The sequence below is a fragment of the Lolium perenne genome, chromosome 3, assembly GCF_019359855.2.
Source record: "Lolium perenne isolate Kyuss_39 chromosome 3, Kyuss_2.0, whole genome shotgun sequence".
Classification (NCBI taxonomy): Eukaryota; Viridiplantae; Streptophyta; class Magnoliopsida; order Poales; family Poaceae; genus Lolium; species Lolium perenne.
The window spans coordinates 278,021,325-278,093,413 of NC_067246.2; the positions used below are offsets into that span (position 1 = coordinate 278,021,325).

General features: G+C 47.7%; 3 protein-coding genes across 3 annotated transcripts; all 3 read left to right on the forward strand.

The window, feature by feature from the left end:
- The first annotated feature begins 25,178 nt into the window (after positions 1-25,178).
- On the forward strand, positions 25,179-29,362 carry LOC127344408 (wall-associated receptor kinase 5). The gene is made up of 4 exons (XM_051370671.2): positions 25,179-25,296; positions 26,602-27,520; positions 27,652-27,795; positions 28,005-29,362. Exons 2-4 carry the CDS (start codon positions 26,611-26,613, stop codon positions 29,207-29,209), a joined length of 2,259 nt encoding a protein of 752 aa, XP_051226631.1. The 5' UTR covers positions 25,179-25,296; positions 26,602-26,610; the 3' UTR covers positions 29,210-29,362.
- A 539-nt stretch (positions 29,363-29,901) lies between these two features.
- LOC139838185 (uncharacterized) lies at positions 29,902-39,842 on the forward strand. Its single transcript, XM_071827559.1, has 3 exons — positions 29,902-31,090; positions 38,958-39,731; positions 39,829-39,842. The coding sequence occupies exons 1-3, from the start codon at positions 29,902-29,904 to the stop codon at positions 39,840-39,842; spliced, it is 1,977 nt and encodes a 658-aa protein (XP_071683660.1).
- A 24,617-nt stretch (positions 39,843-64,459) lies between these two features.
- On the forward strand, positions 64,460-66,416 carry LOC127344407 (cytochrome P450 86A1). Its single transcript, XM_051370670.2, has one exon. The coding sequence runs from the start codon at positions 64,588-64,590 to the stop codon at positions 66,217-66,219; it is 1,632 nt and encodes a 543-aa protein (XP_051226630.1). The 5' UTR covers positions 64,460-64,587; the 3' UTR covers positions 66,220-66,416.
- Positions 66,417-72,089: the final 5,673 nt, after the last annotated feature.

The window sequence follows — 72,089 nt, forward strand, 5'->3', positions numbered from 1 at the left end:
TTTGTTCAAGCCAGAGTAATCGATGCACATTCTTAGTATTTCAGTGTTCTTTTTGGGTACAAGGACGGGATTTGCGATCCAATCAGTGTGGATAACTTCTATTACAAAACCTGCCTCTAGTAACTTTGCTAACTCCATTCCTATGGCGCGGCGCTTCTTGTCTCCAAAGCGTCGCATAGCTTGCTTCACCGGTTTAGCCCCCGGGTTTATGTTGAGGTAGTGCTCGGCGAGTTCCCTTGGTACTCCGGACATGTCAGAAGGCTGCCATGCGAAGATATCCATGTTAGCGCGGAGGAACTCAACGAGCGCGTCTTCCTATTTGGGGTCCATGTTGGCTCCGACTGAGACCTGCTTGGAATCGTCGTCTTCCTTGAAGTTGACTTTCTTGGTCTCTATCGCGGCCTTAAAGGAGTTTTTGTGCTCGGAGATCTGCTTCTTGGTGGTATGCATTTCAGTCGGATCCACCGCAGCTCTGTAGCCTTTCAGCTCTTCTCTAGATATCACAGACTCTGCGAAGGCGGCTTCGCCTAACTCGCACTCATGAGCCTTTTTGTAGTCTCCGGATACGGTAATCATACCCTTAGGACCCGGAATCTTGAGCTTGTTGTAGATGTAGCACGCTCTTGCGTGGAACTTGTGGTAGGTGGGCCTGCCGAAGATGACGTGGTAGGAGATCTTGAAGGGCACAACTTCAAACGTGATCTTCTCCTCGCGGAAATTGTGAACATCGCCAAAAGCCACGGGAAGTGTGATGCTGCCGAGGGAATTCGCCTTCTTACCCGGAACCACGCCATGAAACTTAGTGTTGCTGTGTTTGAGCTGTTCCTTGGTGAGGTTCATCCGCTCTAGAGTCTCCAGGTACATGATGTTCAAGCTTGCTCCACCATCCATGAGGCACTTGGAGAAGTCATACCCGTCTATGCGGGGACTTACAACCAAGGCGTAGCATTCTTTTGGCACAATGGCAGGGTGATCCTCCCTATCAAATGTGCACGAGACTTCCGACCACCTGACATACTGTGGCATAGCCGGAACTGTGGCGTTCAGGATCCGGGTAGCTGACTTGGTAGCGCGGACTGTTGGGGTTCCGAGGAAAGTGTGGTAAGCCCCCACGCTCTTTTTCTCGAATGGGTTGGATTTACCTGCGGACCCTGCCTTGGGATCCGGCGAGTTATCATCCTCATCCATCGCCTCGGAACTGTCTTCCTCTTTGTCCTTGTTCTTGCCCTTGCCTCCCTTGCCGCGTGGGCGGTGCTTCCGGGCTCGCTTGTATCCTGCCTCCGGGTCGTTCTTTAGATCATTGACCCACTTGCAGTTGCGGTTGGTGTGAGTGGACTTCCCTGTAACCGGGTCCAAGTGGGCCAGGCAGGGCATGTCTCTGTACTCCTCATATGTTTGCGGGGCGCGGGATCCGCCAGCTGTGACCTCAGTGCCATGCTGCTGACCCCTGCCGGCTCCGCCTCCACGGCCGCGTCCTCTTCCGCCTCCTGAACCTCCGCGTTGAAACGCCATGGCGACCATCTCGGATCCGCCACTCTTCTGGTCATCAGGGTTCTTGCGTTTATGGCTGCTGCTGTTGCCGTTATCACGGTTCTTCTTTTGTTGATGTAGGGGGATTGCTGTATCTGCGAGATCACCGCCTGCGTCATCATCGGCGGCAGTATGATCACTGGCAATGGAGATCATTTCATCCAAAGTCAGTTTATTTGAGTTAGCCAAACGAGTGAGCGTATGCCTCAGCAATCCTCCCCTCTGCAGTCCACCAATGAAGGCGTACATGGCAGTGGTGTGGTCGACATTTTCGCACTCGTTCCTGCACGCCAACCATCGTGTGAGGAAGTGTCTTGAGGATTCTCCCTTCTTCTGGATACAGGCTTGCAAGTCGCTTGCCGTGGCAGGTCTTTTGTAGGTGCCTCTGAAGTGTTTCTCGAAAGCGGTCTTCAGGTCAAACCAGCAAAAGATGGAATTCTTCTCGAGGTCACTGAGCCAGATCCGGGCTGGACCTACAAGGTACAACTGGAGCATGCGGCATGCGATATTAGGGGTTCCTCCGGCAAAGGTTACTGCGTTATAGTAATCCTCAATCCAGGTATCCGGCCTTTCGGTGCCATCATAATGCTTCAGGTTTCCGGGTAGCTTGAGGTTCATCCTTGGCTTTGGTTCCTCTCGAATCATCCTGCCAAAGCACTTCGGACCGATGTAGTCGGTTCTGTATTCGTTTAGGCGTTCCCGCGCGTCGCGCGGGCCTTGGCGAGGAGATTGTGAGCGGGAGCGAGATCTCCGGCCGCCGCCTCCGTCTCCACCTCCGCCGCCACCGCTAGGTGGTGGTGAGGGAGACCTGCGAGGGGGTCGATCCGACTTCTTGCTTCCGCCTTCAGATTTTCCTCGGCCCTCCCGGTGCTGGCTCCGGCTCCTGTGGCTGCCTTCGCCATGGCGTTGGCTGCCCTGGTCGTTCCGGCTCCGGCGAGGCTCCGGGTCGCGCTCCTCATTCCGACTCCTCCTGGGCTCGGGCTCACGATTGTTGTTCTGGTTCCGGCGAGGTTCCGGCGTGCGCTCCCTGGTTCTGTTTCTTGGCAGCACGTTGTCGCGGATTACAATCCCACCATGCCCTGGGGGCCTGGTGTTTCCGGCTGGACTACGTCGGCGAGGGGGTCGCGGGTAACCATTAGGCGGAGGAGAGGGGTTGCGGTACTTGTCCCGTCCAGAGTACATTGCATCCTTTCCCTTTCTTGGATCTGATGGAGGCGTCCTTGATGGGACGGGGATTGGATTCGGGTGCTCTCTGGCTTTCCTTCTGCGTTCCGAAGATCCGGTTCGCGATTCGTCATCTCGATGGCGACCGTCATGCGCAGTGGAGACGCAGTGCTCCGGGTTAGATTCCAATCTGCGCGAAGTGTCTGCCTTGCTCTGCTGCCTCATTGCTGAAGCGACGAGCGTGCGAACGTAGTCGATGTCGATCTCCTCGTTCTTTTTCTTCAAGATCTCTGCAGCTTTCGTCATATTGTCCTTTGGGGTTGCGAACGGCTACTGCTCCGTTGGAGTTGCGAAGGTGATCCTGCGGGGAGCTATCAAGTCGCGCCGGACCCTTTCGACCTAATGATGAGCTTCAACGATCTTGTCCTCCCAATGCTTTCGGAGTTCCTTTACCTTTGCCAGTCCTTCGTCCACCTCCTGCTCACGCTGGATGAAGTCTTCCACAAAAACTGCGGCGTGCTTCCTTTCCTCTAGCATGGCGGCTGCGGTGTCCTTAAACTTCTTGGCTGTGGCCAGCATCTCCAGTCTCTTAGCTTCTAACGCTTCTACGTCTTCGGGAGTAATGGATTTGTTAAGAATATCCGAGCGATAAACTGCATCCATGCCTGCTTGTGCAACCATCTCTTCAGGTGACAGGAGGTCCTCCGAGGAAGAATCCCTGCGGGGTCGCTCCCGTGACATTGGAGATCCTTGGCGGGATGGCTGAGGGTCGGATTGGGTGGTTGCCCCTTCTGATCCAGGTTCTCCCAGCGCCGCTACGGTTGCAAGTACTTGCTTAGGCTGGGCGGAGTCAACTTCAGGCTGATCACCGAAACTGTACTCCCCTAGCTTGCGGTTGAACTCGTCAGTATCCATGGAGGGGGTATCTCCGGAAATTGGGCTCAGATTGCCCAAAATCGACTCTTCAGCCGGAGTTTCGCTTTCTCCGACAGGCTCAGCCTGATCCGGAACAGCGTCGTTTTCCGGTGCCTCTACCTGCTCAGGACCAGCTCCGTCTTCTTGAGGGGCGGTTCCGGCGGTATGGGCCAAGAAGTGTACGAAGTGGAACCTCTGCTTTTCTAACACCTGGGAGACCCAGGCGGATCTGCATTGGTCTTCCACCGTTATTTCCTGCTCAGGGGCGGATTGGGTGGGCTTTGAAATTTTTAGATCCGAGGCGGAATCTTCCTTGGGAAGCTCCTGTATCTCAGATCGGATCTTCGCGACAGCGTCCAGCTCTGCGGCGGTCGCGTCTGCGTTACTTACCAGTGGGTTTCCGTCGGAATCGACGGTTTCCCCGATGAAGATGTGTATGCCGCCAACTGGGATGATGGAGAGCTTGACGGGGTTTGTCCTAGCCGGAATCCAACACTCATCCGGAGGGACGATCGGCAGATTTCCGGCATAGAGGACGCGCCCCACAGCGATTGTGTCGTCGTAGCTTCCCACGGCGGAACCCTCCCAGTTCCGGCCTCCAGACGCCGCAGGCCCCACGGTGGGCGCCAACTGTCGTTGCCTAATCGACGGTACCTCGGAGGAGGGATCCTCACGAGGGGGAGAAGAAGTAGGGGCCATAGGGCGGAGTGCACACGGGACGGTGGTACGCGATTTACCCAGCTTCGGAACACCTGCACGATGACAGGGCCTACTGCTGCTTGTCTGGAATTATCTGGGCGCTTTCACGATGTTACAATGAGTTGAGGTTCTGCCTCTAGGGCTCCCAGGATCCGGCTTATAAAGGCGCACGGATCTAGGGTTTACATGGAGAGTCCTACCCGGATACAGGTTTCCTAACTACGGTACAATGTCTTGCCGTGTACGCCAAGGATCCGCCCTTCCATCTACGTCGTACCGGATCCGGGTCCCTTAATGGGCCTCCGTGGATCCGGGTTCCTCCTCAATGTCGGTTGGATCCGGCTCCCTGCTCCTGGTCCGGACATCTTCCGTCAGGATCAACAGCAACTGGGCCGCCCGATGGGCCACATGCCTCATCACCATCTGTGGGCCACCCGGGCTTGCCGGATCTAGGCACTGTCGATGGTACACTCATGAAGTATACCCACAACAGGCGAGGTGTGGTTCTCGTGCGGGAGAGGAGGTCAGGGCAGCGGCCCTGGATCGATGCTGCTGCATCGTGGCTGTGCGTGGCCTGCGTGTGGTGGCTGTGCCACAACTCCGGTTGTGTGGTTCTGTGCAGCCAGAGGAGAGGAGGTCGGGATGGCGGTCCCGGGACGGTGGGTTTTGCGAGGCGCACCACAGCTTGAGGTGCTGTGGTGGGAAGCGTGGCAACGCCGGAGCGGTGGCTCCGGTAGGAGGCGGACGAGGGTGCTGCTGTGAGGACGTCGGGGCGGCGGCCCCGAGTCGAAGGGCGTGACGAGGCTCACCATGGCAGGAGGTGCCCTGGTGGTCTGGGAGCTACAAGGTGGTGACGGCGAGCTGCACGGCGGGCATGTCATCTGCGTTTGTTGGACAAACTTCATCGACTTGGGCTTGGTGAACTCCGCGCGAAAGCACTGCATCGACCTCGGCCGATGCCGGCGATGTCGGCGTCTTCGGACGTCGCTCCCCTCGTTGGAGGCATCGCCGAGGAGCTCCTTCACCTCCCTTGTCGCTTCGAGTCTCGGACTCTCCGGGTGAAAACCTAAACTCCGGCTTTGGTTGGAGTGGGCGTCGGCGGCGTCATCGTCGCTTCCCCCTTGGGGGCCTCGCCTTGGAGGCCGGTACTCCATCAGTCTACATTGGCTTGCTTGCTTGGCTGGTTTTCTGTCGGCCAGGTGTGTGCGCGGTCTCGGGACCGGTGTGGAAGCTGGAGCGGCGGCTTCGGGAATTCGTCGACATTCATGGTGATGCCTCTGGTCGCTTGGGTGGCAGAGGCGTCGACTTGGCTGGTGCGTGGCCCTGGGGCCAGCGTGGAAGCTGGAGCGGTGATACGTCTCCGATGTATCGATAATTTCTTATGTTCCATGCCACATTATTGATGATATCTACATGTTTTATGCATACTTTATGTCATATTTATGCATTTTCCGGCACTAACCTATTAACGAGATGCCGAAGAGCCAGTTGCTGTTTTCTGCTATTTTTGGTTTCAGAAATCCTAGTAAGGAAATATTCTCGGAATTGGACGAAATCAACGCCCAGGGGCCTATTTTCATACGAAGCTTCCAGAAGACCGGAGAGCTAACGAAGTGGGGCCACGAGGTGGCCAGACGATAGGGCGGCGCGGCCCAGGTCTTGGCCGCGCGGCCCTGTCATCTGGGCCCCTCGTGACGCCCCTTGACCTGCCCTTCCGCCTACAAATAGCCTTCGTCGCAAAACCCCCAGTACCGAGAGCCACGATACGGAAAACCTTCCAGAGACGCCGCCGCCGCCAATCCCATCTCGGGGGATTCAGGAGATCGCCTCCGGCACCCTGCCGGAGAGGGGATTCATCTCCCGGAGGACTCTACACCGCCATGGTCGCCTCCGGAGTGATGAGTGAGTAGTCTACCCCTGGACTATGAGTCCATAGCAGTAGCTAGATGGTTGTCTTCTCCTTATGTGCTTCATTGTCGGATCTTGTGAGCTGCCGAACATGATCAAGATCATCTATCTGTAATGCTATATGTTGTGTTTGTTGGGATCCGATGAATAGAGAATACTATGTTATGTTGATTATTGATACGTCTCCGACGTATCGATAATTTCTTATGTTCCATGCCACATTATTGATGATATCTACATGTTTTATGCATACTTTACATCATATTTATGCATTTTCCGGCACTAACCTATTAACAAGATGCCGAAGAGCCAGTTGTTGTTTTCTACTGTTTTTGGTTTCAGAAATCCTAGTAAGGAAATATTATCGGAATTGGACGAAATCAACGCCCAGGGGCCTATTTTCACACGAAGCTTCCAGAAGACCGAAGAGTCAATGAAGTGGGGCCACGAGGTGGCCAGGAGGTAGGGCGGCGCGGCCCAGGTCTTGGCCGCGCCGGCCTGTCTCCTGGGCCCCTCGTGTGGCCCCCTGACCTGACCTTCCGCCTACAAATAGTCTTCGTCGCGAAACCCCCAGTACCGAGAGCCACGATACGGAAAACCTTCCAGAGACGCCGCCGCCGCCAATCCCATCTTGGGTGATTCAGGAGATTGCCTCCGGCACCATGCCGAAGAGGGGAATCATCTCCCGGAGGACTCTACGCCGCCATGGTCGCCTCCGGAGTGATGTGTGAGTAGTTCACCCCTGGACTATGGGTCCATAGCAGTAGCTAGATGGTTGTCTTCTCCTCATTGTGCTTAATTGTCGGGTCTTGTGAGCTGCCGAACATGATCGAGATCATCTATCTGTAATTCTATATGTTGTGTTTGTTGGGATCCGATGGATAGAGAATACTATGTTATGTTGATTATCAATTCATGTCTATGTGTTGTTTATGATCTTGCATGCTCTCCGTTATTAGTAGAGGCTCTGGCCAAGTTTTTGCTAGTAACTCCAAGAGGGGGTATTTATGCTCGATAGTGGGTTCATGTCTCCGTGAATCTGGGGGAGTGACAGAAACCTCTAAGGTTATGGATGTGCTGTTGCCACTAGGGATAAAACATTGATGCTATGTCCGAGGATGTAGTTATTGATTACATTACGCGCAATACTTAATGCAATTGTCTGTTGTTAGCAACTTAATACTGGAAGGGGTTCGGATGATAACCTGAAGGTGGACTTTTTAGGCATAGATGCATGCTGGATAGCGGTCTATGTACTTTGTCGTAATGCCCAATTAAATCTCACAATACTCATCATAATGTGTATGTGCATGGTCATGCCCTCTCTATTTGTCAATTGCCCAACTGTAATTTGTTCACCCAACATGCTATTTATCTTATGGGAGAGAGACCTCTAGTGAACTGTGGACCCCGGTCCAATTATCTATATTGAAATACAATCTACTGCAATACTGTTCTACTATTTTCTGCAAATAATCATCTTCCACACTATACATCTAATCCTTTGTTACAGCAAGCCGGTGAGATTGACAACCTCGCTGTTTCGTTGGGGCAAAGTACTTGGTTTGTGTTGTGCAGGTTCCACGTTGGCGCCGAAATCCCTGGTGTTGCGCCGCACTACATCTCGCCGCCATCAACCTTCAACGTGCTTCTTGACTCCTACTGGTTCGATAAACCTTGGTTTCTTACTGAGGGAAACTTGCCGCTGTGCGCATCACACCTTCCTCTTGGGGTTCCCAACGGACGCGTGTCGAACGGAAAGACAATACGTCAACCACGCGCATCAATTATCAATTTATATCTATGTGTTGTTTATGATCTTGCATGCTCTCCGTTATTAGTAGAGGCTCTGGCCAAGTTTTTGCTAGTAACTCCAAGAGGGGGTATTTATGCTCGATAGTGGGTTCATGTCTCCGTGAATCTGGGTGAGTGACAGAAACCTCTAAGGTTATGCATGTACTGTTGCCACTAGGGAAAAAAATTGATGCTATATCCGAGGATATAGTTATTGATTACATTACGCACCATACTTAATGCAATTGTCTGTTGTTTTCAACTTAATACTGGAAGGGGTTCGAATGATAACCTGAAGGTGGACTTTTTAGGCATAGATGCATGCTGGATAGCGGTCTATGTACTTTGTCGTAATGCCCAATTAAATCTCACTATACTCATCATATCATGTATGTGCATGGTCATGCCCTCTCTATTTGTCAATTGTCCAACTGTAATTTGTTCACCCAACATGCTATTTATCTTATGGGAGAGACACCTCTAGTGAACTGTGGACCCCGGTCTATTCTTTACATCTGAAATACAATCTACTGCAATTGTTCTACTGTTCTCTGCAAACAATCATCATCCACACTATACATCTAATCCTTTGTTACAGCAAGCCGGTGAGATTGACAACCTCACTGTTTCGTTGGGGCAAAGTACTTTGGTTGTGTTGTGCAGGTTCCACGTTGGCGCCGGAATCCCTGGTGTTGCGCCGCACTACATCTCGCCGCCATCAACCTTCAACATGCTTCTTGGCTCCTACTGGTTCGATAAAACTTGGTTTCATACTAAGGGAAAACTTGTCGCTGTACGCATCACACCTTCCTCTTGGGGTTCCCAACGGACGCGTGCTGTACGCGTATCAAGCAGATTTTCTGGCGCCGTTGCCGGGGAGATCAAGACACGCTGCAAGGGGAGTCTCCACAATCCAATCTCTTTACTTTGTTTTTGTCTTGCTTTACTTTATTTACTACTTTGTTTGCTGCACTAAATCAAAATACAAAAAAATTAGTTGCTAGTTTTACTTTATTTGCTATCTTGTTTGCTATATCAAAAACATAAAAAAAATTAGTTACTTGCATTTTACTTTTGTTACAATGTCTAGTTCTGCACTTGTTACTTCTTCACCTGAAGAATTACTTTTCACTTTTAAACAAGGGGATGAGGAGAGTTTTAAAGATGCTTGGTCCAGAATTTTTACTTCTTATCGTAAAGCTGAACCTCAAATGACTCTAAGTTTGCTCCTTAGTAATTTTTATTTTGGTCTTATGATTCGCTATAGATATGCCTTGGATGCTTTAGTGGGAGGAGATTTCCTTCATTGCAATGGGGATCAAGCTTTTAATGCCATAAAGAAGTTGGTTGCATCACATGATTCAGCTAATAACTTTGATTCAGCCCTTATTAGCATTTATAATAGATTAAACAATCTTGAGACAAGTGCATCTCGCTTGAATGACAACTATCGCTATGTTCGTAACCGTCTTGAACAAGTTTTAGTGAACTCTGAACCTTCATTATGGGATCCTACTGTTAAAATTGTTATCGGTGATCAAACTCTTCATGCCAATTGTGATATTATGTCTGAATTTTGCCTTATGCCTAAGAGTATTCATGAATCTTTGCAACTTTGGGGATTCGTTGAAGGAGGAGAAGAAATAACTCTTATTGATAACTCTGTTATAATTCCTAAGGGAATAGCCGCAGGTGTGCATACAACCATTCTTGGAAGAACAATATCCATTGATTATCTTGTTATTGAATGTGTAGGAACAGGACAAATCACACTCGGAAGATCCCTGCTGAAACTATTGGGAGCAGTCATAGATATGGGAGAAGGCACCCTGAAATTCACCTCTACACCGGGGGGAAGACATGTATTCCCTAAATCAAAGAGTAAGAAAAAGAACAAGAAAGGTAAGGGTAAAGCCCAAGGTAATGTTGATACACCATCTCTTGATAATACTTGATACACACTTTCTGCGCCTAGCTGAAAGGCGTTAAACAAAAGCGCTTATGGGAGACAACCCATGTTTTTATTATAGTACCTTTATTTTTATTTTGAGTCTTGGAAGTTGTTTACTACTGTAGCAACCTCTCCTTATCTTAGTTTTGTGCATTGTTGTGCCAAGTAAAGTCGTTGATAGTAAGGTTCATACTAGATTTGGATTACTGCGCAGAAACAGATTTCTTTGCTGTCACGAATCTGGGCAAAATTCTCTGTAGGTAACTCGGAAAATTATGCCAATTTATGTGAGTGATCCTCAGATATGTACGCAACTTTCATTCAATATGAGAATTTTCATTTGAGCAAGTCTGGTGCCTCAATAAAATTCGTCTTTACGAACTGTTCTGTTTTGACAGATTCTGCCTTTTATTTCGCATTGCCTGTTTTGATATGCTCGATGGATATTTCGATTCCATTGACTTTCAGTAGCTTTGTGCAATGTCCAGAAGTGTTAAGAATGATTATGTCACCTCTGAACATGTAAATTTTGATTGTGCACTAACTCTCTAATGAGTTGTTTTGAGTTTGGTGTGGAGGAAGTTTTCAAGGATCAAGAGAGGGAGATGATACAACATGATCAAGGAGAGTGAAAGCTCTAAGCTTGGGGATGCCCCGGTGGTTCACCCCTGCATATATCAAGAAGACTCAAGCATCTAAGCTTGGGGATGCCCAAGGCATCCCCTTCTTCATCGACAACATTATCAGGTTCCTCCCCTGAAACTATATTTTTATTCCATCACATCTTATGTGCTTTGCTTGGAGCGTCGGTTTGTTTTTGTTTTTGTTTTATTTGAATAAAATGGATCCTAGCATTCTTTGTGTGGGAGAGAGACACGCTCCGCTGTTGCATATGGACAAATATGTCCTTGGGCTTTACTCATAATATTCATGGCGAAGTTTCTTCTTCGTTAAATTATTATATGGTTGGAATTGGAAAATGATACATGTAGTAATTGCTATAATGTCTTGGATAATGTGATACTTGGCAATTGTTGTGCTCATGTTTAAGCTCTTGCATCATATACTTTGCACCCATTAATGAAGAAATACATAGAGCATGCTAAAATTTTGTTTGCATAATTGGTCTCTCTAAGGTCTAAATAATTTATAGTATTGAGTTTGAACAACAAGGAAGACGGTGTAGAGTCTTATAATGTTTACAATATGTCTTTTATGTGAGTTTTGCTGCACCGCTTCATCCTTGTGTTTGTTTCAAATAAACCTTGCTAGCCTAAGCCTTGTATCGAGAGGGAATACTTCTCATGCATCCAAAATACTTGAGCCAACCACTATGCCATTTGTGTCCACCATACCTACCTACTACACGGTATTTCTCCGCCATTCCAAAGTAAATTGCTTGAGTGCTACCTTTAAATTTCTTTCCTTTACCTTTGCAATATATAGCTCATGGGACAAATAGCCTAAAAACTATTGTGGTATTGAATATGTACTTATGCACTTTATCTCTTATTAAGTTGCTTGTTGTGCGATAACCATGTTCCTGCGGACGCCATCAACTACTCTTTGTTGAATATCATGTGAGTTGCTATGCATGTTCGTCTTGTCTGAAGTAAGGGAGATTTACCACTAAAATGGGTAGAGCATTGCATAATGTTAGAGAAGAACATTGGGCCGCTAACTAAAGCCATGATCCATGGTGGAAGTTTCAGTTTTGGACAAATATCCTCAACCTCATATGAGAAAATTAATTGTTTTTACATGCTTATGCATAAAAGAGGAGTCCATTATCTGTTGTCTATGTTGTCCCGGTATGGATGTCTAAGTTGAGAATAATCAATAGCGAGAAATCCGATGCGAGCTTTCTCCTTAGACCTTTGTACAGTCGGCATAGAGGTACCCCTTTGTGACACTTGGTTAAAACATATGCATTGCGATGATAATCCAGGTAATCCGAGCTAATTAGGACAAGGTGCGGGCACTATTAGTATACTATGCATGAGGCTTGCAACTTGTAAGATATAATTTGCATAACACATATGCTTTATTACTACCGTTGACAAAATTGTTTCTTGTTTTCAAAATCAAAGCTCTAGCACAAATATAGCAATCGATGCTTTCCTCTTTGAAGGACCATTCTTTTACTTTTATGTTGAGTCAGTTCACCTATCTCTCTCTATCTCAAGAAGCAAACACTTGTGTGAACTGTGCATTGATTCCTACATACTTGCATATTGCACTTGTTATATTACTTTACATTGACAATATCCATGAGATATACATGTTATAAGTTGAAAGCAACTGCTGAAACTTCATCTTCCTTTGTGTTGCTTCAATGCCTTTACTTTGAATTATTGCTTTATGAGTTAACTCTTATGCAAGACTTATTGATGCTTGTCTTGAAAGTACTATTCATGAAAAGTCTTTGCTATATGATTCATTTGTTTACTCATGTCATTTACATTGTTTTGATCGCTGCATTCATTACATGTGCTTACAATAGTATGATCAAGGTTATGATGGCATATCACTCCAGAAATTATCTTTGTTATCGTTTACCTGCTCGGGACGAGCAGAAACTAAGCTTGGGGATGCTGATACGTCTCCGACGTATCGATAATTTCTTATGTTCCATGCCACATTATTGATGATATCTACATGTTTTATGCATACTTTATGTCATATTTATGCATTTTCCGGCACTAACCTATTAACGAGATGCCGAAGAGCCAGTTGCTGTTTTCTTCTGTTTTTGGTTTCAGAAATCCTAGTAAGGAAATATTCTCGGAATTGGACGAAATCAACGCCCAGGGGCCCATTTTCATACGAAGCTTCCAGAAGACCGGAGAGCTAACGAAGTGGGGCCACGAGGTGGCCAGACGATAGGGCGGCGCGGCCCAGGTCTTGGCCGCGCGGTCCTGTCATCTGGGCCCCTCGTGACGCCCCTTGACCTGCCCTTCCGCCTACAAATAGCCTTCGTCGCGAAACCCCCAGTACCGAGAGCCACGATACGGAAAACCTTCCAGAGACGCCGCCGCCGCCAATCCCATCTCGGGGGATTCAGGAGATCGCCTCCGGCACCCTACCGGAGAGGGGATTCATCTCCCGGAGGACTCTACACCGCCATGGTCGCCTCCGGAGTGATGAGTGAGTAGTCTACCCCTGGACTATGGGTCCATAGCAGTAGCTAGATGGTTGTCTTCTCCTTATGTGCTTCATTGTCGGATCTTGTGAGCTGCCGAACATGATCAAGATCATCTATCTGTAATGCTATATGTTGTGTTTGTTGGGATCCGATGAATAGAGAATACTATGTTATGTTGATTATCAATTTATATCTATGTGTTGTTTATGATCTTGCATGCTCTCCGTTATTAGTAGAGGCTCTGGCCAAGTTTTTGCTAGTAACTCCAAGAGGGGGTATTTATGCTCGATAGTGGGTTCATGTCTCCGTGAATCTGGGGGAGTGACAGAAACCTCTAAGGTTATGGATGTACTCTTGCCACTAGGGATAAAACATTGATGCTATATCCGAGGATGTAGTTATTGATTACATTACGCACCATACTTAATGCAATTGTCTGTTGTTTTCAACTTAATACTGGAAGGGGTTCGGATGATAACCTGAAGGTGGACTTTTTAGGCATAGATGCATGCTGGATAGCGGTCTATGTACTTTGTCGTAATGCCCAATTAAATCTCACTATACTCATCATATCATGTATGTGCATGGTCATGCCCTCTCTATTTGTCAATTGCCCAACTGTAATTTGTTCACCCAACATGCTATTTATCTTATGGGAGAGACACCTCTAGTGAACTGTGGACCCCGGTCTATTCTTTACATCTGAAATACAATCTACTGCAATTGTTCTACTGTTCTCTGCAAACAATCATCATCCACACTATACATCTAATCCTTTGTTACAGCAAGCCGGTGAGATTGACAACCTCACTGTTTCGTTGGGGCAAAGTACTTTGGTTGTGTTGTGCAGGTTCCACGTTGGCGCCGGAATCCCTGGTGTTGCGCCACACTACATCTCGCCGCCATCAACCTTCAACGTGCTTCTTGGCTCCTACTGGTTCGATAAACCTTGGTTTCATACTGAGGGAAAACTTGCCGCTGTACGCATCACACCTTCCTCTTGGGGTTCCCAACGGACGCGTGCTGTACACGTATCAAGCGGCGGCTCCGGAATTCGTCTGCGTTTGTGTGGTTGCCTCTGGTCGCTTGGGTGGCGGAGGGGTCGACACAGTTGGTGCGCGATCTCGGGATCGGCGTGGACGCCGGAGTGGCGGCTCTGGACTTTCGGCGTTGTGCTGCTTGTGTGGCTTTAGTCGTCGTGCTTCTAGGCGTTGGCTCTGGCCACTTGGGTGGCAGTGTCGTCGGCCTCGCTGGGGCGCGGTCTTGGGACCGGTGTGTGTGGGTTGTAGCTGTTCGGATGTTGGAGCGGTTGTCTAGCTCTAGGGTGTCGCCTTTCCTGCTTGGGCGGAAGAGTCGTCGGCTCATGTGGTGCGCGGTCTCGGGACCGGTGTATTGCATTGTGTTGTTCGGTTTTCGGCCAGTTTCCCTTATTAACTGGTCATTTTCCCTCTTCTTAATGAAAAGGCAGAGCTCCTGCCGGTTGCTCCAAAAAAAAAATCTACTTGCACCATATTTTCATTACTCTGTCACTGAAGTCAAGACGCCTGGATACATACAAATGTATTGGGGAACTTTGATAAAACAAATTGAGCAATGAATGGCTGCAAATAAAGCAATGGTGTTTTACCTGAACCATGAGCAACACTTGAGCATAAAAATAACAGGTATGTAAGATTTTCCTGGCAGGAGAACCATACTTAAAGAGAGGGAGTAAAACACCAGGTGGAGTTAAAGATAGTAGATATGAATCGTCCAACTTGGGATCATATATGTCACACAAGATCAAGGCAATCTCCCTATTAAAAGAACGATTAAGGTACTGCGCAAGAACAAAGTGGAGATACACAAATTGAGTCTTTGTAAGGAGCAATGACTCACCCCTAGGCCCTAGAGATGGACTAATTAAGAAGAGCAGAACCTTAAATGAGGCGGGGCGTTTCATCTTTCATGGACATGCCAACCATGAAGATCTCTTCTCACGGCTTAGTTATATGTATAGGTTACCCGTGGCGTGCTTTAGCTTGACAAGTTCGCTATGTATGCCTTGCTTTGGCCAGCCAAAAGAATAAGTATTCCAAATCACGGAATACAAAATCTGTGTACCAGGCCCTGTGAAGAAGTAAAACATGTCAATTACACTCTCATTGTAGGAAATAACAACAGGAAGAATTCAAGTATACATATGATAAAAAAATGAAAGAGGAGTACTGATAATTTCATATTTCATTTGAAAAAAAAAATAGTTTCATATTTCAGCAGGCAGCATGACTATTATATGTGCTATATAACTCTATGAACCAACCTAGGTTCATCCCATACTGACAAAAATGCCGTAAACACAGATCAGAAAAACGGTAAAAAAGCTATTAACATAGAAATCCGCCATATTGTTTCATGCAAACAATTAACAATAAATTTATCATCAGAAGTACTTCTCTTCATACAGTAACTATCAGAATTAGCTGAAACTAAAATCGAAAGGGACATTTATCATCTAAGAGTATAGCCTAACCATAAGTTGAAGCAAATCTCGATTTGCTGTCGTGACTCTGGTTCCTTCATTATGCCGGCCTAGCGAACCATTTGGTGGTATACCTGCGCTGTAGAGATGGTTTGGAGTTGCTTGCATTGAACATTATGATCTCTTCGATATTCATCCTGGATAAAAGAGAAAAGCATGTTACTAACAGTGAATGCAAGAGAAATATGGATGTGATAAAAAATTAATTCTCAAAAAACAATAAGCCATAAGCCCATAATGGAGTAACTTCTCATCTCGCTCTCTCTCTGCCGAGCTCGTTCCAAGTACCCCTCCTTGCCAAATTTCCTTCGTAAAGTAATTGTCAACACCTACATGCTACACACCATAACAAGAAGGCGATCAACTCGAATGCAGCACACTGGCTTCTCAACAGACAAAAAGAATTAACTGCCAGACATCTTGCCCAGCCCACTGCCAAGCAGCTTCTACCTATGAATAGTCACAGGTAAAATAAACATAAGAAGCAGGAATCTGCACCAAATTGTTGACAAAGCAAATAAAACACGTTTCTAGAAAAGCCATCAGAGAAGCTGCTTATGATAGGACTGTACTAAGGGAATAATACACATCCCTAGCCTAAATATTAACTAGTACCATGAACAAAGACACGTTGTGACACAAAAAAAAACTATGGTATAGAGAGAGTAAGCAACACCTACCTCTGAATAGTTATGAACAAGGCCTTTAGACGGCACACAAGAGTGCTATAAGTCGTGTTGCTAGTGGAATCCCTAAATCTCTAAAATTTGAGCAAGGTAGACACACAAATTTTCTGAGGTACTTCTTGCAATTAGCGCTTGTTTTTCTAACTGGCGAGGCTAAATCTGCGTTGAAAAACAAACTGACTCCAAATCTGTAGTTATACCATGGACAGAGAAAACTGAGCCAGGCAACACATAAATCCCGCCAGATTCTTCCATCCATTACGAACTGGGTAGCAACCCATCATAGAACAGAATATTACTGCAAGAACTTGAAACTAATCCCTAAAAAACACTAATCCCATCCAAGTCGAAACAACCAAACCTAAAAGGTGAGCCTGCATTAGTCGAAAACGATTTACGGTAAAGCAGACATTAGCAGCCGCCGCAATCACAAGCAGCCATAAATGCATGGACTGATGGACCCGAAACTGGAGAAACGTCCAAACAAATGCATCATTCATCTTGGCTCCAGGCACCCAAATCCCGATCCCGTCGACCACCTAAATCCCTAGAAAAGATGACCATACGCGTCCAAAAGCAGTTTCGGCCAATGTGTTGAGACAGACGGAGCTTGACCGTCTAACGGTTGTTCCGAATGTTTCCACTGGGCATGAAACAACAGTAGTAGACGATGAGGAAGAGGATGACATCCTAGATGGTCAGCTTCTCTCGGCTATTATTGGTAATATTTCAGAAGTCGATTTAGAACACGTGGAGCTTAGTTCTGATCTACAAGCTTCTGAACGTGGTTCTCGATCGTCGGCTGGAAAGAAATCTCGTAGATATGGCAAGAATACTAAATCTAAAATAGTTTCTCGATGAATGGCATGTTTCGAAATAGCAGAGGTCTTGGTGACTTGGCTAAACATTCCCACATTGCCGATGGTTGTAGAGATTATGATTTAGATTTCATTGCTATATCGGAGACGGGTAGGCGAAATTTCACACAAAGTTTTCTCGACCGACTGTCAGGCGGGATTAACTTTCAGTGGTTTTCTCGCCCGCCTCGTGGTAGGTCCGGTGGCATTTTACTTGGCGTCCGTATAGACACCATGACTGTCTTAGCTAGTTCTGATGGAGAATATCACATTAAGCTCAAGCAGACGGTTTCACGTGGAGTCTGGTTGCTGTGTATGGTGCCGCCCAGGATGCTTTTAAGGCTGACTTTTTACGTGAGTTGGTAAATCTTACAAAAGATAATCCTTATCCGATTTTAATCGGAGGCGATTTTAATTTGTTGAGATTTCCTCACGAGAAAAGTAAAGGCCGTTTCGATGGACATTGGCCTTTCTTGTTCAATGCTGTCATTGATAGCCTTGATTTAAGAGAGGTGTTTATGTCCGGTCGACAGTTTACTTGGGCCAACAGCTTGCCTGAACCCACATACGAGAAGCTAGATCGCGTGTTGATGGATACCGAATGGGAAAATAAATACCCTATGGTGTCAGTCCGTGCACTAGAACGTATTGAAAAACTGTCTGACCATGCTCCCATCCTCCTAACTACTGGGAATCCCCGTCCTGTTTGTAAACGGCCGTTCAAATTTGAACTTGGCTGGCTACATCGAGAGGGATTTCATGATATGGTTAAGAAGGTTTGGGAGAGACCGGTCGGGGGCAGCACTCCAATTTCGAGATGGAATAATAAGATGCGGACAATGCGCAAACATCTCTCTGATTGGGCTGCCCATACGGCCGGTATCCTTAAAAAAGAGAAGGCTCGCTTATCAAATGTAATTGATGAGCTTGAGGCTGTTGCGGAGGTTAGACCGTTGTCTACGCAAGAGATTGAACTTAAAAATCAATCAAATGCACAGATGGCGAGTCTTCTTCGCGAGGAGGAACTCAAATGGTATCAACGTTCCAAAGCTCAATTCATATTGGAAGGAGATTCTAATACGCGATATTTCCATGGCTTAGCCAATGGGAGACATCGGAAAAAACGTATTCATTCTCTTATTCAAGATGAAGGGCTGATTGAAGGCCATGAGCAACTCAAATCTTACATTACCAATTATTATAAAGGTCTGTTTGATCCTCCGGAGGAAAGCACCTTCTCTCTTAATGAGGACTTAACGGACGATATATCCCAAGTTTCTATGGAAGAAAATGGTCTACTAACCGCACCTTATACTGAGGAAGAGGTTCAGAAGGCAATTTTCCAAATGGAATGCAACAAAAGCACCGGGTCCTGATAGTTTTCCAGCGGAGTTTTATCAAACTTTCTGGGATACGATTAAATCGGACCTTCTAGATTTGTTCAGTGACCTACATATTGGACAAATAGAATTATTTCGTCTAAATTTTGGTGAAGTAATCTTGTTACCGAAAGTTAATGAGGCAGAAAGGATTCAACAATATAGACCTATTTGCCTCTTAAATGTAAGTTTCAAGATTTTCACGAAAGTGGCCACCATTAGACTTAATACGGTTGCGGATCATGTTGTTCAGCCATCACAGACAGCCTTTATGCAAGGAAGGAACATCCTTGATGGAGTGGCTGTCTTGCATGAGACGGTACATGAGATGCATTCTAAGAAATTACATAGGGTTATTTTAAAACTAGATTTTGAAAAGGCGTATGATAAAGTTAAGTGGTCTTTCCTACAGCAGACACTCAGGATGAAAGGTTTTTCTCCAGAGTGGCGCGCTCTAATAAATGATTTTGTGTATGGAGGTAGTGTCGCAATCCGGGTTAATGATGACACCGGCCACTATTTCCAAACACGAAAAGGGTTACGCCAAGGGGATCCGTTATCACCGATGTTGTTTAACATTATAGCGGATATGCTGGCTATACTCATAGAGCGGGCCAAGGCTGATGACCAAATTGAAGGAGTGATTCCACATCTAGTTGATGGTGGTTTATCTATACTTCAATATGACGACGATACAATTCTGTTTATGGATCATGATCTTGAAAAAGCTCAAAATCTGAAATTAATTTTGGCGGCTTTTGAGCAGTTGTCAGGATTGAAAATCAATTTCCCTAAAAGCGAATTGTTCTGTTTCGGTGATGCCCAAAACGATATGGCTCTGTATACAGAGTTGTTTGGTTGCGGGCAAGGCCAATTTCCTATTCGTTATTTGGGTATTTCGATTCATTATCGGAGACTTACAATCGCGGAATGGAAATTAGTGGAAGAAAGATTACAAAAACGCCTTAGTAGTTGGAAAGGTAAATTGTTGTCCCTGGGAGGAAGATTGGTACTCATTAATTCGGTACTCACAAATATGGTACTGTATATGTTATCATTCTTCATCCTACCGAAAGGAATTCTGCATAAACTCGATTACTATCGATCCAGATTCTTTTGGCAAGGGGACAGCGAGAAAAAGAAATATCGACTGGTTAAGTGGAGTATAGTTTGTAGTCCCAAAGATCAAGGAGGGCTTGGAGTTCATGACCTGGAGGTCAAGAATTCAGCTCTTCTAGGTAAATGGCTGTTTAAGCTACTTACTGAGGATGGGACTTGGCAAACTATTCTTCGGAGAAAGTATATCGGTTCGAAGACATTATCCCAAGTGGTTTGGAAACCTGGGGATTCTCACTTCTGGGCTGGTCTTATGGCGACAAAAAATGTATTCTTTCGCCATGGTACTTTCTCAATCAGGAATGGAGCACAGATACGGTTCTGGGTAGATGCTTGGCTAGACAATGCACTAAGTGAACAGTATCCTGCTCTGTATAGGATTGCTCGTCGCCAAGGTGATACCATTGCTACTGTAATGGCTACCTCACCTCCGAATGTGACGTTCAGACGGGTTTTACTTGGACAAAGACTTGTGGCATGGAATACCCTAATTCAACGGCTCGGAGATATTCATTTATCACCTGAACCAGACGAATTTAGATGGAACCTTCATGTAGATGGTACCTTTTCCGTAAAATCTTTCTACAATGCGATCCTTCTTTCTGACTTACCAGTTGACAACAATAAGAAGATTTGGAAGATGAAGATACCATTAAAAATTAAATTTTTTGGATAGTATCTTCGTCGTGGGGTTATTCTCACCAAAGACAATCTTGTTAAGCGGAATTGGCATGGAAGTACACGGTGTGTTTTTTGTCATCAGGACGAAACAATCAAACACTTATTCTTCCAGTGCCAGTTCGCGAGATCTATATGGTCTGTCATCCAAGTAGCGTCTACCTTGTATCCTCCAACTAGTGTCGCCAATGTCTTTGGCAATTGGCTTCATGGTATAGATTCAAGGTTTAAGTTGCTTCTTAGGGTGGGGGCGCTAGCAGTTATCTGGGCGCTTTGGCTATGTAGAAATGACAAGATCTTTAATGACAAAAATTGTTCTTTGTTGCAGGTCATCTACAGATGTACAGGAATTCTCCGTTCATGGTTACCTCTACAGCGAGTGGAGAACCTACAGCTATTTACGGAGGTCTGTACACGATTGGAGGCTACGGCAAGAGATACTTTTTCCCTACATGGGTGGCAGCATAGTCTACGGATAGATGCCCCACCTACACTTTAGGCGTTATATGATTCATCGTTCCGATTTATATGATTCATCGTTCCGATATGTATCTCGCCTAGTTTTTATTTTATATCCTTTTGGACTTGAGACAACAAAACGGCTGTGTGCATCCTGGTTATGCAGAGGCTGGATGTAATTGCTTATTAAAGTAATAAAGCATCCTTTATCGAAAAAAAGCAGTAAGCAGCAAAGCAACGGCGCCGGAAGAAACGACAGCAAAATGCGCCCCCCAAATCGTTGAATCCAACCCTCCCAACCCTAAACGCAACCCCTCCCAACCCTAAACGCAACCCCTCCCAACCCTAAACGCAACCCGCCGCCGCCACCGCTGCCGGTAGCGCCACCGGGCAAAGGCCACGGGGCGTGGCGGCGGCGGCGGCCTCTCCTTGATGCCGCACTGGGACGACGACCGGGAGCCCTCGACGCTCGCTGCGGCCGGACGGAATTGGTGATGGGCGGCGGCGACGGCCAGATCGGCCAGAAGCGACAGCCCTTGCCTTCCGCCGGACTTCACCGCAGCACGCCGGAGGGGCAGGTGGCGGGCAGCAGCCAGGCCTTGACCTGCGCCACTTCCCCCCCCCCCCCCGCCTCTAGGCCGTGTGTGGAGGCGATCTCGGGTTTCTCTCGCGTCACGAGGTCGCCCGGGGCAGCAGCCTTGGGTACGACGGTGGAGGTGGCCATCTTCTTCGTCGAAGAGGGTCAGCCTGCGGTTGGTGGTGGTGGATCTATCGATCTATCGCCGCATTCCGGCGGCATGATGGAGGAGCTTGGAAGCCGGCGTCGGTGTCGCCGGTGGTGGGTTGGAGTGGCCAGCCCGGGATGGTCGCCGACGTGGGGGTCCGACCTGAATAAAGGCGGCGGTCCTAGGGCCTCTCTTGCGTGAAGAGGAGAACCTACCGGAGGCCTGGACTCGTGATCTGGCCGGAGTGTTGAGTTCCGGAAGGCTCCGCCGATGAATGTAACAGTGCTTTTGCCTGGAGTTTGTTGGATCGGAGGTATTCGGTCGTGCGCACCCATGTTTTTATTCCGACCAATTGGTTCTGGAGGGAGCGACGCGAAGCTCTTTTTCTTTGATTGACATCAAGTGACTATGGATCCATGATGAAAGTCGGAAGATGAGAATTTCATGAAGGTCAGAGGGGAGGACTAGCTAAGGGAGGTTCAAGTCTTTGTGATGTTGAGGGACTTGCTTGGTGTTTCGGGCTTCACAGCAGCGGTATGAAAGTGGGGGCGACAACACAGGTGAAGCGCAGAGTCCTACCTTTCAGGGTGAAAACCCAAGGTCTGGCCTTAATTGGTTGTGTCTGGCAATGTCCTTGGTGGAGGCATTTGTTTGAGAGCGGGGACTAGTCTGTAATTTAGGTGTTGTCTTGGCGGTGGATGTATTGCTGTTGTTAGACCCGAGATACTGTAGCGGGACTTTTATTTCTTAGTTTTCTTTTCTTGTTTTTGGCTGTGTGCATCCGTAGTGTCATTAAGGTGGTGCGTTGTTGCAGAGGCTGGGTGTAATTGATATCTTCTTGATATTAATATACTCCCTTTATCGAAAAAAAATCGTTGAATCCGCAGCAATCACTCCCCGAGCAGATGCAGACTGCGCCCAATCCCCAAAAGGGCGGCTGCACATACGGGCATCACAAATCCAGGACACACAGCGAACACAAGCAAAATCTCCATACCGCTCCACCAAATCTGCCGCTAACGCGAAAAAAATACAGAGAAGGCAAGAGGAAAACGAACCAACGAAGAGCAGCGGAGGCCACGAAGAAGACGGGCGGCCACCGCCGCGCCATCTAAAGCCACACCAACCGCCGTAGGCCGACCAATAAGAGGAACGGAAGAGAGATTCGCGAATAGACTTGCCGCCGCAGGGAAAGAAACAGGGAAGAAAGTCCTGGTCAAAACAAATCCAAACCGAACCCGCGAGCCCGCGACTCCCCCTCGCTTACACGTACGCGCGCGTCCCTAAAACGTCCCCCAAACCGCGCCGGATTAAGCGTTTGTGGGACGTGTTTTGTTCGTGCCGCCTTTGGGAGACGTCGCTCCCCAGCCGCGTCCCCCAAACGTCGCCCCCAAATGAATATTGGTGCACGAAAATAAAGGTTTTCATTCAATTTTGATTATATATTACAAAGTTTGAATGAAAACGGCTAGATTTCATCTAAACCTAGACTACTGACCGCCCGGCTGTGCGTTCGACGGCCCCGCTCCGTCATCGCCTCCCCTACGCCGCAGCTCCTCCTGCGCGCGCCTCCTCTCCTTGCGTTCGGCGGTGGCCAGACGGTGCCGCTCCCGCCGCGCGTCCTCCTCCGCCCTCCCCTGCTGGGCCGCCTGGAGGGAGAGCTCGACGGTGCGACGAATCTGCGCCTCTTCGCGGGCACGGGTGTCGTCCTGGAGCTTCTTCTCCGACTCGAAGGACTCGACGAGCGCGCGTTGCTGATCGACCGTCTCGTCCGGGTGCGGCCCGTCGTCGTCGGACCACTCAAACTCGTCGTCGTCGTCGTCCTCCACCTCGGTCTCCTCCGCCTCGGCCTCCTCCTCCATTGGCGCCTCCTCCTCCACATCTGTTGGCGCCTCCATCATCGCCGCCGCCAACACGGCGTCCTTCGCCGCCAACACGGCGTCCTCCGCCGCCAACTGGTCCGCCCGACTCCCCCATAACACCCTCAGCGCCGCCTCCCGCTGATGACGCTCCTCCGCCGCCAGCTGCTGCTGGCGCTCGATCGACTCCCGCCGCCGGCGCTCTATCGACTCCCGCCGTTCACGGTACAGCGCCTCCCGCTCACCGCGCTGGCGCTGGCGCTCGTCAGCCCACCGCTGCTCCATCTCCGCCCGGTACCGGCACCGTCGCGCCTCCTGTCTCGTCGAGGCGTCAGACACCGCAACGGTGGCGTCCTGCTGCTCCTGCCACGCTGCTGCCACCGCGGCCTCGCCAGCAGCGGGGCCATGGGTGCAGAACGCCGCCAGATCCGCCGCTGCGCCGCCTCCCCGCCGCCGGCGGGCTCGCCGCCGCATTGCCTCCCACCGCTGCTGACGGTGTGCACGTCATCGCTCTTCCCGGGCCGCTGCTGAGGGGTCGGTGTCGACCTGCGTTTCCGGGACTGCAAGTGGAGGGGACGGCGGTGGAGGGAAGTGGCCAGCGCCGGGGCGGTTCGCCATTGCTACTGGTGGTGGAGGAGACGGCGGTGGAGCGACGAGGGCTGTGTTTGTTGCCGGCGGGGTGTGGTGGCTACCGTTGAGCCGGGAGAGCTTTTATAGACGCCGGCGTCGGGAAGAAAGCGCAGGAACAGGCGAGAAGAGGCGGGAAGATCGCGCGGGAACAGGCGGTGGCGTGCGAACGCCGGCGACGCGTGGAGGCTGCGCAGCACCGACGAGACGTCTCGCCTGCCCCTCCGTCGCCATTAAGGCAAAGATGCCGCCGTGTGTCACTGCGCGCGAATAACTTCCGTCGCGAGGTAGGCGACGGTTAGGTTAAAATTAACTGTGCCGCTGACGGGTCGGCCCCGCCACTCCCCGTCTCGCTTTTCGTTGTGTCCGGCGTGCCCGGTGCGTCCCTTGTGGGACGGGGACGGGCTCGGGGCGCCGGACACCGTATGGGGGCGCGCCGGACAAAAATGAGCTTTGGGGGACGCGGCTGGAACGGTTTTTTTGTCCGGCGCGCCCCAAATCCTTTGGGGGACGCTTTGGGGGACGCGGCTGGAGATGCTCTTAGTGCTCTTAAAGGATGTAAGTACATTTTACTTTTAGATGCATCTATAGTAGAGGCAAGCAATACGGATCGGAGGGAGTAACAGGTTCAGAGTTGAGAATTGAGAGCCGTACTCCTTGCACCAAATACTCATGTCGTTTAGTTGGCTGTGGAGCCCTGTGGAAGGTGAAAAATCATTGAATATCCGGAATCTAGATACCCAGTTGCTAATCCGTCCTCCTTGCACCAAATACTCGTGTTGTTTAGTTGGTTGTGGAGCCTGTGGATGGTGAAAAATCATTGAATATCCGGAATCTAGATGCCGAGTTGCTAATCCAATCGATATATCCATATAGGACACTTAACGCACCGTCAGCATGCACGGCACTTGCACTCAACGCCAATATCTTAGCTGTAAGTCAGCAGTTCCTGTTGTGGAATATGTTTCGGAGGTGCTGTCCTCGTGTGAAATCCCATTATAGAAGAGTTGATCAGAGGGTCTGCTCTAACGAAGTCTTCCATGTGCTCATGTTACTGTACTTTGTTTTGACTAGTTCCTGACGGACCGTTGGCCAGAAGACCTCTGCCTGTATACATAACAAACGCCCTGTGTTGGCTGTTCTTCAGAAAACAACTACTCCCTAGAGGTTGGGTGCTTTGGTTTCTTACGAAAGAGAGATCCTGGAGCAAAAGAAAATCCCCCGAGGCACTTCTTCAATTCTGCCGCAACTCAACATCCCCCCTCGTTATTTCAGCCTTTCAGGTGAATTTGTCTTTTATCACCTTTCAGTTCGTTTTTCTGGTAGGTTCGATGATAGACTCTGAATTTCTGAGCTCATGCGATATCCAAATATAGTTTCTGCACGCTTCTGTTGCCGAAGGCAGAGAGTTATGTTGTTCAAGCTCAAATCCTGCTTTTGCTAAGCAGGCTGTAGCAAGTAGATGTTCTTATTTTATCTCACCTGCAACTAGCTAGCTTGGAAGAGTAGATCATACCATATGACGTTTTCTTTGGTCTGTAGAGTTTAAATAAAATTTTGAAGTAGTAGAACCTTATAAGAAAACTACCTCTAGGGTGCGTTGGAACAGAGTAATGAGTTTGTTGGGGATATTATGAAATTCTAATGGAACGGCTCAACCTTAATTAGGAATTTGGAGGATCATGACATGCGTTTGGACCTCATAGATAATTTCAGCAATGTATGTCATGGATCTTCTATCTCTCGAGTTTCATATACGGCGTACTTTCCCTTATTTTTCTGTTTCTATTTTTTCTTTGAAGGCTTGTCTTCGGTACACCACCTCCCCAAACTCATTGAGGTAAAGTGGTAATTACCCATAATTAATTGATTAAGTTAAATTGGCCAGCCTAATATTATATCCAACCCCCTATACGCCCATTTAGGGATATACCGTATCCCCAGCCAGGTGCACGATCGATCCACTCCAAATCGACAGCCGGTGATGTCGATTTTCAGGTTGACAAGTGGCCAAACATGCTCCCCCACATGTCCGTCCACAAGTCCTGGCAGTTCACGTTGGGGCCGGACATGTCCGGAAACAAGTCCGGCCTGCCCCTGTATTTTTTGCACGATCAATGGCTGTTGGCCGGATAATTTTTCGGACAAGTTGACATGCGTGGAAATTGTTTGCAATTGACCTGGACATGTTCGTGGACAAGTGTCGGATTATTCGGCGGCGAAACATGAAGCCTCCGTCAGGAGTGCCGGCGCTAACCACAGTCGTAAGGGTTTTGCACGTACACATGACCTAATTGTCTGGATCCTTACATGCGCAATTGGCTGGTTTCCTTTAATTATAAAGGGATGGGGAACGATCTCACCCGTTGTTGTGTTTGAGTTTGGGGAGGGGACGTATCAGAGCATAGTCACGTGTTCCAAAGAAACTAAAGGTAAAATTTTCTTTATGAGTTTGGTGAGGGGGTATACCAAAGCATAGGCATGTGGCCTCCTTTTCTAAGGCACCCATCAGGTTTTATGAAACGAGTGCCAGTTTGCCTTTTTTTTCGCCAGTTTAGCTGACAGTGTCATGTTTACTTGCTCTCCAGCCGAAGGATATGGCAATGTTCTTGCAGCTTGGCCTCGGTCTCATATTGCTTGCAGCGCAATATGGCCCTGGAGCTGCGGTTCCTAGCTCAGAGTGCCGAAGAAAATGTGGCAATGTTGATATACCGTATCCATTCGGTATTGATCCGAAGATTCCGAACTGCTCCCTCGCGGAAGGCTTCGACCTCAGTTGTGATGAGGTCCAAGGGGGCGTCTCCATGCCATTCAGGGGTGCCTTTGAGGTGCTCAATATCTCATTGACTAATAGCACTGTCCGGGTGCTGAATTACATCGTGGGGTACTGCTACAACACCTCTACCAAGAGCATGGAGCAGCTTGGCCGTTATGGCGGGGTCAACATAGGAAGCCCTTCTTCTCCGTACCGTGTCTCAAACATCCGAAACAGGTTTACAGTCATCGGATGTTGCGCCCTCGCCTTGATGTCTGACTACGATATCACAGGCTACCGAGGCTATGGCGTCGCAACATGCCGCAACCTGTCAGACTTAGTGGACGGGGTCTGCTCCGGTATTGGTTGCTCCCAGACTACCATACCCAAGAGGATTTACTTCTACGAAACACAGTTCCAAGACTCGGTTAACGCGAGTCAGAGTCAAACCTGGAAGTTCAGCCCGTGCAGCTATGCGGTAGTGATGGAGGCAGCACAATTCAGATTCAGCGCTGAGTACATAAGCACCAAGAAGTTTAATGACTCGTATGGTGGTGGGCGGGCGCCTATGATATTTGATTGGGCTATAAGAGATGCCAACTCGTGTGATGTCGCAAAACAGAATAAGACAGGTACTTACGCTTGCCTCAGCAGCAACAGCATGTGTGTGGATTCTATCAATGATCTAGGGTACATGTGCAATTGCACCCATGGGTATGAAGGCAACCCTTATCTTCCAGGCGGATGCAAAGGTACTATTTAGCTTAATAAGAATGTCAGCATGTATGTACGTATATTAATGACAACCATATTTCCCTCTGGATCGGACGAGGGGCCCTTTTATTTGAGATGATAACCTTTGGTTTTGCTAATTTTGCTGCAGATGTTAATGAATGCTATAAAAACCCATGCCCTTCAGATGGCTTTTGCCGCAATACTGTTGGAGGACGCAAGTGTTCTTGCCGAGTAGGGAAAAAATATAGTGAGAAAAGCAATACATGCAACCCTGACACCAGCTTAATAATAGGTAACGTCCAAATAAATCGACAACCTAGCTAGACTTTTACTTTATCTCATCTTGTGCAATGTAAAGAATATAAATTTATAACCAATATTGCATCTAACATTGGCCAAAGAGCACCAATCAATCAATCATGCTTGCTTTAATCTCTCTGTCTCTCTCTCTTTCACTCCACAACCTGAAAAATGATTGTCTCGCGTGATGTGTTTATGCAGGAGTTACAATAGGATCATTTGGTCTAATGATTATCATCATTATCATTGTCTTCTGGGTACAGATGATAATTCAGAAGAGAAAACTGAACAAAGTTAAGCAGGAGCATTTTCTTGAGCATGGAGGCTTGCTTTTATTTGATAGGATGAAATCAGAGAAAGGTCTTGCGTTCACCGTCTTTTCAGAAGCTGAACTCATACAAATCACTGACAACTATGATAATAGCAGAATACTTGGAAAAGGAGGCCATGGAATGGTCTATAAAGGAGTAGTAAAGAACAACATCCCAGCTGCAATTAAAAGATGTTTCTTGGTTGATGAAAGGCAGAAGAAAGAATTTGGCAAGGAGATGCTCATTTTGTCCCAAATCAATCACAAGAACATTGTTAAACTGTTGGGTTGTTGCCTTGAGGTGGAAGTTCCAATTCTGGTATATGAGTTTGTCCCGAATGGTACTTTGTTCGAGCTTATCCACGGCAAGAACCGAGCACTGCAAATCTCCTTTAGCACTCTCTTGAGGATTGCCCATGAAGCAGCCGAAGGACTCAACTTCCTCCATTCATACGCATCTCCCCCAATAATTCATGGTGATGTGAAAAGTTCGAACATTCTTCTTGATGAAAACTACATGGCAAAAGTGTCAGACTTTGGAGCATCCATACTAGCCCCATCCGACAAAGAGCAGTTTGTCACAATGGTTCAAGGTACTTGTGGTTACCTTGATCCTGAGTACATGCAAACATGTCAGTTAACAGACAAAAGCGACGTATATAGCTTCGGAGTTATCCTCTTAGAGATTCTCACAGGCCAGTTGCCACTGAAGCTTGAAGGGTGTGAGAAGCCAAGAAGCTTGTCGTTGCTTTTCCTATCTGCTATGAAGGGGAACAATCTTGATGATGTGTTGGTGAGTCACGTGAAAGGCCAAGAGAGCATGGAGCTATTGAGTGGACTTGCAGACCTAGCTAAGAGATGCCTAGATATGTGCGGAGACAACAGGCCCTCGATGAAAGATGTCGCCGATGAGCTCAACAGGTTGAGGAAGCTTTCGGTTCATCCTTGGATACGTGTAGGTGTAGAGACAGAGGAAGAAAGCCTTCTTGTTGGAGAATCTACACCTGTTTATGAATTTGAACAAAGTACTGGGTATACTGCAGATGAAAGTGAGGACCGGCCCATAAACCCTAGAAGTGTTAATTATGCAAGATAACTAAACCATGCATAATATAAACATTAAAGCCAATACTTGTCGACAAAGTTCTTCCCATACAAACCTTGTTTATTACTTGAACTTTATAGGTTACTGCTACTTCTGCTCTGTTCGATTCCATGCATTTTTTTATGGAAATGCGTGTCTCTCTTGCACCTTGTTAGTTATGAACCATTTTTTTAGTTCATTGGACGACAGTTCTGTTAAATATAGTTTGTAATAGGTATGTCTACCGTATTGTATATGGAGTAGTACTCCAATACAATGTCGGTCTCCCTTGTACGATGCCTTGACGGGCTTTCATCCTATATTAACACGAAACCGACACCCCTGAGGGCACGTCGTTCAAACCCTAAAATCACTTTTGTTAACATGGTATCAGAGCCGCTCTTCCTCGACATCGCTGCCTGATCACCGTCGCCGCCGCCGCACCTGCTAGGTTGCCGTCGCCGCCACCCCAAAACCCAGACAACCGCCGCCGCAGATCTCTCTGTTGCCGCGTCCACAACCCAAGAAAAAACAAAAACCAAAACCCGAGAAAACTACAGCCGCCGCCGCTGCATATCCTGCCGCGCCGCCGCCCCTCAAAACCTCAAACCAACTCACATCTACAATCAGCCGCCGTTGCAGTACTCTGCCAACGCTGCTGCTACAAATCGTCGGATCTTTCCTGCGATCAAGCAAAACCCTAGATGGGTTCTTCATCAGCATCATCGATCTCCTCCCTGGCCGCTGCCCTGGGCGCGCCCCCTGCACAGCTCCTCACTCGCGACAATGCCCTGATGTGGAAAGCCCTTGTAGTCCCGGCACTCCGAGGTGCTCGCGTTCTCAAGCTCGTTGAAGGAAGTGACAAGGCCCCTGCAGAAACCATCGAAGTAGACACTGATGGTGTTAAGAGCGAAGTTGACAACCCTGCATATGACGTATGGATAGCCCGTGATCAACAGGTTTTGCGCTATCTTCTGAGTTGCTTGTCATCTGATATGCTTTCTCATGTTCTTGGACTTGAGACCTCTGCTGAAGTGTGGAAAACCATCAATTCTCTCACAACAACTCAGTCAAAGGCCAGGGCTCAACACCTCCGTTCTGCACTCAACGACACCAAGAAGGGAAATATGTCTGCTGAAAAATACTTTGCAAAGATGAAAGTTCTCGCGTCGGAGCTCGCTGCTGTGGGCAAACCACTTGATGATGATGAGTTGATTTGGTACATGCTTCATGGACTCGGTGAAGATTACAACAATCTGAAGACAGCAGTGCGTGCAAATCCGTCAACTTCCCTGACCAATCTTTACAGTCAGCTTCAGTCCTTTGATCAGATGCACAAACTTGGAGACTCAGTTGCAGAAGAGTTTGTCTCCTCTGCTAATCTTGCTCGCCGCGCCCCTGATCGTCCGCCAGATTATGGAGCTCCGCAGGATGACTACCGTCGTGATGACTACCGTGACCGTCGTGATGATCGTCGCCCTGATGATTATCGTGACAGACGCGATGATCAGCGCCTGCGCTATGATGACAGACGCCCTCGCTATGATGACCGACCCAAGCGTCGGGATGATGGACCAAGAGATGGGCCTCGTGATGATGGCCGTCGTCGAGACAGAGTTCCTACTCCGTTTGTTGATGTTGACTGCCAGATATGTAAGAAGCATGGACATCCTGCTGAGGTGTGCTGGTGGAGGTTTCAGCGTGATAGGCGCAATGGTGGTGGTCGCCGTGATGATCAAGATAACAAGGGTGCAAACCTGGCATCCTATGGTGTGGACACAAACTGGTATTCTGACACTGGTGCTACAAACCACATTACAAGTGAATTGAGCAAACTATCCACCCAGGAGAAGTACACAGGACGTGATCATGTGCACACGGCTGATGGCAACGGTATGCAAATAAGTCATATTGGTCATTCTATGTTGCGTACTCCCCATAGTTCTTTTCATCTTAGAGATATTCTACATGTTCCAAGTGCATCCAAAAATCTCATGTCTGTTCATAGATTCACACTTGATAATCACGTATTCATTGAGTTTCATCCTTTTTTCTTTTTGATTAAGGATCTGGCCACCGGGAGCACTCTCTTTAAAGGTCCATGCCGTGATGGTTTATACCCACTAGTGCCATTGTCTACTGGGTCCTCCAAGCAAGCCTTCATCACAATAAAGCCATCTTCATCTACATGGCATCGCCGCCTAGGATATCCATCCTCTTTTGTGGTGCAGCAAGTTCTTAGAAAACATAGAATTGCTTTTTCTCCTGAAATAAACCCATATATTTGTGATTCTTGTCAACTAGCTAAGAGCCATCAATTAACATACCCTGTCTCTACTAGTGTTTCCACTGTTCCGTTGGAACAAGTTTTTTCTGATGTATGGGGTTGCTTGGCGCGTATAGTTGACGAGGGAGGAAATGGTGTAGCTTTCCTTCGTTCCCCGGCAACGGCGCCAGAAAAGTGCTTGATGTCTACGGGAGCTTCTATTCTTGTAGACAGTGTTGGGCCTCCAAGAGCAGAGGTTTGTAGAACAGCGGCAAGTTTCCCTTAAGTGGATCACCCAAGGTTTATCGATTTCAGGGAGGAAGAGGTCAAAGATATCCCTCTCATGCAACCCTGCAACCACAAAGCAAGAAGTCTCTTGTGTCCCCAACACACCAAATAGGTGCACTAGTTCGGCGAAGAGATAGTGAAATACAGGTGGTATGAATAAGTATGAGCAGTAGTAACAACACCAGAAAAGTGCTTTGCTGTCCAGGACTGGCGTGTGATTGATGGTGGTAATATTGCAGACAGTACAAATACAGTAGAACAGTAAACAAGCAGCGATAGCAGTATTTAGGAACAAGGCCTAGGGATCATACTTTCACTAGTGGACACTCTCAACATTGATCACATAACAGAATAAATGAATGCTAGACTCTACACTCTCTTGTTGGATGATGAACACCATTGCGTAGGATTACACGAACCCTCAATGCCGGAGTTAACAAGCTCCACAATATTCAATGTTCATATTTAAATAACCTTAGAGTGCAAGATAGATCAACATAACCAAATAGATCACATCAATACCATCATAGTAATAGTTAACTTCACAATCCACAAGAGATCACGATCATAAACTACGCCAAGTACTACATGATGCACACACTGTCCACTTTACATCATGCAAGAGGAATAGAATACTTTAATAACATCACTAGAGTAGCACATAGATGAATTGTGATACAAAACTCATATGAATCTCAATCATGTAAGGCAGCTCATGAGATCATTGTATTGAAGTACATAGGAGAGAGATTAACCACATAGCTACCGGTACAGCCCCGAGCCTCGATGGAGAACTACTCCCTCCTCATGGGAGACAGCAGCGTTGATGAAGATGGCGGTGGTGTCGATGGAGAAGCCTTCCGGGGGCACTTCCCCGTCCCGGCGGCGTGCCGGAATAGAGAGTCCTGTCCCCCAGATCTTGGCTTCGCGATGGCGGCGGCTCTGGATGGTTTCTCGTACCGTGGCTTTTCCGTATCGTGGTTTTAGGTCGAGGACCTTTATATAGGCGAAGAGGCGGCGTCAGAGGGTCGAAGAGGCGGCGAGGGGGTATGGCGGCGCGGCCAGGGCCTGGGCCGCGCCGGCCTACCTCCTGGGCCCACCAGGGCTCCCCTCTGGTGACTCTCGGGTGTTCTGGAAGCTTCGTGGAAAAATAGGATGCTGGGCATTGATTTCGTCCGATTCCGAGAATATTTCCTTACTAGGATTTCTGAAACCAAAAACAGCAGAAAACAGGAACTGGCCCTTCGGCATCTCGTCAATAGGTTAGTTCCGGAAAACGCATAATAATGACATAATGTGTACATAAAACATGTAGATATCATCAATAATGTGGCATGGAACATAAGAAATTATCGATACGTCGGAGACGTATCAGCATCCCCAAGCTTAGTTTCTGCTCGTCCCGAGTAGGTAAACGATAAACAAAGATAATTTCTGGAGTGACATGCCATCATAACCTTTATCATACTATTGTAAGCATATGTAATGAATGCAGCGATCAAAACAATGGTAAATGACATGAGTAAACAACTGAATCATAAAGCAAAGACTTTTCATGAATAGTACTTTCAAGACAAGCATCAATAAGTCTTGCATTAGAGTTAACTCATAAAGCAATAATTCAAAGTAAAGGTATTGAAGCAACACAAAGGAAGATTAAGTTTTAGCGGTTGCTTTCAACTTATAACATGTGTATCTCATGGATAGTTGTCAATGTAAAGTAATATAACAAGTGCAATATGCAAGTATGTAGGAATCAATGCACAGTTCACACAAGTGTTTGCTTCTTAAGATGGAGAGAAATAGGTGAACTGACTCAACATAAAGATAAAAGAATGGCCCTTCGCAGAGGGAAGCATTGATTGCTATATTTGTGCTAGAGCTTTGATTTTGAAAACAAGAAACAATTTTGTCAACGGTAGTAATAAAGCACATGTGTTATGTAAATTATATCTTACAAGTTGCAAGCCTCATGCATAGTATACTAATAGTGCCCGCACCTTGTCCTAATTAGCTCGGATTACCTGGATTATCATCGCAATGCATATGTTTTAACCAAGTGTCACAAAGGGGTACCTCTATGCCGCATGTACAAAGGTCTAAGGAGAAAGCTCGCATCGATTTCTCGCTATTGATTATTCTCAACTTAGACATCCATACCGGGACAACATAGACAACAGATAATGGACTCCTCTTATATGCATAAGCATGTAGCAACAATTAATTTTCTCATATGAGATTGAGGATATTTGTCCAAAACTGAAACTTTCACCATGGATCATGGCTTTAGTTAGCGGCCCAATGTTCTTCTCTAACATTATGCATGCTCTAACCATTCTAGCGGTAAATCTCCCTTACTTCAGACAAGACGAACATGCATAGCAACTCACATGATATTCAACAAAGAGTAGTTGATGGCGTCCCCAGGAACATGGTTATCGCACAACAAGCAACTTAATAAGAGATAAAGTGCATAAGTACATATTCAATACCACAATAGTTTTTAGGCTATTTGTCCCATGAGCTATATATTGCAAAGGTAAAGGATAGAAATTTAAAGGTAGCACTCAAGCAATTTACTTTGGAATGGCGGAGAAATACCATGTAGTAGGTAGGTATGGTGGACACAAATGGCATAGTGGTTGGCTCAAGGATTTGGATGCATGAGAAGTATTCCCTCTCGATACAAGGTTTAGGCTAGCAAGGTTATTTGAAACAAACACAAGGATGAACTGGTGCAGCAAAACTCACATAAAAAACATATTGTAAACATTATAAGACTCTACACCGTCTTCCTTGTTGTTCAAACTCTTACTAGAAATTATCTAGACCTTAGAGAGACCAATTATGCAAACCAAATTTTAGCAAGCTTATGTATTTCTTCATTAATAGGTGCAAAGTATATGATGCAAGAGCTTAAACATGAGCACAACAATTGCCAAGTATCAAATTATCCAAGACATTCTACCAATTACTACATGTAACATTTTCCGTTTCCAACCATATAACAATTAACGAAGCAGTTTCAACCTTCGCAATGAAAATTAAAAGCTAAGAACACATGTGTTCATATGAACCATCGGAGCGTGTCTCTCTCCCACACAAGCATTTATTCAAACAAAAACAAAAACAAAAACAAGAAACATACAGACGCTTCAAGTAAAGTACATAAGATGTGACCGAATAAAAATATAGTTTCAAGGGAGGAACCTGATAATTTGTCGATGAAGAAGGGGATGCCTTGGGCATCCCCAAGCTTAGATGCTTGAGTCTTCTTGAAATATGCAGGGATGAACCACCGGGGCATCCCCAAGCTTAGACTTCTCACTCTTCTTGATCGTATTGTATCATCATCCTCTCTTGACCCTTGAAAACTTTCTTCACACCAAACTCGAAACAAACTCATTAGAGGGTTAGTGCATAATCAAAAACTCACATGTTCAGAGGTGACACAATCATTCTTAACACTTCTGGACATTGCCCAAAGCTAGTGGAAGTTAATGGAACAAAGAAATCCATCCAACATAGCAAAAGAGGCAGTGCGAAATAAAAGGCAGAATCTGTCAAAACAGAACAGTTCGTAAAGACGAATTTTATTGAGGCACCAGACTTGCTCAAATGAAAATGCTCAAATTGAATGAAAGTTGCGTACATATCTGTGGATCACTCACGTAAATTGGCATAATTTTCTGAGTTACCTACAGAGAATTTTGCCCAGATTCGTGACAGCAAGAAATCTGTTTCTGCGCAGTAATCCAAATCTAGTATGAACCTTACTATCAAAGACTTTACTTGGAACAACAATGCACAAAACTAAGATAAGGAGAGGTTGCTACAGTAGTAAACAACTTCCAAGACTCAAAATAAAACAAAGTTACTGTAGCAAAATAAACACATGGGTTATCTCCCAAGAAGTTCTTTTTTATAGCCATTAAGATGGGCTCAGCAGTTTTAATGATGCACTCGCAAGAAATAGTATTTGAAGCAAAAGAGAGCATCAAGAAGCAAATTCAAAACACATTTAAGTATAACATGCTTCCTATGCATAGGAATCTTGTAAATAAACAAGTTCATGAAGAGCAAAGTGACAAGCATAGGAAGATAAAACAAGTATAGCTTCAAAAATTTCAGCACATAGAGAGGCATTTTAATAACATGAAAATTTCTACAACCATATTTTCCTCTCTCATAATAACTTTCAGTAGCAACATGAGCAAACTCAACAATATAACTATCAAATGAAGCATTCTTATCACGAGTCTCATGCATAAAATTATTACTCTCCACATAAGCATAATCAATTTTATTAGTTGTAGTGGGAGCAAATTCAACAAAGTAGCTATCATTATTATTCTCATCATCAAATATAGGAGGCATATTGTAATCATAATCAAATTTATCCTCCATAACAGGCGGTACTAAAAGACTACTATCATTATAATCATCATAAATAGGAGGTAAAGTATCATCAAAGTAAATTTTCTCCTCCATGCTTGGGGGACTAAAAATATCATGCTCATCAAAGCCAGCTTCCCCAAGCTTAGAATTTTCCATAGCATTAGCAACAATAGTGTTCAAAGCATTCATATTAATAACATTCTCATTAGCATGCATATAAAGTTCCATGGGTTTTTTAATTCTCTCTTCAAACACATCATGTCCTAATTCAAGATAAAGTTCATAAAGATCTCTCATATTTTTGTTGTTTTCCATTATGCCTAACTAGTGTAAACAAGAAATAAAAAGATGCAATTGCAGGATCTAAAGGAAATAGCTTCGAGCACAAACACAATGGCGCCAGAAAAGTACTGTTACCTGGAACCGAAGTATGAGTGCCTTTTACCTTTCCTCCCCGGCAACGGCGCCAGAAAAGTGCTTGGCGCGTATAGTTGACGAGGGAGGAAATGGTGTAGCTTTCCTTCATTCCCCGGCAACGGCGCCAGAAAAGTGCTTGATGTCTACGGGAGCTTCTATTCTTGTAGACAGTGTTGGGCCTCCAAGAGCAGAGGTTTGTAGAACGCAGCAAGTTTCCCTTAAGTGGATCACCCAAGGTTTATCGATCTCAGGGAGGAAGAGGTCAAAGATATCCCTCTCATGCAACCCTGCAACCACAAAGCAAGAAGTCTCTTGTGTCCCCAACACACCAAATAGGTGCACTAGTTCGGCGAAGAGATAGTGAAATACAGGTGGTATGAATAAGTATGAGCAGTAGCAACAACACCAGAAAAGTGCTTTGCTGTCCAGGACTGGCGTGTGATTGATGGTGGTAATATTGCAGACAGTACAAATACAAAGAGAACAAAGAAACAAGCAGTGATAGCAGTATTTAGGAACAAGGCCTAGGGATCATACTTTCACTAGTGGACACTCTCAACATTGATCACATAACAGAATAAATGAATGCTCGACTCTACACTCTCTTGTTGGATGATGAACACCATTGCGTAGGATTACACGAACCCTCAATGCCGGAGTTAACAAGCTCCACAATATTCAATGTTCATATTTAAATAACCTTAGAGCGCAAGATAGATCAACATAACCAAATAGATCACATCAATACCATCATAGTAATAGTTAACTTCACAATCCACAAGAGATCACGATCATAAACTACGCCAAATACTACATGATGCACACACTGTCCACTTTACATAATGCAGGAGGAATAGAATACTTTAATAACATCACTAGAGTAGCACATAGATGAATTGTGATACAAAACTCATATGAATCTCAATCATGTAAGGCAGCTCATGAGATCATTGTATTGAAGTACATAGGAGAGAGATTAACCACATAGCTATCGGTACAGCCCCGAGCCTCGATGGAGAACTACTCCCTCCTCATGGGAGACAGCAGCGTTGATGAAGATGGCGGTGGTGTCGATGGAGAAGCCTTCCGGGGACACTTCCCCGTCCCGGCGGCGTGCCGGAACAGAGAGTCCTGTCCCCCAGATCTTGGCTTCATGATGGCGGCGGCTCTTGATGGTTTCTCGTACCGTGGCTTTTCCGTGTCGTGGTTTTAGGTCGAGGACCTTTATATAGGCGAAGAGGCGGCGTCAGAGGGTCGAAGAGGCGGCGAGGGGGTATGGCGGCGCGGCCAGGGCCTGGGCCGCGCCGGCCTACCTCTTGGGCCCACCAGGGCTCCCCTCTGGCGACTCTCGGGTGTTCTGGAAGCTTCGTGGAAAAATAGGATGCTGGGCATTGATTTCGTCCGATTCCGAGAATATTTCCTTACTAGGATTTCTGAAACCAAAAACAGCAGAAAACAGGAACTGGCCCTTCGGCATAATAATGACATAATGTGTACATAAAACATGTAGATATCATCAATAATGTGGCATGGAACATAAGAAATTATCGATACGTCGGAGACGTATCAGGGGTCCAGCACCATTATCTGTTGGAAAACATTCATATTATGTAAGCTTCATTGATGATTTTAGCAAGTTCACATGGATTTATTTGCTCAAAAAGAAGTCTGATGTCTATCAAGTCTTTCTTAATTTCCAGCAGTTAGTTGAGCGCAAGTTTGATAGGAAAATTGTTACTATGCAAATGGATTTGGGTGGTGAGTATGAGAAACTAAATGGTTTCTTTCAGAAAATTGGCATTACTCACCATGTCTGTTGTCCACATGCTCACCAACAGAACGGGTCTGCTGAACGCAAACACCGTCACATAGTTGAAGTTGGTCTCGCCTTACTTGCCAATGCATCCATGCCTCTAAAATTCTGGGATGACGCTTTTCTTACAACCACTTTCCTCATCAATCTTCTTCCCAGTAAAGTGATAAATCATGATACTCCAGTTGAGCGTCTTCTCAACACTACTCCTAATTATGAGTCTCTTCGAGTTTTTGGCTGTGCTTGCTGGCCAAACCTGCGCCCTTATAACAAAAGAAAACTTGCTTTCCGTTCCACCAGATGTGTCTTTATTGGCTATAGTTCTCGTCATAAGGGAGTCAAGTGTCTTGATCCCTCCACTGGGCGTGTGTATATTTCTCGTGATGTGGTGTTTGATGAAAATTTGTTTCCCTTTGCCTCACTAAATCCCAATGCTGGTTCTCATCTCCGTCAAGAAATTCTTCTTTTGCACACCGACTCATCTTCTACTCATGGGGAGACGCACATTAATGACTATATTCCTTTACCGTTTGTTCCTGTTGTTACTAATGATACTGCTGTAGATGTTGTTCCTGCAGATGTTCTTGATGAACAGGAAGTAACAGAAAAAGATTTGAGTGAAAATCCTGCAGAAAACAGCTCAAATGGCAGTTCTAGTGTCGCTGCACAAAATGACGAAGCTGGCGGGAGATCCCAGGTTGATTCTCCCGCCCAAACCGCCCAGACCTCGGATCATGTACCCGATCTGTCTCGGCGCGGGCGATCGAGGTCGCTGTCGCCGCGTCGCCGGTCTCGCTCCGCGTCCCCGTCCCGCCCTGCACGCCACGTCGCCTCGCCCGACTGGTCCCCCTCTCCGGCGCGTGGAGGCCACACCCCAGGCTCTGTCAGCCCTGCCGATGCAGGCAGTCCAGCAGCCTCTACCGACACGACAACTGGCAGCTTTTCTGCTGCCGATGATAACTACAATGATTCTGTGTCTGCTGGATCTTCTGTGGACACACACACTGCACCAAATTCTGTTGCCACCGGCAATCCAGCTCCGACAACCTCCATACGTCCTCGTACTCGTCTTCAACACGGCATTCGTCAGCCTAAACGGTACACAGATGGCACTATCAGATATGGACTGTCTGCAGCGACGGGGGAACCACAGACACTTGGGGAAGCCCTTAAAGATTCTCGATGGTGTGAGGCTATGTCTGAGGAGTATAATGCACTTATACACAACAAAACTTGGCACTTGGTTCCGTCAAATCCAAGTAAGAATATTATTGACTGCAAATGGGTTTATCGCATTAAGAAGCATGCTGATGGTACAATTGATAGATACAAAGCTCGTCTTGTTGCCAAAGGTTTTAAACAATGTTATGGTATTGATTATGAGGATACCTTCAGTCCTGTTGTCAAGGCAGCTACTATTAGACTTGTCTTGTCTGTTGCTATCTCCAGAGGCTGGAGCTTAAGGCAGCTAGATGTCAAGAACGCGTTTTTACATGGTGTTCTGGAAGAGGAGGTATATATGAGACAACCCCCAGGTTTTGAGGATCCCAAAAATCCTCATCATATTTGCAAACTTGATAAAGCTCTCTATGGATTAAAACAAGCTCCTCGTGCATGGTATTCAAGGTTAAGTACAAAACTACAGTCCCTTGGTTTCTATCCTTCCAAAGCTGATACTTCACTTTTCTTATACAACAAGAGAGGCATTACTATTTATGTTCTTATCTATGTTGATGATATTATAGTAACCAGCTCTTCTCAAAGAGCAATTGCTGCACTTCTTCAAGATCTGAACAGTGATTTTGCTCTAAAGGATTTGGGTGATTTACATTTCTTTCTGGGGATTGAAATAAAAAGGATCAATAATGGAGTGTTGCTTACACAGGAGAAATATGCTACTGAGCTTCTTGCAAAAGTTGGCATGACACAATGCACAACCTGTCCGACACCAATGTCATCTACTGAAATATTATCCTTGATTGATGGTAATCCTCTTGGCTCTAATGATGTCACTACTTATAGAAGTATAGTTGGTGCTCTTCAGTACCTTACTTTGACTAGGCCGGATCTATCATATTCAGTAAATAAAGTTTGTCAGTTTCTGCATGCTCCTACAACAACACATTGGACAGCTGTGAAAAGAATTTTGAGATATATTCAAGGTACTCTGAAAGTAGGTCTCACATTTCAGAAATCCTCTTCAAGTCTGCTCAGTGCTTTTTCAGATGCAGATTGGGCAGGTTGCCTTGATGATAGAAGATCAACTGGTGGTTTTGCTGTGTTTTTTGGACCAAATTTAATATCTTGGAGTGCACGTAAGCAAGCTACAGTTTCTAGATCAAGTACTGAGCTGAGTACAAGGCTTTAGCAAATGCTACAACAGAGTTAATATGGGTTGAAGCTCTTCTTAGAGAACTTGGTGTGACCATCAGAGTTAGACCGTGTTTGTGGTGTGACAATATAGGTGCTACCTTCTTGTCTGCAAATCCTGTGTTTCATGCCAGAACAAAACACATAGAAATTGATTTTCACTTTGTGAGAGAGCGAGTTGCTGACAGACGTCTTGATATCAAATTTATCTCAAGTAAGGATCAAGTTGCAGATGGGTTTACAAAGCCTTTACCGGTAAAGGAGCTTGATGAGTTTAAACGTAATCTCAACCTTTCACACGGCTGAGATTAAGGGAGGCTGTTAAATATAGTTTGTAATAGTTATGTCTACCGTATTGTATATGGAGTAGTACTCCAATACAATGTCGGTCTCCCTTGTACGATGCCTTGATGGGCTTTCATCCTATATTAACACGAAACCGACACCCTTGAGGGCACGTCGTTCAAACCCTAAAATCACTTTTGTTAACAAGTTCACGAAGGAATGTTGCAACTCATTTGATATAGCTTTACCGAGTGTATTATTGGCTTTACCATTATAAAACCTTCAAGACCGAGTCTATTGTTAGCTTTACGCTTGATTTCTCACACACAACCTCATCTTCACTATCACGTACTTCTCTTTTTACACATTTTTTAGTGAATCTACTTCTCTTTTCACTCACGGTTGTCCATAAACCTTTTGCTGGGTGGCCTGAGCCATCTAAACCATTTTTCCCTCAAGGTTTCTCAACTTAGCATGAAGTTGTGAGTTCTTATCCTTTATCTCTTTCATCTATAACTGGTAGTAGGACCTGTGGGCGCTCAGAAAATGCCCCAGCCTCCCGTAGCTCCCCAGCCCTAAACGCCGCCGCCGCCGCCTTTAGCGCCGCCGGGGCAAAGACCCTCGGGGCGTGGCGGCGGCGGGGGCCCTTCCTCGTCGACGCCTGGTGGACAGCGGCCGGATCCCCTTCCTCGACGCATGGCGGGCGCGCGGATGGGTTGGGCGGCGGCGGCCTGCGCTGCGCCCCCTTCTCCCGTCGGCTCTCCCTCGGCCGGCGCGGTTGGGATGGGCGGCGGCGGCCAGCGCTGCGGCCTCCCTCCTCCCGTCGGCTCTCCGCAGCACTCCGACAGGGGCTGGTGGTGGGCGGCGGCCAGGCTCATGGCCTGCGCCAATTTCCCCCCGCCTCTCGCCGGTGAGTGGAGGCGATCTCGGGCTTCACCCGCGACACGAGGTCGCCCGGGGCAGCAGCCTTGGGTAAGACGGTGGAGGTGGCTCTCTTCTTCGCCGGAGAGGGTTGGCCTGCGGTTGGTGGTGGTGGATCTATCGATCTATCACCACGTTCCGGTGGCAAGATGGAGATGCTTGGAAGCCGACGACGGAGTCGCCGGTGGAGGGTTGGAGTGGCCAGCCCGGGATGGTCGCCGACGTGGGGGTCCGACCTGAATAAAGGCGGTGGTCCTAGGGTCTCTCTTGCGTGAAGAGGAAGACCTACCGGAGGCCTGGACTCGTGATCTAGCCAGAGTGTTGAGTTCCGGAAGGCTCCGCCGGCGAATGTAACAGTGCTTTTTGCCTGGAGTTTGCTGGATCGGTGGTATTCGGTCGTGCGCACCCATGTTTTATTCCGACCGATTGGTTCTGGAGGGAGCGGCGCGAAGCTCTTTTTCTGTGTTGACATCAAGTGACTATGGATCCATGATGAAAGTCGAAAGAAGAGAAATTCATGAAGGCCGGAGGGGAGGACTAGCTAAGGGAGGTTCAAGTCTCCGCGTTGTTGAGGGACTTGCTTGGTGTTCCGGGCTTCACAGCAGTGGTATGAAGGTGGGGGCGACAACACAGGTGAAGTTCAGAGTCCTACCTTTCAGGGTGAAAACCCAAGGTCTGGCCTTAACTGGTTGTGCCTGGCAATGACCTTGTTGGAGGCATTGTTTTGAGAGCGGGGACTATCTTCAGGGTGAAAACCTAAGATCGTTGATCGGGCGACGATGGTGTTCGCGCACTGTTCCCTTCTTGGAGGCGTCGTTTTTGGAGATTCTGTATTTCAGGTGTTGTCTTGGTGGTGGATGTATTGCTATTGTTAGGCCCGAGATACTGTAGCGGGATTTTTGTTTCTTAGTTTTTTTTTTGGCTGTGTGCATCCGTAATGCCATTAGGGTGGTGCGTTGTTGCAGAGGCTGGGTGTAATTGGTATCGTTTTGATATTAATATATTCCCTTTATCGAAAAAAAAAATCTATAACTCGAGGAGCAATAACTGCACGTACTTCCTCTACGCCAAAATATAGTGCATTTTTAAAGTCAAATCGAGTAAATTTTGAACAAGTTCATATAAGAAAATATCAACATCTAAAATATTAAATCAATACCACTAGAAACATCACAAAGTATATTTTAATATGGAATACATTCAGTATTATAGATATAGATATTTTTCTCAATAAACATGGTCAAAGTTAGTGTAATTTAACTTTCACGAGAACCCAGGCGCACTATATTTCAGAAAAAGAGTGCATAGATTAATAAAAAAAAGAATTCAGCTCCCGATCTCAATGGCCGGCCCAGAAATGGACGAAGGAGGGAGCTGACTTACACATGTCCAAAACAATTCTTGTTATAATAATAAAATTCTATGATAAATCCCTAGAAAAAAATTGTACGAATGCTTAATAAGTTGCACAAACGATAATTAGCCAATGAACATGTAAAAACAATAAATTTGTGTAGATCAATACCAATTAGTAAAGGTCTGATCCATATCCATCACTGTATCTTGGCACCATGAGCACTTAAGAGTGAGATTTCAAAAGCATGTACAACTCTGCATGTACAGTAGTATGTATACATTGTAAATAGGTATTACAAATGGAATTAAGAGTATGTAAAGTCAAAAATAGAAACATACCACTAATTTCTATCGATGATTTTGGGTAATTGACATTTGCGATTCTTGTAACCTTGAAATGTCATCCATATGAAGCTTAATCTTTGCTCTTTTAGGCTCGGCATTGCTAACTTCACCTTGAGGTACTAAGGCTTTATTACTGCTAGAGCTATTTCCTCTTATAATGAATTTATCCATGTTGACGAATCCTAGAATTATCCATAAAAATTATGACTTTGTAGAATATTCAGTAAAAGTATAAATGACCTAACTTAACACTATTTGAGAAAAATCATACTCAATGAGGATATTCATGAGGGGAAGGGTGTGGACAGCAGACATACTTGCAAAACGCAAGGTGCCTCATATTGAGCATTGTGTTTTCTGCAATTTTATCGCAGAGAGTGCTCAGCATCTTTTTATCGGTTGTGCGGTCGTAAACATTATATGGGAAGCAATCCTAAACTGGGCTGGATTTCATCAGGTAGTGTCTTCCATGGATAAGCCTCTTAGTTCATGGTGGGAATCTATGAGATCGAACGTTCCAAGAGCAAACAAAATTCGCATGGATTCACTTGTGATGCTCACCACCTAGATGACATGGAGGGAAAGAAATGGCAGAGTCTTCGAGAATTTATCTACACCGATCCAAACCTTCATTGCCCAGATCAAGAAGGAAGCGAAACTTTGGTCGGTCGCAAGTGCTTGCCGTTTTACACCTCTGTTGGCGTAGGCCTCTTTTATTTTTTTGGTTTGGTTTTCTCCTACCCGCTGGCCGCCTTCTTGGTTCTGTAGGTCGTTCCCTCAGTTTTTTTATTTCTCTCTTTCTCTTTTGGGCTTGATGCTTCCCTGTAACCTTGTATTTCTTGGCTTCTTTCTTCTTATATATTTAACATGTAGTTCTCCTGTATGCTTCCCGAAAAAAAATCAGGCTAGCGGATCATATACAATACATTACCAAGGACTGTGTTGATTTTTTTATTTTCGTGAAGTGGTCGTCGGCCTAGGCGTCATGAAGACAGTAACGGACAGGTTTAGGGTGGACCGGAGGAGCTATGCGGAGGAATCACGGCCGCTGGCCTATGGCGACCTAGCGTGGCTGCCGGTACGATGCCGAGAGCCATGAGAGGCGAGATCAGGAGACACGAATCACCGACCAAGCCTCGCCTAGCACGAGGGCTTTGGAGGAGATTGATTATCAGGGTCGCGTGGCTTCTTCTCTCTTTTTCAGTTTTCACGTTTTTTTTTTTTTTTTGAGACAAAGTTTTCATGTTTCTTGATCGACACATTTCCCACTATCTCTCCCTCATTTGTCTTCCATCGCTTGATGTTGGCCTGCTGGGCCATATCCATGGGGGAATGGGATGGGCTAGGCTGAGAAATATAGCTAATTAGTACCCGTGCTAGATGGGATGAATATGAACATGTATTCTAATAGCATGCTAAAAAAACCCTAGAAAAAAATGCATGTACTGGTCTGCAAAAAAGATAAATCTAATTGTTGCAAACAACAAATCTAAATGCTCCAGACATCAACAAGTTTTATTATTTTTGCATAGACCACCTAATTTATCATTTCTCACCGCAGTGTTGCTTCCTGTTAGAAAACATTCTCATGTTTGTTGTAAAAAAAATCAGATTTTTTGATTTTTTCCCAATTTTCTATATTTTCTTTTATCGAAGTAGGAGCATATCAGCTCGGGTTCACAACTGCATTTTCGAATCCTTTCTACTTTTATTTTGTCAATTTCATTTCCACATTTGAGTATTCTTCACGTCTACAACTAGTTCACTCCCCACAACCTTGGGAACTTCAACCAACAAGGGTTGCGGCGCTTCTTCAAAAAAAAACAAGGTTTGCGGGACTATCGACACGAGATGCTCGACCAAATCTTTATCTGAGACTCAGTCGACTCCCGTCATTGATCATACAGGTATAACATAAATCTGTGTAAAAAAAGAATACAATCTTATTACAATTTCATTTCGATTTGCATGATTTTCCAACTCCTTCCACAACAGATGGTGTCTATTTCCACTGTGAGACATTGCGGGACTGCCATAGCTTGCCAATGTCGATCGATGTCATGTCCACATGGATTTCTTTGCTACACCCTAGGGAGAAGGTGCACGGATGTGCAAGAGTTGTGTACTGTCGTTCGTCCAAAACAGATTCGAGCTCCTCATTTTGACCACCCCCGATTCTATTATCTCCGCGCGCACAAGAACCTGGGAGTTGGTCTTCAGCGTGAGGCATTCCCGCTGTCGGGCCCTGCCTTGCCTTGCCTTGTATCTCCGTGTCCTTCTCCCTCCTTCCCCAAAATCCTCCTCGAAATAGGCTTTCGCCCCGCTTTATAAATAAAGCAACCACATCCATACAAGGTTCAGATACAAGACCACGAGAACCCCACACACAACAACAGTCTGCTGGGGCAACAGCACAACATGCCCAAACGAACTAGAAAAGCGATACAACCCCAAAGAGAAGGGTCACTCAGAGGCTGGACGACGTAGAAAGGCGACGGGCAGCCGCAAGAAGATCCTCCAACATGCCGTCCAGGCGCTCCCTGTCCCGCTGCCTACACAACGGGTACCACTGCTGCAACAAAGCCAAGAAAGAATATAAGGAGTCAGAAGCGCGTCGAGGGAGGATACGCTCAATGACCATCTTATTACGCACAGTCCATAGAGTCCAGGTTAAGGCCGCGAACAGCAGCCAGAAGAGGCGCCTCCTCCTTCCGGTGTTGTTCGCGTGGGCCTCAATAAACTCACCGAGGACTGAGGCCTGCCACTCAGGCCCCAGCGCCTCCTGGAGGAAGCTCCAGAGGAAGCGGGCCGCAGGGCAAGAGAACATTATGTGGGTCGTCGTCTCCGGGACCGCACACAATGGACAAAGCCCGTCGCCCGGCCCGTGCCTCTTCGCAACCTCCACCCCAGAGGGAAGGCGATCCCTAAGCAGCTGCCATATGAAAATCTTCGTCTTAAGCGGGATGGGCGCTTTGAAAAGGGGAGCCGTCCAAGGCAACGGGGGGCCCCTAAACAAGGCCCTATAAGCAGTCCGGACAGAGAACGAATCGGAGGGCGACAGGCGCCAAGAAGGCGAATCTAGTCCTCCCGGCAAGGCGTCCGGGAGGAGGTTCCGCAGCCGGGCCAGACTCAGGGCCTCTCCCTGGGTAAGCCCGCGACGGAACAGGATATCCCAGCCCCTCTGGGCGACGTCGGCGACAAGACAGGGTGGGTTGGCGCAAATAGCGAACAGGTCCGGGAAGTCCAGGCAGATGGGACTAGCCCCCAACCACGGGTCCAGCCAGAACATGGTCCCTCTACCATCGCCTATGGAGAAGGACAGTCCCGCTCTAACCTCATGCTTAACGTCCTGGAGGGCCCTCCAAAACTGAGATCCCTCCCGACGATCACAGGCAAGCAGAGGCCGGCCCCGTAGGTATTTCGCCTTGATTAACTTAAGCCACAAACCCCCATCATCAGAGAGGATCCTCCAAACCCATTTCAGAATGAGGGCCACATTCATGTGACGAGAGGAGATTATCCCTATGCCCCCAAGATCCTTGGGGGCACACACATCGGCCCATTTGACCATGTGATATTTTTGGCGGCCTGTCCTGTCCTGCCAGAAGAAGCGAGATAGCTCTTTGTCGAAGGCCGCATGTACCCCTTCAGGGAGGAGGTACAGGCCCATGATATACATGGGAAGACTAGACAGGCATGAATCGATGAGAACTGTTTTGCTACCCTTGGAGGTGAACCTCCCGCACCATGGTTCAGCCTTCGCTCTAACTCGCCCCACAAGTGGGGCGAGGTCTCTAATAAGGATCCTAGAATCCCTAACAGGTACCCCCAAGTAGTTCACAGGGAAGGTTGCCAACCTACAATTGAGGTTGTCAGCGATCCGCTGTTGAGCTTCCGGAGGGTACCCCAAGACCACTACCTCACTTTTGTCAAAGTTTATTTTGAGGCCCGACATGGCCTCAAAACAGAGGAGAAGGAACTTAGTGTTCTGGATGTCCCGGTCCGAGCCCTCGAACATGATCATGGTATCGTCCGCATACTGGAGGTGGGTCACCCCTCCACCAGGGATGAGGTGGCCGACCACTCCGGTAATATGGCCCGAGATCCTAGCCCTCTCCAGGATCTCGGCCAGGGAGTCAACCGCCGCGTTGAAGAGGATAGGGGAAAGGGGGGGGTCACCCTGTCTCACTCCACACGCCGGCCTAAAATAGGGACCCACTTCCCCATTAATGTTGATGGCCGTGCTGCCAGTCATCACCGTCTGCATAATCCAGCCAATCATACGGTCGTCAACGCCTCTCCTCTGGAGGACCTGCCGGAGGAAGGACCAATCCAAACGGTCGTACGCTTTCTGGAAATCTAGTTTTAGGAAGACACCCCTCTGGTGTCGACTCCTAACCTCGTGCACAATCTCGTGCAGAGCTAGAATCCCATCATGGATGTGGCGGCCCTTAAGGAAGGCAAACTGGTATTGGTGCGTAATCCGCTCCATAACCGGGGCCAACCTTACCGCACACACCTTGGAGAACAACCGCTGGATTACGTTGATGACCGTAATAGGCCTGAACTGGCGTATATCCGTGGCCCCCACAACCTTGGGGATCAAGGTAATAACACCGTAGTTCAGCCGCCCCATGTCAAGAGTTCCCACGTAGAACTCTTGAAACATTGGCATGATAGTCTCCTGGAGTTTCGCCCAGAATTTCTGGAAGAAGACAACCGGGAGACCATCAGGGCCAGGGGCCGAGCTAGTCTTCATGCCCTCAAGCGCACCCCGGACTTCCGTTGGGAGGAACGGAAGGGTGAGGGCGGCATTCTCCTCGTCTGAGACCCAGGCCCTAGCTGGCCATAGATCTGCCGCGAGGGCAACCCCGGTTCTGGGGCCCGCCGCGAAGAGGCCTTTATAGAAGGAATAAATATGGGTGGTGATCTCCCCGGCCTCCTCCAACAGGAGATCACCATCCCAAAGACAGGGGATGGAACACTTCCGGCGACGGCCATTGGCAATCGCATGGAAGTAAGCAGTGTTCGCATCCCCCTGGAGGAGCCAATTCTGGCGACTCCGTTGTCGCCAGAAAACCTCCTCCCCACGGTAAATCTCCATGAGCGAGTGTTCCAGGGCGAAGCGCTGAAGCCACTCCTCAGCGGCTAAGCCCTCCTCGTCCGCGGCGCGATCTAACTCCTGGATCTGGTGGAGAAGTAGGTCCTTCTTTAGGCGAACCTCCGCCCCGAGGTTCGCCCCCCAGCCACGCATAAACTGGCGGGCAATCTTCGTGCAGTGATGCCAAACATCGACTGCGTTGAAGACTCGTGGTGGGGACTCTGCCGCCCGCTCCCACTTGTAGCCAACCGCCTCCACAAACCCTGGCTGATTAAGCCAGAAGTTTTCAAAGTGGAAACGGTTTAGCCTCGGGGGGGTAGAGCCCCCCGAGCACAGGAGAAGTGGGGAGTGGTCAGACCCGATCCTGGTGGCCGCCCTGAGGGTGCATAATGGGAATTCCATTTCCCATTCAACGGACACAAAGACCCGGTCCAGCACACTCTGGACCGGGTCAATGCGGTTGTTGCGCCACGTGAACCGGGCACCCACTCTAGTGATCTCTCTAAGGGCGAGATCCGCAAGGCAGTCGTTGAACATCCGCATCCTCGGGATGTCCACGCGACGCGAGCTCTTGTCCTCCGGGGAGCGTATCAAGTTAAAATCACCGGCTACTACCACTGGGGTGGTACACCGGTCAATCTTAGCCCGCAGCTCCACCAGGAAGGCCTGAGATCTGGAATGGTCCGCCGGCCCATAGACAATAATAACCTCCCAGCTGAGGTTAGATCGTCTATGGGTAACGGCCATACTCACAAAGAACTCGCCGTGCTCCATATCCTCGACCTCGAAGGTATCCTCCCTCACGCCTAGGAGGATGCCACCCGAGTGACCCGAGGCAGGACGCCAATGCCAGGCGAACTTGTGTCTACTAAGACCCTCCAGCTCATGGAGGAGGAAAGACTCCTTAATCGTCTCTTGGAGCCCAACAATATCCACATTCTCGCGCCGTATGTATTCCTTCAGTTGTTGTTTGCGACCCGGGGCCTCGAACCCCCTGATGTTCCAGATGAGTGAGAAGAAGGGGGCACTCATTGGATCACATCGGCTTGGGGGGTTCCCCTACTGGGAACCGAACGAGCCCTACTACGTGTCGAGGGACCGGACGGGGGTCTAGGAGGTCTCCCCCGCGGTCCCCCTACCTGGGGGGCCGCGTCAGAGCTATCCAACGGGGTAGACCCATTGGACGGCTCCAGACCAGACCCTGATGCCAGCTGCACCGGGTCAGTCGAGGTAGCGGAGGTCGCCCTCTCGCGCTCCAACTGAGCGCGAGATGCTGCGAGTACACCATCGTAGACCTCCTTGGCCTGAATCGCCGCCAGCTGTTCAGCCCGAGGGCCGCGCTCACCCCTGAAAACCACACCGCAATCCGACGCCACCTGACCAAGGTGGTCGAGCGACGCCGTAGCAAGAACCGAGAACTGAGAGCCCGAGGGGGGGGGAGGAGGAGCAAAGGAGGGGGGACGAGGAGTGGAGCGTGTACCTGAGTCGAGGTTGCGGGCTGCCGCCCGCCACTCTGCCTGCTCGGCCACAGTCGGCTCCAGCACCTCGGCCCCTGAGCGGGAACGAGCGAGCCTAGCGCTGTGGCGGGACGGCAGAGTGGACTGGCGCTGACGCCGCTGGGCCCTCGCCTTGGCGCCAGCCACGGGAGTGTCGGGGAAGACCGAGGCTGGCTCCAGGACAGTAGGGCCCGGGGTCGCAGGACCCTGGGGCGAGGTGGGAGTAGAGCCCGTGGAGCGCATGTAGCAGACGAGCCCAGGCGACCTCGGTGACTGCGGGGGGCACACGTCCAACCCCACGCTTGCTGACGACGAATCCTGGGGGAAGTTGGACCCGTACTCCAAGATGGACAGGCCGCAGGACCCCACGGTAACGGCAGGAGGGGCGCGGGGGGCAGCCGCTCCCAGCTTGGCCGGCGCGCTCCTGAGAGTCCGCGCCAACCCAAGCTGGGCCGACTGCGCCCCAGGCCTGACGTCCAGGGCAGCAGAAGACTCGGCCCCGGTACCAGGAGCCTGTCGCTGGGAGTAGTCCTTGCCATCGCCGCCCAAGTCATCCTCAGAGCCTCCATCGGAAGAAACATCATCATCGTCGGCATCGTCATCATGGTGGGACTGAGATGGGTCGAGGGGAGGGGTCTGAGCCCCCGCCTGGGCCTCGTCCCCCTCCACCTCCACCGTCAGGGCCCGACCACCCTTCCCAAAGAAGACGTGAGGAAGAGTGCAAGCAAGCTTCGTGGGATCTGGGCAGAGGATCAACATGCGCACCGGCCCGGCGCCTGGGAGGGAGAGGGGGTCCACTGTGACAAGCTTGCCAATGATCTGGGAGATGAGCTCAAGGATATGGTCAGTCCTCGCCTCCTCGGGAATGCCGTGAACCCGGACCCAAACCTCAGACAAAGTAGCCACCGTATCAGGATCCACACACGACGGCAACGTAAACGTTGATGTTGTTGGCTGGGAGGATGGTCGAGCTACCCCGGTGAAAGGGCGCGGAGGAGCTCAGCCGAGGGAAACGCCACCGCAAACTCGCAGGCGATATCTCCCGCACGTTCCACACCCAAGTCGACTCCAGCTGAGTGAGCTCGGTGCGGATCGTGTCGACTGTCACCTCAACCTGTAACGGGGGGTCCTGCTCCGGGAGCACAGTGATCACAGCAAGGTGCTGGGGGGGGGGGGGGAGCGTAGCTCCGCCCCCCCAAGGTCGATGTAGTAGAAGCCCCCATCGATCCCGTGCCCGAGGTACTCGATGACCTCCCGCCTCCTGTGGCTGTTGAAGCGCTCCGTGCATGCCGCAGCCTGGTGGGCCGGGTCGCCACAGAAGAGGCACTGCTCCGGCCTCGGGCACTCGGACCGGAAATGCCCCCTCACCCCACAGTTGAAGCAAATGTTGGCGGTGGGGGACTTCTCCGGCGTTGCCGACACCCCAAGCTGAGTATCGGACCGACCATCCAAGGGCAGTCCCTGCGGAGGTACCATAGGCAGGTGCCCAAGCTGGCTCCCACCCACGGCGCCTCCCCCGACGGCCCTACGCTTCTTCGACTTCTTCTTCTTCCTAGCTGCGGGAGGCCCAGCAGGTAGGGGGAGCGGGTCATCTCGGCGCTGTTCGCGGCGAGGCGGCGACCGGCCGCGGTCCGCCCGCCAAGACGCCTCCGGTCCTGGTCTCTGGCCGGGTGTCGGGCACGCTGCACGAGCTCGGTCCGAAGGGCCGCCTCCCTGCGTGCCGCAGCCGGAGACGGGGCACGCCGGCCCGGCGAGCCACCCCGACCGGCAGAGCAGCGGCCGCCCCTGGTGGCGTGGGGCAGGCTCCCGTGACCGGCCGTCCGCAGGGCCCCGCCATCCCGGCCCTCACGCCCTTGCTCGCGAGACGGTGACGGCGCCGGGGACCCGCGAGAGACAACCGGCGAGGGAGGGACGACGTGGGGGCGAGCGGCGTGGGGGCGAGCGGCGCGGAGGAGAACGCCGCGCCGGCGGCCCGTACGGCTCGGGGCCGGAGGACGCGGCGACGCGGGCGAACGCGGCGGTGGTGGGGCGGAGGAGAACGGCTCGACGACGTGCTGCGCCGGCGCTTGAGCACCATGTCGCGGAAGGAGGCGACGAGCGGCGGCGGGGGTGGATGGACGCGGATCGAACGGGCGGAGGCGGCGTGACGGCGGACTTGGTCGGGTCGCGCGGGGTGTGCAAACCCTAGCTGGTTTGCCCCCGCCGGCCACGCCCACTTAGGGTGGGTCGGGCCGCGCGGGCCCAGCACAGCGCGCGTCCCGGCGCCTCCAGCCAGCACCGGCCCGCACGGCCCAGCGCGAGCGGCCCGACGGCCCAGGCGCGGGTGGCGCCGACGCCACGCACGGGAGCGTCCTCCCTCCGGCCGGACAGCGGCGGCGGCGCCGGAGCCAACTGCTCCGACCCGCGCCCGTCGGCCCCGCGACGGCCTCGGCGGAACACCGACCTCCAAGGCGGCCACCACCACCGAGGCCCCGGACGGCGAGATCCCCGGCAAGGGCGGTGCTGCAAGGCGCGGCGGCTCCACCGGCGCCGAGGCGGCGGCGGACGGCGGCCCCCTGCCCAACCACCAGCGCCGTTGCGGCGGGAGCGGCGCGGATGCCCACGTCGTGCGTAGACGAGGTAGTCGCCGAGCGTCGCCGTCCCCGGCGGCGAGCAGCGCGCGACGAGCTCCGCGCGTGCCGCCTCCTCCGCGTCCACCTCGTCCGCCACGTCCGCCCAACGCCGTCCCCGGATGGACTCCGGAAGCTCCACCGCCTGTAGAGCCTCCCCCGTCCTTCCCGGCGACATCGCGCGGCGGCGGCGGCCGGACACAGCACCGCGCACCGGCGGGGGCAGCCGAATCGCCTCCTATCGCTCCAAGGCGCCTCCTTTCGCCAGAGCTCTCTCTCCACCTAGGTAGCCCCGTCAGTTTGTGGTTTCCTTCGCCTTCCCCAAAATCCACCCATCGACGATCTCGATGTGTCAAACCCCGATCAAATCAACGCGCGCACACCAAAGTGAGTGACCAGCTATTCAGGATAATTAACCAAACCAAATCTGGAGGTGTGCGAGCCTACGGGAGTTGGACATGTATCGATGGACACCATCTGACTATCTCTGAGTTTGACCTCAGGAGGTGCCTCGTCCTGGCTCAGCTTGGACTGCTCCATATGCATATGCAGAGTGGCCAAATGGAAGGTGATCGATTGACGTCGCCCCTTCCAACGAGCGACGAGCTATCTAGTTAGTTTTAAAGAGAAGGCTCGAAAGCCGAGCTTTGAATTAACAAAGCCATCAACCGGCCAGGGATTACACAAGACCCTCCGAACCACACAGCACCACACCACACCACACACACTACGGCCGAAAGATACAAGGGAGCACTCTGAGAAGCTTACAACACTACGCTACAACACAAGCACACGTCTTGCAGAAGCGAAGACCACCGCTCCACGGCACCGAGGACGCCAAACCAGCGGGGCGCGACGAGTCACTGCCATGGGCAGAGAGGAAGCCTTGCGCGAGGAGAAGAACCCGGGACAAAGAGCACCAAACCTTCCTGTTCTCATGCCGAAGAGGGCCCCTACCCTCTCGCCATGGCTCGGAGGCGTCGAACCATCGGACATGAGAGAAGCTCACCCGAGAGCTGGAGAAGAGTTGGGCTCGGGAGCCAAGGACCTCCTGGAGCACGACCGCCATGACAAGAAGAGCACACCTCATCGGCCACACTACCGCCGCCCTTGAGCAACCTAGAGCAGCAGGAAAGCCACCGGACACAACAGCAGATCACAGGCAGTGGCCATCGAGGCCCAAAGCACCCACCTTCGACTCCCCACCCGAACCACACATCTCCCCAGGCGACGCCTCCAAGGAGGTCATGGCGCAGCACGTCGACATCGCCCAATCGAGGGATTTTGGACTTTCGTCCGGGAGATGGGTCGGGGGTGGAAAGAGGGGTCGCAGCGTCGCCTCCAAGGAGGAACCCGGCACCCGAGGGCGTCGACAACGCCGGGCCGGACCAGCCAGCCTAGGGTTTCCCCTGACCCAAACAATCCATCAGCACCCCAAGCCCATAGCCGGCGGCGGCGCCACCAACAGCCGGAGCAGGCGGGGGAGAGGGGCAGGAGCACATACCGCAGATCTTGACGCAGAGGACCCCGTCGACGCCCGCCGCCGCCTCACCTCCCGCGAGGTCGAGGACCAACACCAGAGCCGCCCGCCATGAAGCCCGCCGCAGGGCCCCATAGCCACACCTTCAGAGGCCGCTGCCTCAGATCCCGAGCCCCCACCGGGGAAGCCGCCGGAGAGACCGCCCGCGAAGGGGAGGTCCGTCGAGCCGCCGCCCCGATCTTGGCGAGCCCCACGCGGATTTCCTCCATCTAGCAGCCGCGGGAGGAGCGAGAGCTCAGATCCCCGCCGCCCCCTTCACCGGCGACGCGGCCTTCGGCCGGCGTCACCTCTGGGGGCGACGAGGAGGAGCTATCTAGTTAGTAGTGCTCCGTGGTAAGATCCTACCCATTTCGATAGCTGACAGCCTATACACTTGTGGAAATTCGAGGTGAACCACGTACGGAGGTTTCAGATCAATCACTCAATGTGCTTCAGAACACAATAGTCCGTGACAATTGTGCAAACTATTTTATTTCTCTCGTTCATTAATTCGCTCTCACAAGATCTTTTGAGAGATGAGAGGTGACGGGGAAATCCTATACACCGATCAGGTCGGTGCCTACCAGGCACCGCACACCCTGGTCGGGTATTGGGCCTGGCCCATTTTCACCTTTTTTCTCTTTTTCTCTTTTTCGCTTTCTGTTTCTGTTTTTTCTTTTTTCTGTTTTCTTTTCTATTTACTTTTATTTTTGTTTAAAATTGAAAAAGTTCAAATTTGAAAATAGTTCAAATTCGAAAAACGTTCAAATTTGAAAAGTGTTCAAAACAAAAAAATGTTCAAAGCTTATCCGAAAAATGTTCATAATAGAAAAATGTTCAAATTTAAAATATGTTCATTTTCGAAAAATGTTCAAATTTTGGAAAAAATAAATTTTTGAAAAATTGTTCATTCTAAAAATGTTCAAATTTTGGAAAATGTTCAGTCTAAAAAAATATTCAAATTTTGAAAAAACATATTCTAAAAAATTATTTTTTAAAAAATATTTTAAGAAAAGATAAAAAATTAAACTTCCAGATTTAAAAACGGATTAAAAAAAGTTCTTTTAAAAAAATGAAAATATGTAAACAGAAAAGAAAAAGAAAAAAAAGAAAAAAAAACAACCTTACCTGATGGGCCGCGGCCCACTACCTAACCGCCGGGTCGGGGGTGTGCGGCACCGCGTCCGCACCGACCCGGTCGGTGTATAGGAGGCCCCGGTGACGGTGGTCCTATTTTGTTTTTGTTTTGAGATTGTGTTCATAGCGAGTTCGGCCCGTTTGCGGTTTCAGAAACGCCGGATCTCAACCGAACGTAGCCCAACAACCGAACCAGCAAATGTGATGGACCGGTCCATTCCAAGCCCACCTATTTTTCATGTATTCGCTTTGATTCTGGAAATGATTTTTTTAACAACAATGTTCAGTATAATGATTATGTTCTCTCAAAATATTAAGTTTGTCAAGCTACCTACACGTATACATCACAAGAACTTGACGACTATGCTATGCATAAATATACTACCTCCGTTCCGTAAAATAAGGCATATAATTTTTTTTCAAAAGTCAAAAGATGTAAATGTTTAACAAGTTTTCAGAAAACGTTTTATCAACATATATTGTGCCAAATCAACGTTACTAGATACATCATGGCATAGCTTTTCATATTATATATCTATATAGTGTCATATTTCTCAATAGTTTCTGTATAAACTTGGTCAAATTCTACATTGTTTGTCTTCGAGAAAATAATATACACCTTAGTTTGTGTGGGTAGTGCATAGCAATAACAATTTCACTATATTGATGGTGTCGAAATTATTTGTGATCCCAGTGTTGATGTGAAATCATTATTTACTTGTAAAGTATTTAAAATAAATTTTATATGGATTTTTAGCATAGTACTATAAATAAGAAGGATGGTATCATGATTAAGTAGCAAGTAAAATACAGGGCCATGTCCCACACTCTAAAGAGGGGCCATATGATTATTGATATAGAAATAGAACATGCTACATTAAAACACTAGACATGATGTTTTTTTCAAAATGAGGATCAGCCCCTGCCTATGTATCGAAAGGATTCATGTCGCATTTATTTCAAACACTAGAATAAATAAAAGATGCAAATCACATTTAGCCAAATAGCACTTAGCTTTTGAGATGATGCAAAAGGATGAGCTCAAGATGAATCCATTTATGTGTGCTTTTGGTGTATCGGCCAGCAGATTCTTGGATTTTATTATAAATGAATATGATATAGAGATTGATCCTAAAAGAAGATGGAAGCTAGCCAATATATCAAATCCTCAGTACAATTTGTATGATAAATATTACCATCAAGAAAATAAGCGTCGTAGACTACATATGTGTGTTTGTGAGCTCATGCTCACTTCATAATTCAGCTTTTTCGGCGAAATTGGCCGTTCATTTGCAAGAAACTACAGAAGTTGTTCTCACAAAAAGAAAACCGATTCCAAAATATATTGCAAATCTGTATACGCACACACCCTAATAAAATTAACCAAGATAAATTCTTTTTTTGCATTCCATATGGCACCAAATTCTCAGTACAAACTTTTGTATGTGTCATATAAAAGTAAATGCACAATACTGGATAAAACAAACATAAATTATCTAACTGTATTAATTAACACTAGAATATTCAAACGAATCTTTAGTTTGACAAAATTACACCCCCTAATATTTGAACAGTGTCCTTTTGCCTGCAAATAAGCAAATTATAGAATAAATAAAGAGATGATGATTGCACGGAAGTGTCAGACAATAATTCTATTAGAGCTCGAGTCGCGTCCCTAAAACCATCCCCCGAATGGATTTGGGGCGCTCATGAATATTGATTGTGTCCAGATGCACGCTCCAAAGGCCCCTAAAGGCCCTTTCCATGGCCTAATGGAGTGTCTGGTGCACCCTACCCGTCCCCGATACGCAGTGGTCGTTACGAGCAAGCTGGACAAAGGTAAAAGTGAGGCGGGTAACCATCTTCCAACGACCAAAGCTGACGCCATTGCCTCCAGCCATTCTTTCGTGACGCGCCTCCCCTCCCACCCCTCCCACCACCGCTCAATTCGTTGGCCATTCCGAAAAATACTTTGCATGCACCAGAATCCTCAACGACGCCTCACTGCCTCCACTACGCACTAAAGGTGCTCATCTGTTTCTTTGGTAGGTGTTGTGGGCCGTGGTTCTTGCCTCTCTTGCCGTTGCTAATTTTAAGGATTTCTTTTGCCTTCTAGACATGAATAGCAAAGATGAGATGATTCAACGAAATATGGAGTACATGGATGCCTTCAACATTGTTGTTTTTGTAGCACCTGTCGATCACCAGGTGCCTTCAAAAAATGCATGATGACGCCGAGCATAAAAAGAAGGGGCCGTGACGTGGAGGTTCAAAGCTTGGAAGAAAGAAATCGAAGCCCTTTCAGAGGTTGGAGGGTCCTACCATGCTCTATACCCAGGGCCGGTCCTGAGTTTTATGGGGCCCGGGGCGAAACTAAAACCTCGGGCCCTTAATACAAATACGGTAATAATATGTACTACATGCTTGTACAAATTTTATGCCATTTAAAGTGCATCAAAATCAAAATTATATCAATATCAAACAGTTTTTACATATTGTTTAAAAAATCTTCTAATATATGCAGATGCAAATTAGTAATGATGATATAGAATTATCGCTCTTACCAACTATTACGCTCACTTTGGCTGAAATCGTGTCATCTTCGTTGTCGGTGGGTATGAGGTCTAGTCTCGGCCACTCCACCATGCTTTTTGGCATGGCCCCGTATGTATTGTCTCTAACTCTTTTCAACGATGATGAAAAAAAGCCACACATGGCACACAACAGATGGAAAAGTAGATATGTACCTATCCTATCCACGACATTGCAATCTTCTTTCTCCTATTTATCTAAAATAAAATTATGATACTTTTGTTTAAGAGTATGCACACTACGGGATCATCATCTTCGGTGTGCGACTTACTGTTGGCTTGAGCGTGGCCTTGGCCCTCTCAAATCCGGCGTGCCTTGGTTGTGCGACTTACTGTTGGTTATTTTGAAGGTCAAAATTTTAGCTTCCAAACTAGGAATAGGAACCGGTTGATTGTGTTATGCATTTTGCAGATCGCTCTTGTGTAAATGGTCTGGCCCACCAGGCACCATCCCACCCCACTTATTCGACTCATTTACATAACTAAAAATGGAGAAAAGGCCCATGTTAACTAAAGGAGAAAATCCCACTAGGAAACAGCTGATTTCGCTTGGTCCTTCGTCTCCCTGAATCGGCACGACAGAAAAAGATTCTGCATGCTCTAATGGCGGCGCTACATGATCTTCTTCTTCCCCCACTGGTCACTGCATGAAATATCTAGATGGGGCCTGATCTGTGGAGCCCGGGGCGGCCGCCCCGCCTGCCCCCCCCCCCCCCCCCTAGGGTCGGCCCTGTCTATACTGGATTACCTGCTAATTCACCGAGGGGGCAACACACGCCGATACTTTTCGGAGGCTCTATATGATCGGCAAGGATGTGTTCATAGAAATTCTTCATGGCATGAGAGAGTACGACGACTACTTGAAGGTGAAGCATGACGCCGTTGGCATGGCTGGTTTCTCGTCGATCCAGAAGTCCACCGCTGCTATGAGGATGCTTGCATATGGAGCCCCCACCAATTCACAGGATGACTACTTTTCACATGAGTTTATCCATTGCATCGAATGTATGTATAGATTCTGCAGAGAAGTGGTGACAAATTTTGGCAAAGACTATTTGAGAGGGTCAAATGAAGAAGAGACTCATAAGATCATGGCACAAAATGTAGCGGAGGATTTTCTGGGATGTTTGGAAGCATAGATTGCATGCGCTGGTCATGAAAGAATTGTATGTTTGCTTGACAAGTTTCGTACAAAGGGCATCACAAATACTACATGAAGATCATGACATATGGATTTGGCATTCTTTCTTTAACATGACTGGATCACACAATAACATCAATGTGCTGAAGCGCTCTCCAGTCTTTGGAAAACTTGTGGAAGGTCATGTTCCACTACGCAACTATAAGATCAATATCGGGGTTACTCCCACCGGGAGCGATGGCCACACACCCGATGAAAATTGGCAGCTACATGAAGTTGAAGATATTTTGAGCCTATACTCGACTACAAGTACTCAAGTATAGCCTCAAAGGCTACTCCCATCGGAAGCGCTGAACGCGCCCAATAGAAAAAAAGAAGGGTCAAAATCAAGCAAAAGTCAGTCGTAAAGCCTCAAATACATGTTCAAGTGGTAAACACTTAACGAATATTCAAGTTGAGCGGAGTTCAGGCGTAAGACTTTGAATACATATTCAAGTGGTAAACACTTAACGAACATTACTTCGTCCTTTACTCCCATCGGGAGTGCATGCATCTAGAAGAAATTCTAGCCGATAATTTCAATCCAACTACCAAACTTGGCATCCGATAAATAAATGAATACAAAGTCCAGGCCGCGTCATAGTGAGCTTCAAGATGCTATGCTAGAGCATGAGGGTAAGACCATCGAGATCATGTCTTGTGAGGCCTAGCACCATCACAGACTACGCTTTGCTAGAAATATCCGCATTATCAGCAATGTGATGAAAAATCCTGACAGATGCGTCAGGTAAAACTCTTACGCTGGAACTTAGAACTCGACAATTCCTCCACGGCCCGAGTTGAGTTCCGCCAGGTTTCCGAAATCGTGTCCGGGGATGCGAGTTTGAAGTAGGTTCCCCGTATTTTCTTAGGCAATTAACTAATTTCCGATCCGTTGGGATGCATCGGGCTGATTTACCAATATCCCTACAAATATATTATTTATTCATGCAGGAAATAATGAAGATTGCTTCATGATCAAAGAAAAAATAAATCAAAGAAAGAGTAAATTAGCGAAAGAAGAAGTCGAAGAAAGAAGGATACAAAAGTTTTGAGATTCGACCCAAGTATGCGAGTAGAGTAGAATCTCGGGGGCTACTGACATGGGTATGCCATATTGGATCCTAAGCATTGATATCCCTGGTACAAACCCCAGGAGGGAATAGAGGAAATCCCACGACGAAGACTTCTAGAGGAATCTGAAGATATCTTATTAGGAAAGCTAAGCCCATATCGGATGAACCGACATGTACTGTAACTCGACCTCGAGGTGGACTCAGAGACCTAGCCCGCTATATAAGGGCTGAGAGGAGACAAACTGAATCAGAGAAAACACCCATGTAACCCGGCCTAGTTCCACATATTGTAATCTCTGCGATTTGCCCCTGATAGTAATACTTGTCGGCCGCCTAAGTTTGGCTGACCAGTTTGTTGATTCATCAGTGTCCTCCTTCCTGGAACCCAAGTCCATAATTATGGGCATTGACGAAGTTAACCCTTTGTCACCTGGTACATGTCTAGCCCCCGTCTTCGTCTAGATTAATCCTCTAGCTTCATGAAGTACATGTTATGTACTCTCGGTATCCTCTCAGTTTAGTCGATAAGCTTTGCCCTTGGTCTGCTGCGCTTAGTTCTGCTCTAGTTCATCCATTTGATTAACTAGACCACCTGCTCATAGTGTCTCTATGTGTGATATCAATGTTAAGTGTTAGCTAAACACTAATGTTTAGTTTCATCGGTAAAATGTGCAGTGTTTCTTTTACATGTTCTACTAGATAGTTTTACCTATCTAGTTTTCTATTGATTCCAACAAATGATTATTATTATTGTTGCATCCATGTTGATGCTTATTATGTTGATTTGGTAATCTCTACATACTTGCAGATTATTGTGTTTGTGTCTTGGATTCCCATGGGGTTCCTTTGTTGTACCATTACTAGTGAATTCATTTGAATTGTATTGGGAAACCTTATAGTTTTATATCCAAGTCTTGCACTATAAGTTATGTTGAGCATGATCATGTTAGTGATTGTGTTGATATATTCATGGGTTTTCCTTTAGTTTTGCATTGTCTAATGAATCAATTTCAATGGAAAAAAGTGCGGTGGAGGAAAACGTATGTGTTAATCCATGGTGCTCTTATGTTGTTGAGAATGATGTGCTCACTGTGAAACATTGATGGTGCATGTGCTTGTGCCACTGATAATTTCATCACATTGATGAATTTGTTGTATTTAAGATTAGCACTCTGTGGTGCCTCCAAATGGAGTGTGCACAAATGCTCATTTATGTTGATGCTTTTTTTATGCTTCATAGCAAAGAGCTTATGACTGTGTAGCTTGGCATAGCTTGCGTGTACTTGATTATGCTTGTGCCCATGTATTGTGTGTAGCTTAGTCCTCTATGTAGTGTGCTATGTGTGTAGCTTAGTCCTCTCTGTAATGTGCTATGTCTGATGTATCTCGTGACTTACACAAAGATAGGTTCATTCCATGAATGATTTGAGTGTTGTACTTATTCTTTGACCAGGCTATAGATCAAATGATGTCAAATTTATTTCCCTCCAACAACTAGATATGCTAGAGACTATGTTTGTTGGCCCTTTCCTGGGATTTGATCCATTTGATAAGTTCGTGTACCTTCTATAATACTACTCTGTATCTGTGGAATGCCAACTTGTTGCATGTAGAGAAATGATGGTCTTGTGGCTCTTATAGACCAGCTTCTTGTGATTTTCCTTTTCCTCCTCGCAGCTTGATCGGATTCCTAGTTATTTTATGTAACCATGCATTTTGGATTGGTGGTGTTCTAGTTTGTGGTGATTTTCTGGAACACATATGTGTTCTTGAGCTATGTTTGTCGATGGACTTGTCTTTGATTGCCTTTCAATAAAAAGTATAGGGTGGTGAACTTGGTATTGGCTAGTTGCTTTTGTGACTATTCCTTTTAAGTGATTATGGTTGACCTTGTCATGTCGACAACACACACATGGAGTGTGTGTAAGCTTCTTACAAGTGTGACTCGTTGTGGTGCAAGTTAGAACCAAGTGATGCATCTCCCCTTTGGGATCAACATGATTGGTTCCATGTTTATCACTGCATGGTCATTTTCTATGAGTAGTGATGCCTAATTTAATCAGTAGTTTTTGATGTTGCTTGCTTCTGACGATGATCTCAACTGTTACCATCAAGGTCTCTTCTATAGTTTTGTTTTCCCATTCCTTTGTTAATGAATTTGACAATGATTTAATCATATGGTTTCTTATTGTGCTATTTATCATTGTCTAGGCTTGATGTCCATTTTGTAGTGTTGCCTACGCTCTCGACATTACTGTGAGTTCTTGGTGTTGCCTAAAAATGTTGCTACCTTGCTTATGATCCGGTAATCATCTATGTTGCCTCTCTGTTTTCTCCTAAATCATCTTGTGTGCATTCCAGAAGTTCTTCCTGCAATCACTTTGTTAAGCTCAAAAGGCAATATTCCTCACCCTTCTAGTGAAGGCAACATTCTAACCATATCCCCCTCTTATTGCCTTTTATTATGTGGTGAAGACTAAACCCTAGTTTAGTCTTAAGTTTTGTACTTTTATTTTTATTCGTCACAAAGTTGTAATGAACAATGTAATATCCAAATATCAATAAAATGTAATTTTTCTTATTTACGTTGGTGTTCCTTGTCTTTGTTTAGTTGAGTTTGAATTCTAATTTGAATGTATAATTCAAATTCCATTTTTAAATTCAAATGTTATATTTGTCATTTTGTTTTGCATGTTTTCATTTTCTTTTTGCAAATATCAACAAATATTATTTTGAAATAAAAATATATTTATAATTTCAGATGCATGCAATGAGATGCACAAATTTTTTTATCTTACCCTCCCGTGTCCTACTCCCTCTCTCACAGTTTATTAGACGTGCGAGTATCCCTAGGTCACAAATTTGATCAAGTTAGCATTAGTTATATGTTATAAAAAATATATCATTAGAAAACTTTAGATGTTCTATTTACTAACGATATAATTTTTGCATTATACAATTTAAATTATATAGGTTAAATTGATGACCTAGGGATATGAGGAAGGCTCTAAACTGAGAGGGAGGGAGTATTATATTCTGGTGTTACATCCGGCATTTCAAACCGTCAGGACTCGCATGTACTGTTGTAGTGAATTTCATGTTTTATCTGGGTGATTTTGAAAACTCTTGTGTACCTGGTACATATATATAACGGAGTGTCATCTAGCCATGTCTTACGACAATCGCACCCACTGTTGAATCGAAAAGAGCCAAACTGACATAAGACCTATCAAAAATGATAGTCGGTCGATTTCTTTTCATCGGAGATGATGGCTTCTCTCTAAAATTGTTTAGTACAAACAAATTACCAGAGCCATCTTTGTCTGCTTTTCATTTATTAAAACAACTAGCAGGAGCACCGCCTTTTTAATTAGATAAAAGGAGAAAATGGCACTAAAACGTCATTTGAATTGGCAGTGAATTATGGGTACCCTCACCCTCCCATGTCATTTTTCATCTGAATTGACCAAGTTACATAAGGCAAGGAGTACAAGTGTGCAGAAATGTAGATTGAGCAAAGAGAGGTCGTCGTCGATAGAGGGAGGGCATACACTTCCCCTAGTCTACACAGGCGTGTAATATGTTTGATTCTGGTTTAGTTGGTTGGATGATTGTTGGCAGGGGAGATGTTTCTCACCCACTACTGTACTGTCGCTTCTAAGCTCGTTGCATAGCCTCCTTTGCTTCTAGTATCTCAAACACTTAGGGAAAGGATTGGTAAAACCATGGGCTACCTTTCTCTACTTTGCGCAAACGAGAGAAGATGAGAGCAGTTGCTGGCAACAAACACCCTGAATTTTGTGTAGTAGAACATCCTCCGACACCGACGGCTCCTCGCTTTCTGCTGCACTCCTCACCAAAGACACCAAAATCGATTAGTTTACTCACTGTAGACGCACGCACGCACACTGGAGCGAGCAACATTGGCAAAAATTCTTGTTGGGAAAGAAGAGCCAACAAGGCAAGAAGTATGGACGACAGCAACGCATTAATTTTTTGCCCATCCTGAATTCAAAACCTTGCAAGACTATAGCCAGGTGAAACATTTCCACACGGCTAGTGTGCAGATCATATATATACACGGTGGCGCCAAACACATTTCCCAACTCACCAAGCACCCCGCCATTTCTTTATCACGAGGCCTAAATCCACCTTGGTTAATTATAACACCACTTAGCAAGTACTGTTACAAGGTTTTTAAGTAGCACGCACGGCGGCGGCAATGGATGCCGGCATGTTGGAGTTGCACCCTGGCGCCGTCGCCGCGACGGTCGTGGCATTGGCTTCGGCGTACATGGTGTGGTTCTGGGCGCTGTCGAGGCGGCTGTCCGGCCCACGGATGTGGCCTCTCGTCGGCAGCCTCCCGAGCGTCGCGATGAACCGGACGCGTCTCCACGACTGGATCGCCGACAACCTGCGCGCCACCGGCGAGGCGGCGACGTACCAGACGTGCATCCTGCCGCTGCCGTTCCTGGCGCGGAGGCAGGGGCTGGTGACGGTGACGTGCAACCCTCGGAACCTGGAGCACATCCTGCGCGCGCGCTTCGACAACTACCCAAAGGGCCCCAGTTGGCAGGCGGCGTTCCACGACCTCCTGGGCCAGGGCATCTTCAACTCCGACGGCGAGACGTGGCTGCTCCAGCGCAAGACGGCGGCGCTCGAGTTCACCACCCGGACCCTGCGCAACGCCATGGCGCGCTGGGCCAACCGCTCCATCAAGGATCGCCTGTGGCTTATCCTCGCAGACCACTGCGACGCCGCCGCCAGCGTCGACCTCCAGGACCTCCTCCTGCGTCTCACCTTCGACAACATCTGCGGACTCACCTTCGGCAAGGATCCCGAGACGTTGTCTCGCGACCTGTCGGAGAACCCCTTCGCCAACGCTTTCGACGACGCCACCTTGGCGACCATGCAGAGGTTTCTGTTCCCCAGCTTCCTGTGGCGGATCAAGAAGGCGCTTGGCCTCGGCAGCGAGCAGAGCCTCCGCAAGAGCCTCGCGGTGGTGGACCAGTTCATGACGGAGACCATCGCGACGCGGAAGGCGACGCCGTCGGACGACCTGCTGTCCCGGTTCATGAAGAAGCGCGACAGCAACGGCAGGGCGTTCCCGGAGGACGTGCTCCAGTGGATCGCACTCAACTTCCTGCTCGCTGGACGCGACACGTCCTCCGTGGCGCTCAGCTGGTTCTTCTGGACGCTCATGCAGAGGCCCGACGTGGAGCGTAAGGTGCTCCTCGAGATCGCCTCCGTGCTCAAGGTGACGCGTGGCGACGACACGGCGAGGTGGGCCGAGGAGCCGCTCGACTTCGACGAGCTGGACCGCCTCGTGTACCTGAAGGCGGCATTGTCGGAGACGCTGCGCCTGTACCCGTCGGTGCCGCAGGACTCGAAGTACGTCGTGGCCGACGACGTGCTTCCCGACGGCACCGTGGTGCCGGCCGGATCGGCGATCACCTACTCCATCTACTCGGTGGGGAGGATGGAGAGCATATGGGGGAAGGACTGCGTGGAGTTCAAGCCGGAGCGGTGGCTGTCGGCGGACGGCAACCGCTTCGAGCCCGTCAAGGACTCGTACCGCTTCGTGGCGTTCAACGGCGGGCCGAGGACATGCCTCGGCAAGGACCTCGCCTACCTGCAGATGAAGTCCATCGCGTCGGCGGTGCTGCTGCGCCACTCGGTGGAGCTCGTGCCGGGGCACCAGGTGCAGCAGAAGATGTCGCTCACTCTGTTCATGAAGAACGGGCTCCGCGTCAACGTCAAGCCTAGGGACCTCGCCAGCTACGTCATGCCGCCGGAGGAAGCACCGCCACTGGCGTCAGTCGTGATCCCGACCACCACTGCCGCCGCTGCATAGTCTTTCTTGCGTCTGCCTACGTACATTGGTTTCTGAATTCTGATACTTGCTCGTTCTGCCTGCTGAATTTGTTGTGCTTGGTGTCATACGGCTGTGTGCGTACTTTTGTGTAATTGGGGTTGTGTACTTTTGTTGTGGTGTTAGTGAATCGACAAATGAATTGAACTTATATACATTGCATGCTTACTTGTAAAGAATTTTTTACTCCACTGTGTTATGGCATTTTTATTATCGCGTACACAGCCACAAACGTATTTGTGTCGACTGACGCTGGACACCCTAATAGAGTAATAGATACATACTATTCGTCTGACCGTTGCTAACACTGATTGACAATTAGATTCTCCCTCCATTTCGTATTGTAAAACGCTTTACAAGCTAATTAGCTTGCTAAAAGGAAATTTACCTCAAAAAAAAAAAAAGCTTGCTAAAAGGAAACAGCGGAGGTACCATGAAACACATCCCGTACGGCTTAGCGTGCTAAACCACTAGTAGCTACCCACTATGTACCAGCCAAAGAAATCGAAACAACAAATGACACTTTGTCACTCGCTGAACAAACAGAGTGAGGGAATTCTAGATTTCTGATGAGATATAGGCAGTACCGCAGTAGGCTTAGCAGGAGCAACACTTTTCAGGGTTTCCAACCAAACAAAGATTTTTTGGTTGGGAAACTAGCTTGGGTTGGTAATTTTGTTTGACCAAATCGGTGACAACCTTGACTGCTCTAATGTGCAGGTAAGACTTACGTTGATTCTCTCCATCTCAACGGCCGTTGTACTGATTTCGTTGCTTTGAATAATATTTCTTAGGGTGCGTCTAAAACTTCACTCAACTGAGAATTAACTTACTTCTCAGCTAAGTGAAGTCATCGCATGATTTTGTACTATGCAAGTTTTTTTTTTTGTCTTGTGTGACCATCTGAACCATTTTCTTAGTCGCAACCCACTTACAGCTCGTCGACTACCACGCACAAGAATAATAATGTTAGTACCACCATTCGAGAAACAAAAGCGAGCAGCACCTGCCACCATTAGACGAAGCTCGAGAACGTTGAAATCTTTAGTACGACTTATCTTGGTGGTGCCGCTCTCTATGCTTGTCTCCTAGTAGAACAGAGCGTCGGGTTTTTTAGAAACAAGAAGGAGCAGACCTAGAAGATAGCTATGCCCTAGGCTAGCCCTTTTTTTTCTTCCTTGAGCTTCTATTTTCCTTAAGTTTTTTCTTATTTTTAGGTGAGTTTTAGTACTAATTTAAGGCTAAACATGAGGCTAATGTCCTGCCTGACCTGGGTGTGATTCCACCTCTGCAAACAAGAATAAACCACCCATGATAATTTTCGAATATTAAGAGTGACGTGACCAGTTGGGTTTTCAGCAGTGCCAAAAAAACCTAGGCCACCTCTTTCTTGGAGAGTAGGTTTCGGTGTTGAGTTTGCAGGCTAAAAACCTTGTGATGAGTCATTTTTGTATTCTTCTTTCTTATTTTAATACTGGTATTGTTGAGTGATCTCAAGTTATCCGGTTAACTGTCTTGAGGCCAAGATGGGCATCGCAATGCAGCCACTAGGCTAGCCACGCGGAGGGGGATCTCCCCTTCAGCCATCCGAGTGGCATGATTCTGTCACCTAAGCTTTGTTCTTGATCTACAAACATCTCTATATTCCTTGGTTTTTGTTACTTCTGATGATTTACGATACCACAAGAAAACACCGAAACAGCGACCGAGAAGTCCATTGCCGATGATGATTGGAGGGGCAAACGTCTATATAAGTCCTCTCCCGGTTACACCTCCTACGTCTCCAACGTGTTCGCCACCACCGTCATGATGAGAAGGGAGTAGTGTACCCATGGACTACGGGATCATGGCAATGGGTTAATCAATTTTTCTGTATGTGCTATGATGTTAAGAACCATATGACCCGCCTTATATGATAATGGTTATATTTTATTACCCATCATGTTGAATCTCTTGATAGGAGATTAGTTGTGATATGCAATTTCATTATATTTGATGTATCTATAGATCCACATTATTACATGTTCTTGTATACATATTCTGATCAACTAATATTCTGATGAGTCTAGATAGTGATATTTGGGGTCGGGGGCAACCATGATTTTTACCTTTCTTGTTCTACATCACTAGGGATAATGGGAAGACGGTACGCTAAACCTCTTAGTGACAACATGAGTAGTCTCGTGTTTTTCAAAGAATGCACAAGAGATCTTTCAACATCATATAACCACATATGCCAAACCTCAGTCTTACTACTTAATGCCAAGCCCGCGAACAACCACTTGATCGAGGATTATTACTTACTAGGGAGATATGTTGCATCATATCGATATTATGACGGGATCATGAAGCCAATATGAATATCTATCAAACACTACACAGAAGTTGAACGCATATAACTTATCAAGAAAATCTTATTTTTTTCCACCATGTTTATTAGAGAGATTAAATGAACTCATGAACCACGGTTCACTTTTTACTATGAGTGACATAGGCATCCCAAATGGGCCTGCCGAAGATAGTACCCGGGGTTTAATGAAGGCCCAATACCCGAAGAATAAGAAGATTCGGGAGCCCAAGATATATTAAGGAAAGTTAGAGTTGTAATAGGAAGTGTTATTTGTAATCTGGCGGGATGAGTTAGAAACCGTCCCGGACTCTGTAACTTGTATAGCACAAATCCCTCGGCTCCACCTCCTATATAAAGGGGGAGTCGAGGGACGAAGAGATCATCGAATCATTGTCTGCAAACCCTAGTTTTCATAATCGTCGAGTACTTTTCGGCTGAAACCTTCGAGATCTACTTGCCCTCTACTTCCAACTAAACCCTAGCCTACAATCCATAGGCATTGACAAGTTGATACCTTGTCAATTGGCGCCGTCTGTGGGAACTAGAGGCGTAAGGATCTGATCTCGATGGCACGTTCAAGATCTTCGACATCGTCAACCGCAAGCAACGCAATGGATCGAGGTAAACAGATCGCTGCTGGTCCTGTCGATTTTGTTCCTCACCCACCCTCCCGTTTGGATGCATATGCGTATCTGGCGGAGCCCATGGAGATGACGTTCGGAAGGTTTCACTTTCGCGTCAAGAAGGAAGGATCGTATCGTGTCGAAATTCCGATTTCGTCGGGATCGTCGGCAGTCGATTCCGATTTTTCAAGCTATACATCGTCAACTGAGTCAGGAGAAGAAGAAACTTCGTCGACACGCTACGTCAGCACCAGAGCAAGAGAGAAACTCGCCAAGATCTTCAACGACATGTCGTTTGAGTCATCTGCGGACTCATATATAAGCGATGGCTCAAGCGATGTCGACAGTTACGACTTCATCGACAAATCTATCACAGTGGGCAAGGTCTTCATCAATCTCAACGATGATGTCACCAAACCCAACATAGATCTGAATACAAAATATCATCAGATTTATGCCATTGAGGATCAAGAGGAAACATCTGAGGCTTTCGACGATCTGGGAAACCCATACGTCGATCCCTCCAATCTGCGACAAGGACTGGGCAACAAATACGTCGGGCCAGAGCCGCGAGACAGAGTTCAACTTTCACAAGCAGCGTGGGACAGAGCCGCGAGAGCTATGAACGGTACAGAACCAATGGCTACCACGGCCACACCAGAGGAATTACAAGCATATCAATATAGGCTCGCACGAGCTGCCGCAGAATTGGAAAACAGACAAATGAGTTAAACAGGAGAAAGGAGGCAGCTTCTGCATCCAGCAGGAGAAGGGCAGATCTAAGTCGACAATCTAGAACTTCGGGTGATAGCCACAGGGAGGCTCGGAACAGAGCAAGATCAAGGTTGCAACATATACCCGAAGCAGAAAGAGAGCACTTGGTCCAAAACCTCGACATGTCCTTCATGTCAATAGATACAAGAGGAAATATCATCCCTAAGACACCAGAGGCTGGGTATATGGCGACACATGCTTTTATCCTCGCATCTAAACCACCTCCAGGTGATCCAAGGGAAACACTATACAATATGGCGGTAGCAGGAGTTGGAGCTATGGGGACAGCGTTTGTATCAACGCCTCCCGAAGGAGCGGCAAGGCAAAATAGTCCACGACTGCAAAGCAGGCATAACAGCTGCAAGACCAAGGACCAAGTGGAGCAAGAGACACAGTAGCACAAGCAAGGGTCGACAGAGCGCGGCAAAGCAGAAGGGATCATCGGCAATCTCCGGAGCTTAACGACGAAGATATGTGCGGCTTGCCATGCTTCACGAGGAGAGTCCGAAAAACTCGAGTCCCCTCAGGATTCAAGTTACCCGACAACTTCAAGAAATTCGACGGCCTTCAAGATCCAGAGGATTGGCTAGTTGATTATCTCGAGACAGTGAAGCTCACAGGAGGAACCAGGGCAACAGCTATGCAAAGCATCCAGGTGCATTTGAGTGGAGCCGCACGATCTTGGATAAAGAAACTCACTCCAGGATCTATCGACAGCTGGGAAAGTTTCGAGGACGTGTTCGTCAAGAACTTCAGATCCACGTGCAAAAAACCTGCGTCGTTAGAGGAGTTGAGAGCATGTCGACAAAAGCCAGATGAGCCAATGAGAAAGTACATCCAAAGGTGGAACATCATCAAAAACTCGGCAGAAAATATATCTGACGAGAGAGCAATAGATGCGTTTATCGCAGGAGTCAGGCGTGGAGATTTTGTCGAGGACTTGGGAAGGACCAACCCAAAGACAGTATCCGCGTTAATGGAGATAGCAAATAAATGGGCAGATGGAGAAGACACTGTCCACAACAAACGGCACAGGTCGCCAGAGGAGGACCGTGGTCGAAACTATCAACCGAGGCGACGATTTCCTCGGCAGTACCAGAACTATGACGCTCCAGGACAAATTTCGGCAGGTTTTCGGACAAACACAGGAGGAAACAACAGAGATGATTATCAGAGAAGCAGTGAGCAGCAAGGCGATAACAGGGACGATTCTCGCAACAACAGACAAAATAGCGGGCCCAGGTTCCCGAGGCCTTTCGTGTCCCCCGAAGAAATGATGAACGGACCGTGCCAGATGCATTTTTTCCTCGACAGCAACGGTAAAAGACAGTCAGGGCACCTGCAGAAAGACTGTCGAAATTTTCAAGCAATGCTAAGATATGCAGAGAACGCTAACGCGCGGGCAACACAGAGAAATCCTCGAGAACCCAGAAGCGAGATTCACTTGCCGCCTCCTCCCGCGATTACAGACGACAATCGGCATCAACTCAGAATAGCGGCAGCACCTCCACCACCACCTTATGTTGATCCTAACTCCAACGGAGCGGTGTCAATGATTCAGAAGGGAAGGCCGTCCAATAGAGCTCAGAAAGTAATCTCACGACAGGTGTTTATGGCAGAAAAAATGCCTCCACCAACAGTTGAGTATCTTAATTGGTCAGGACAAGATATTGGATTCACAATAGCAGATCATCCACAACAAGTCCCTCGACCAGGGCAGTCAGCACTTATTCTGCCAGCAGTTATCGCAGGATTTGATGTTTCTCGAGTGTTCATAGACGGCGGCAGCAGCCTAAACCTTATGTATGCAGATACATTGAGGAAGATGAACATATCCTTAGCAAACTTGAAGCCAACAGACACAAGGTTCCACGGCATCACACCGGAGAAACCAAGTTATCCATTGGGGAAGATCAATCTCGGCGTTCAGTTTGGGACCCGAGAAAATTATAGAATCGAGAGGCCGGAATTTGAAGTCGTGGATTTTCCGTCGCAGTACCACGCTCTGTTGGGACGACCAGCATATGCTAGATTTATGGCGGTACCACACTATACATACCTATTGTGGAGGTTGCCTGGACCAAAGGGACCAATCACAGTCAAAG

Bases quoted from the DNA above. Each gene is read 5' to 3' on its own strand.
- LOC127344408 (XM_051370671.2), top strand. From the start codon at position 26,611: ATGGCAATGTTCTTGCAGCTTGGCCTCGGTCTCATATTGCTTGCAGCG. The intron at 27,521-27,651 runs GTACTATTTAGC...ATTTTGCTGCAG, and splicing joins TCTTCCAGGCGGATGCAAAG to ATGTTAATGAATGCTATAAA. The intron at 27,796-28,004 runs GTAACGTCCAAA...GTGTTTATGCAG, and splicing joins TGACACCAGCTTAATAATAG to GAGTTACAATAGGATCATTT.
- LOC139838185 (XM_071827559.1), top strand. From the start codon at position 29,902: ATGGGTTCTTCATCAGCATCATCGATCTCCTCCCTGGCCGCTGCCCTG. The intron at 31,091-38,957 runs GTATGCAAATAA...TTGTTCCTGCAG, and splicing joins GCACACGGCTGATGGCAACG to ATGTTCTTGATGAACAGGAA.
- LOC127344407 (XM_051370670.2), top strand. From the start codon at position 64,588: ATGGATGCCGGCATGTTGGAGTTGCACCCTGGCGCCGTCGCCGCGACG.